Source organism: Ranitomeya imitator, chromosome 4, assembly GCF_032444005.1.
Source record: "Ranitomeya imitator isolate aRanImi1 chromosome 4, aRanImi1.pri, whole genome shotgun sequence".
NCBI lineage: Eukaryota > Metazoa > Chordata > Amphibia > Anura > Dendrobatidae > Ranitomeya > Ranitomeya imitator.
Genome location: NC_091285.1, coordinates 147,151,890 through 147,223,978, shown reverse-complemented (window position 1 = coordinate 147,223,978; position 72,089 = coordinate 147,151,890). Strand labels below are relative to the sequence as shown.

The 72,089-nt window shown below is 45.1% G+C and overlaps 2 protein-coding genes across 2 annotated transcripts in view; one reads left to right on the top strand and one right to left on the bottom strand.

Moving 5' to 3' along the window:
* The window catches only part of LOC138674464 (uncharacterized), a 19,470-nt gene extending 11,074 nt beyond the window's left edge, over positions 1-8,396 (bottom strand). Inside the window, exon 1 of the mRNA XM_069762306.1 lies at positions 8,253-8,396. Within this exon, the coding sequence (XP_069618407.1) occupies positions 8,253-8,396 (144 nt within the window). The remainder of the gene's footprint in view (positions 1-8,252) is intronic.
* Positions 8,397-19,678: 11,282 nt separating this feature from the next.
* Positions 19,679-41,488, top strand: LOC138675620 (uncharacterized). Its single transcript, XM_069764008.1, has 10 exons — positions 19,679-19,810; positions 21,505-21,542; positions 23,367-23,432; positions 31,005-31,070; positions 31,486-31,539; positions 34,045-34,077; positions 35,913-35,984; positions 36,906-36,971; positions 37,781-37,948; positions 41,312-41,488. The coding sequence occupies exons 1-9, from the start codon at positions 19,762-19,764 to the stop codon at positions 37,940-37,942; spliced, it is 606 nt and encodes a 201-aa protein (XP_069620109.1). The 5' UTR covers positions 19,679-19,761; the 3' UTR covers positions 37,943-37,948; positions 41,312-41,488.
* The last annotated feature ends 30,601 nt before the right edge of the window (positions 41,489-72,089 follow it).

The window sequence follows — 72,089 nt, the reverse complement described above, 5'->3', positions numbered from 1 at the left end:
CAGCGCCCATTTCCACAAGTCAGCTACAGCTGCCACCACTCTGGCAGTGCTACAGAAGTGCATGCAGGTGCCAGCTCACCGACTGATGTGTGACGTCCCCACGCACTGGAACACTGCACATGCTGGCAGCAAAGCTTTATGAGCAGAAGAGGCCAGTGGTTGATTACCAGCTCCAACACACCTGTCGGTATTCTAGTCAGCCTCCGCACATCACAACTGAAGATTGGGTATGGATGTCTGACATTTGTGTGGATCTGCAAAATTTGAGGACTACACAAAGGTGGTAAGCGGTGATGAGCAACTGTCCCGCTTCTGTTTCTACTTAAACTGTCGCTGCTTACAATTAAACATGAAGCTTTGCATGAGGACCAGGTGTGGATGGTGAAAGACATAACACAGAGAGATTATGGCTAGCCCAGCCTCATCTCATCTGCTCAGTGTGGATCGGTAAACAATGAGGAGTTGGACACTGAGGAGGAAGAGGAAAAGGAGGAACAGAGGTTGGTGGCTAACAAAGTAGAGACTAGTAGCCACACAATTTTCATCCTGCTGCTCCTACATGGATGGGCTGAGGATGAAGAGGAATGCAAAGGAAGAGATGGAGAATTGTCATCATGGTGGAGACAGGGAAGTGTTGGCTGTATGGAGCTTGGCATATATGGCCGAATTTATGTGCCGCTGCCTTTCCCATCACCCCTACTTTACATTCATCTTGGCAAAAAAAGAGTACTGATTGCTCAGAAAATGTTAGTGGCAAGGGGCAACCAAGTAGGAGAGACCAGGGAGACACACATTAGAGGCAGAAGTACAATGTGTAAGGCGTGGCACAATTTCATGACAACAGCCCAGCACCCAGGGCCTTATGACCAGGTATTTTTGATAAAGAGGGAATTTTTTTTAAAGATGCTAAAGCAATACGTAGCTGACCAAACCAGCGTGCTCCCTAATTATTTTGTGACTTTTAACTATTTGGTCTCAAAGTTGGACACCTGGCATGAGCTGTCCCTTTATGCCTTGGAGATGTTGTTCCTTGATTAGCCCATATTTTCCACACCACCAGATGACAGCAGCATATAAAGTGTTTTTAATATTCAATATTTTAACCCCTTAATAACCAAAGCTTTTTTTGGTTTTGCGTTTTTGTTTTTTGCTCTCCTCCTTCCCAGAGCCATAACTTTTTTATTTTTCCGTAAATATGGCCATCTGAGAGATTATTTTTTGTGGGATGAGTTGTACTTTTGATCAATACCATTGGTTTTACCATGTCGTGTACTAAAAAATGGGAAAAAAATTCCAAGTGCGGTGAAATTGCAAAAAAGTGCAATCCCCACACTTGTTTTTTTGTCTTTTTTGCTAGGTTCACCAAATGCTAAAGCTAACCTACCATTACGATTATCCAGGTCATTTTGAGTTCATAGACACTAAACATGTCTAGATTATTTTTTATCTCAGTGGTAAAAAAAAAATACAAACTTTGCTAAATAAAAAAAAATATAAATAAAAAATTTGCTCAATTTTCCGAGACCCCTAGCGTCTTTATTTTTTGTGATCTTGGGTTGGGTGAGGGTTTATTTTTTGCATGCCGAGCTGACATTTTTAATGATACCATTTTGGTGCAGATACGTTCTTTTGATCGCCCGTTATTGCATTTTAATGCAGTGTTGTGGCAACCAAAAAAAAACCGTAATTCTGGCGTTTTTATTTTTTTTCTTGCAACGCCATTTAGCTATCAGGTTAATTATTTCTTTTTGATAGATTGGGCGATTCTGAATGCGGCGATACCAAATATGTGTAGGTTTGATTTTTTTTATATTATTTTGAATGGAGAGAAAGGGGGGTGATATGAACTTTTATATATATTTTTTTCATGTTCTTAAAAACTTTTTTTTTACTTTTACCATGCTTCAATAGCCTCCATGAGAATACAATGTAGGAGAACGTGGTCAAATTCTGCGCTGTCGAATCATGTAGTCCAAACGTATTATTAAAAGTAGTCTTTATTCAACGCTTTTCTGAGTTTCAAAGAACTCCTTCATCAGGGATACAAACATAAAAATTCTTATGTGGTATTTCCTGATGAAGAAACGCGTTGAATAAAGCCCACTTTTAATATTAGCTTTGGACTACATGATTCAGATTTTCTCCTACATTGCATTCTAAATGGCTGGTCCCTCATGGATCCGTGTAGGTGAATGTTAGGAGTCGAGTTCCTGCCACTGCACAGGGGGAATCTTGAGCCATATCTGCTGCGGTCTCCCATTCTACATCAGCCGCAGTGGAGCCTGCTCAGCGGAGACGTCGGTCCCAGCGTCTCACTCAGTCTGATACTGTGCAAAGGGTTACTACTGCCTTTCCAGGCTCTGCTGTTGTAGCCTGCACTGGTCAGCGGTGATGCGCTAGTATCACCTCATGTCATGAGCTTGTTATTTGTGGTCGCGCCTGTATGTGTGTTTTCAGGGACCCGGCTGAGATAAGCCCCTAGAATACCGGCACCTCCGGTGAGGAGTTTGTATGTATGTATTCAGGGACCCGGCTGAAATAAGCCCCTAGGATACCAGCACCTCCGGTGAGGAGTGTTTGTGTGCTTTTCTGGGTGCGTGACCACTGACTGCCATCAGCTCAGCAGTTAGCTGTGTTCACCTGTGATGCTAACAGGGCACAGCATCTTATTTCTAGTGACTCTGTGGAGTTAACAGAGTTCACTTATACTGCCGCCATTTGCCAGCAGCAGGTTCCTGTCCTGCATGGTGGACCCCCCCGCGTTTGCGAACGCACCTATTGATACATATATATATATATATATATTTATATATATATATATATATATATATATATATACTCAGTGCGTTCCACCAACCCTAACATAATACTAGCGCCAGGGTCTGGCTAGTAAACAGCAATGATTGTGGTGCATCCAGCAGCTGGAGGGTAGGTTGGCGTCTCTCGAGCGCACAACCTCAGCTGTGGATGTTACCGCAGTTGCTGTTCAGGCTGCTAATGTGGCTGCAGCAACCTTGTCCACGGCCACCCCTGTTCCGACTCTCTCTCGCCTCCCGCTGCCAGAAAATTTTTCTGGTGATAGTAAATCTTGTAGGGATTTCGAGAGCCAGTGCTCTATACATCTCGATCTCCTGGCCGCACGATTCACCACAGAGCGGGCAAAGGTGGGAATTATTGTGTCTCTCCTGTCGGACAGGGCGTTGGAGTGGGCTACGCCTCTGTGTGACCGTGGCGATCATGTGGTGCAGAGTGCTCCGCTGTTCCTGAGCACTCTGAAACAGGTCTTTTTAGGGCCTTGAGTCACCCATGATACAGCGCTCCAACTGTTGGCATTGATTCAGGGCTCGTCCTGGGTCAGCCATTTTGCCGTCCACTTCCGCACCCTAGCATCTGAGCTGGAATGGTTGGATAAAGCCCTTATCCCTATATTTTGGAGGGGGCTGACTGACAGCGTGAAGGATGCTCTGGCCTCAAGGGAGATTCCTGCCATAATGGAGGAGTTAGTAGCTGTGTCTACCCGTATTGACCTCCGTTTTCATGAGCGGAGGTTAGAGCAGGCCCAGTGTAGGCAGAGGTTTCGGCTGGCTCCTAGCTTCGCCAAACCTTTGGAATCTCCGGTCCTGGTCCCTGAGTCACATGAGGCCATGGAAGTGTCACGAGCGGTATCTAAGTCCTGGACCGCTCCTGCACTCAAGGTCTGCCATGTTTTCTCTCAGTCAGGACATCTTGCCACCAGATGTTCACAGCGGTCAAGGAAACGTCAGCGTCTAGTGGTAGTAGGTGGAGGTACACTATACATGGCGAAGTTTGCCTCCAAATTGTCCTTTAAGGGGACAATTACAATAGGCTCAATCACTCACTCGGTAAAACTCTGCGTGGATTCTGGAGAGGAGGCAATTTTATGTCTTCTGCCTTCGCCCAACGTCATGCAATTCCCCTGGTAATGCTAGCTCAACCAGTAACTGTACGAGTGGTGAATGGGTCGACACTGCCCTCACAGACAACACACCAGACCATCCCTTTCACTCTGTCCTTGTCGCCATCTCATCAGGAGATTATATATCTGCTCGTCATTCCTGAGGGAATTGATGAGATCCTGTTGAGGATGCCTTGGCTATGGTATCACTCTCCTCATATCGAGTGGTCCACAGGCAGAATTTTAGGATGGAGTGAATCTTGTGTGGGTAGATGTCCAAGGGAAAGCGTTCAGGTTGTTACAACTGAGGTACCCGCAGATTTAACCTTTCTTCCCAAGCAATATTGGCCCTATGCAGACGTGTTCTCCCAAAGGGCTGCGGAGACCCTTCCGCCTTACCGCCCCTATGACTGTCCTATTGACCTCTTGCCTGGTGCTGAGCCTCCCCGGAGTCGAGTCTATCCATTGTCTCTCCCGGAGAGAGAGGCACTGTCACAGTATATCCGAGAGAATCTGGCAAGAGGATTCATTAGGAAGTCAGTGTCTCCTGCAGGGGCTGGGTTCTTCTTCGTACAGAAGAAGAGTGGAGAACTGCGTCCATGCATAGACTACAGGGGTTTTAACGCCATCACCGTTAAGAATAAGTACCCACTACCCCTGATATCTGAGCTTTTTGATAGGCTACGGGGAGCAAGGGTATTTACTAAATTAAATCTGCGGGGTGCTTACAACCTGATTCGCATCCGTGAGGGGGAAGAATGGAAGACGGCTTGGATCCTGCCAAGCTATAGGCTGTGATGGACTGGCAGGAATACCATTCTCTCAAAGTGGTGAAATGCTTTATGCGGTTCATTAATTACTATTGCCAGTTCATTCCCCACTTTTCAGCTTTGGTAGCTCCCTTGGTTGCCCTCACCAAGAAGGGGCAAATCCCAAGTTGTGGTCGGAGGAGGTCTCCAAGGCATTTCTCTCGATTAAGTCACACTTCGCTAGCGCTCCAATCCTACATCGCCTCGATGTAGATAAGCCATTTATTATGGAGGTGGATGCCTCATCCATTGGTGCTGGAGCAGTCCTCTTCCAAAAGGATGCTCAAGGTCGGAAGCATCCTTGCTTCTTCTCTAAGACCTTTTCACGAGCGGAGAGGAATTATTACATTGGGGACAGGGAGTTGCTAGCTATGAAGTTGGCTTTCAGAAGTGGAGTGGAGACATCTTCTGGAGGGAGCTCGCTTTCCCTTCCAGGTGTTCACAGACCACAAGAACTTGGTGTATTTACAGGCAGCCCAGCGGCTAATTTCTCATCAGGCTAGATGATCCCTGTTCTTCTCCCGGTTCCATTTCACCCTCCATTTTCTTTCTGGGGAGAAGAACTTTTGTGTGGACGCTCTCTCTCGCTCTGTAGTGACATCCGAGGAGGAGGAGGAGGAGCCTTGGCTTATTGTTACTTCAGAGAGCCTGAGAACTGTGGCTCCGGTTTTGCTAGAGTCTGCGCCCCCAGGCAAGATTTTCATTCCATCTAATTTGCGACCCGAGATTCTCTCTTTGGCTGGGTGGACATTTTGGGACCAAGAGGACATCTGAGCTCTTGGCGAGGATGTACTGGTGGCCGCATATGGCCCGTGACGTCGGGGACTATATTCGGGCGTGTGTCTCCTGCGCCAAGAATCGGTCTCCTCGGCAATGGCCTGCTGGGCAACTCTACCCCCCACCAGTGGCAGACAGGCCCTGAAAGATGGTTGGGATGGACTTTGTGGTAGGCTTACCCAAGTCTCGTAGCTGTACAATTATCTGGGTAGTCACCGAAAATTTTTCTAAGATGTGCACTTGGTTCCGCTTCCACGGTTACCTTCTTTACGGGCTTTAGCGGCGTTGTTTGTCAAACATGTTTTCCTTCTACATGGCATGCCTGACAAAATTTTCAGTGACTGTGGTCCTCAGTTTGCGTCTCGGTTCTGGAGAGAACGCTTTTGTTTACTCAGCATTGATTTGAATCTCTCTTCTGCATACCATCTTGAGACGAATGGGTTGGTAGACAGGGCCAACCAGAGTCTGGTCATATACTTGCGACATTTTGTCTCCACCAGGCAGGATGACTGGGCATCTTTGCTACCTTGGGCGGAATTTGCTTTGAACAACACTGTAGCCGACTCTACCGGGCAGACTCCTTTTCTCCTTAATTACAGCCAGCATCTGCATGTTCATGTGCCCATGCCCGTGTCATCCACCGATTCTAGGGTGGCAGACTGGGCAGTGGAGGCACGTGACATTTGGAACCACACACAGGATGCCATCTGGGCCTCCAAGGAGAGAATGGGGGTTTCTGCTGATGCACACTGGTGCCCTGCTCCGACCTTTGCTCCTGGCAACTTAGTGTGGCTCTCCACCCGTAACATCAGGCTGCGAGTTGAGTCCACTAAGTTTGTGCCTCGCTACATAGGCCCTTTCAAGGTTCTGGAACAGGTCAATCCTGTGGTCTACCGTTTGGCTATTCCTCCGTGCCTTGGTATCACCGACACCTTTCACGTTTCTCTCTTAAAGCCCGTCTATTTGTCCTGGGACATCGGGTTCATCCACGGATGAGTTTGAGGTGAATGCTATTGTGGGGTGCAAGGTGGTACGTGGCAAAAAAAATTATCTGGTGGACTGGAAGGATCACGGCCCAGAGGATAGAACCTGGGAACCTGTGGAGCACATTCGGGTTTCGCTGCTCATTGCAGCCTTTGAGCGTAGCGAGACCCGTGGAGGGGGGGCAATGTTAGGAGTTGAGTTCCCACCGCTGCACAGGGGGAATCTCGAGCCATGTCTGCTGTGGTCTCCAATTCTACATCAGCCGCAGTGGAGCCTGCTCAGCGGAGTCGGTCCCAGCGTCTCACTCAGTCTGATACTGTGCAAAGGCTTACTACGGCCTTTCCAGGCTCTGCTGTTGTAGCCTGTACTGGTCAGCGGCGAGCAGGCTTTTCTGGGACTAAGTGCTGCTTTGCACACACTGAGCATGCCCAAGGTAAGACCTCTCATTGGAGGTCAGGGGTCACATGCTCAGGTACTGCAGCAGCTATCATTGGTCCTCTAGGAAGGTCCTGAAGTTGCTCAGGTACTGTAGCAACTTCCAGTGGTTCCATAGGAAGGTCATGAAGCTGCTGCAGCTATAAAAGGTTTGCATGGCCACACGGCCATGCACTAGTATCACCTCATGTCATGAGCTTGTTATTTGTGGTCGCGCCTGTATGTGTGTACTCAGGGACCCGGCTGAAATAAGCCCCTAGAAAACCGGCACCTCCGGTGAGGAGTTTTCATGTATGCATTCAGGGACCCGGCTGAAATAAGCCCCTAGAATACCGGCACCTCCGGTGAGGAGTGTTTGTGTGCTTTTCTGGGTGCGTGACCACTGACTGCCATCAGCTCAGCAGTTAGCTGTGTTCCCATGTGACACTAACAGGGCACAGCATCTTATTTCTAGCGACTCTGTGGAGTTAACAGAGTTTGCTTATACCGCCATATAGCGCCACCATTTGCCAGCAGCAGGTTCCTCTCCTGCACGGTGGACCCCCTGGGTTGCGAACACACCTATTTATATATATATATATATATATATATATATATATACTCAGTGCGTTCCACCAACCCTAACATAATGCTAGCGACGGTGGACCCCCTGGGTTGCGAACACACCTATTTATATACTGTATATATATATATATATATATATATATATATACTCAGTGCGTTCCACCAACCCTAACATAATACTAGCGCCAGGGTCTGAGAAACGATAATATATCCGAAACGTTGCCACGCCGTTCAGGCATTAAAGTCCACTTTTTTTATTTTTTGTTGTGCTGTTTTCCTTTTTTCTTTTTATATTTGAACCACCTGCAATAGTGGTTTGGAAAGCTTTGCACGTCATTTCAAGGTAGTATTTTGATGCTGTTCCTTTTTTCATTTTATATATATATATAGATATATATATCTATATATATATATACTCAGTGCGTTCCGCCAACCCTAACATAATACTAGCGCCAGGGTCTGGCTAGTAAATGGCGGACAAACAGCAATCCTTGCGGTACATCCAGCAGCTGGAGGGTAGGTTGGCAGCTCTCAAAATAAATATCTCTTGAAATAAAGTCCAACAACCTAGAAAATTAAACCAAACATGCATGTAATGCAATAATAACAACTTTAAACAAGATAAGACATTAAGTCAGTTCCTGAGATAATCCAAAGGAAAACCCATCTTCAGATCAGAAAAGCCGCACTAGGCCAAACTATCTCTGACCCAACTGTAATCCAATGGGCAAGTATTATAGCAGAATTCTATTCATAGTTTATCCTACCGGAATGTCCTCGATCGGTGGTACCAATACGAGCTCGTGGATTGGCCTCTGAAATATCTTAGGTTCACCTTTCCTAAGGACTTTCAGCTTCACCTTACGGACCTTACCATCTTCACTAGGGAAAGTCTTTGTAACGATTCCCATAGGCCAGTCGATCCTTTGAGCTTGTTATTCCTTCATTAACACAATGTCTCCTTCTTTCAAGTTCAGTTTACATGTCGCCATTTTCTTCTTCCTTGCAGAACCACAAGATACTCCTTTCTCCACCGGTTCCAGAAGTAATTGGCGAGGTACTATACGCGTTTCCACTGCTTCTGGTAGGAGTTTGCGTGAGTAAACTCTCCACTGACTGTTAGCGGGTTCCCAATCTTTTGGGTAAGAAGAGTAGCCGGTGTAAGAATAGTTGGCATTTCATCTCATGCGTAAGTCTTGAAGAGTTCATGTCCAGAAGCATAGAGTTCAAGATGTTGCGCGATATCCCGATCATCCTTTCACAGGAACCTCCCATGTGAGAACTATGCAGAGGATTGAAGATCCAGGTGCAACCTCTCTCTGCCAGTTGATCCTGAATTGGCTTGATGTCAATATCCAGCTCTCGACATGCACCGATGAAGTTGCTTCTGCGGTCGGACCTTAATTGTTTCGCTGGTCCTCTGATCGCTAGAAACCGCCGAAGAGTGTTAATCAGGCTGGATGTGTCCATAGATTCTATCACTTCTACGTGAACGGCACGGACACTCATGCAAGTGAATAGTACGGCCCAACATTTGCTGTTGGCATGACCTCCTCGAGTTCTGCACGCAGACACCATCTATGGCCCAAAGACATCTAGGCCAACGTATTTGGGTAGGTCTGTCGAAGGGTAGGTCGGCCATTTGTTTATCCATCTGTTTTCCTGAAGTTTTGCGACATTGCACACAGCGATGTATTGATCCCGCTACACGTCACTTCATGCCTATGATCCAAAGTCCTGCAGACCGTAACTTGCCCTCTGTGATCTGCCTGCCTTGGTGTTTGCTTTTTTCATGAAAGTGCTGAATCAGTAGATCGGTGATGTGATGTCTACTGGGAAAGATGCAAGGATGTTGCTCTGAAAACTCTAGCTTGGCTTGATTTAATCAACCACCGACTCTCAGCAAACCAAAGCTGTCCATTAGTGGATTCAAATGGGCAATGGGGCTTTTCAGAGGGATCTTCTGTTTGTGGTATAAGCATTCCCATTCGGTACTGAATACACTCTGCTGGACATAAAGTATTATAAGGGACTCACACTGAGAAATGTCCTCAGCAGAGAGTGGTTTTTAGCAGACGTGCCAACCATGACATCAGAGTCAAGACAGAAAAAAGTCAAAACCACACCCTTTTCTTTATAGATTGAAGGTCTCAGCGGACACAGGGGCGCACGTCCAAAACCAGGGAGCCCATCCCGGACAACGTACCAAGACCACAAAGGACAAAAAGACAGCGCCACAATGGATGGTGAAAAAATAAAAGCTTACATTTTTCTGCCTCCTGTAGAGATGTTTCGGTCAACAGACCTTGATAAAGGTCAGTGCAGTGCATATCTTCGCCTCTCAGTCATCTCCTTCCGGCTTCTTCAGACTTTGCAGCGTCACGGCCGTGGCATGCGATTAGGAATCAGCTGACGGCGCACAGTCTGAAAAAGGCGGAGGGAGATGAGTGAGAGCCTGAGGTGAAGATATGCACTGCGCATGCCCATGAATCCCAGCCCCGCAGTGTGAATAAATCAGAAGACACTGCGAGGCGGGATCTCGGGCAGCGCGGCCGCACAGGCACAGTCATCCTGACACTAAATGATGTCAGAAGATGGGCAGCACTATCTGCGCATGCTCAAGGTTTAACATAAAGGGCAGGCTCTGGGACATATTCAAACATTACTGAGGAGGCGGCGCTCGGCGCCAAGGGGGTAGGAATGATGGCTGTGTTGCGTCTCATTACGAAGGAAAGTCCCACCTCCGAGATGGTTTCACTGTATGAGGAGACACATTTTATAAGTGTTAAGTTCAGCGTGTGCAAGGAACATAACTAAAAGAGCCACCTTTTCCTTGTTCAGCATTACTGCTGCACAAGGTGACTCTTTCAGTAACAAACACCTGGGGGGGACAGGTTCCCTTAAATTTTTGTTGTAGTGTCAGCGTGGGGGAAGCAGGACACATTGCTGGATACACAGCTGGGGATCAGCTGACGTTACTGAAACCCAATAACATTGGGTCTTGTGTTGACACATGCAGACGGCACTTCTGAGCAGCAACTGACGGTGTTGGAGCCCAGGGATTACAGTTCAGGTGGTAGAAACATCAACACAACAGGAAACCTCGAAACTGTAGCCAACCAGTTATTTAATCTGGAAGAGCAGTGGCAAATTCCTGCGAGATCCAGGCCTTGTTCATTTTCAGAAAAGTAACTGGGTCAACGTTATTGGAGGATAGTCGCATGTGACGGTCTGTTAGAACACCACCTGCGGCACTAAAGACGCGTTCCGATAATACACTAGCAGCAGGGCAAGCCAGCAGCTCCATTGCATACTGGCTAAGCTCTGGCCATGTATCCAGCTTAGAGACCCAAAACTTGAAGGGGGAAGAGCCATCTGGGAGTACACTTAGAGGGCAAGACATTTAGCCTGTCACCATCTGAGGGAAATGTTGCCTCCTGCTGACTGGACTCGTCTGTGATGGTGTAGACATTTGTGGCGGGCACACAAAAGTTTGCCACAGTTGGGCCATGCTGGTCTTGCCTTGTGCTGAGGCACAGCTTCTGCTCCCTCTTTGTGCAGAGCTTCCTCCACTGCCTCGACGCATTGAGCTGCTTTTTAAAGCACTAGCAGCACTGCTCTCGATTGGACTGGAGAAGATGATGGACTGCACCAGTGTGCCTTGGTACTCCCGAATTTTATGCTCCCGGTTCAATGGTGTAATGAGGCTTTGATAGTTGTCCCGGTAGCGAGGATCTAAGAGGGTGTACACCCAATAATCAGCTGTGTTGATAATGTGGGCGATGCGGCGGTCATTTTTCAGGCACTGCAGCATGAAATCAACCATGTGCTGCTGACTGCCAACTGGCCAAGAAACGCTGTCCCCTGCTTGAGGCGTGATCTCTGCCTGCTCTGCATTACCCCACAATCGCTCTACATACTGACTACTGGAACATTGTGTAACTCCCTCCTCTGGAAAGATGTCTTCCTCCTTCATTGACTCCTCCTCATCCTCCTCACAAAGTGTCCTCTGCCTAGGCCTTTGTGAGGAACCACATTGCGCTGACTGTCCAGAAGCTGATAGAATTTGTGACTCCTCATCCTCCACCTCTTCCACAACATCATCCCTTAGGGCTTGCAGTGTTCTTTCAAGCAGGCAGAAAAGGGGGACAGTCATGCTGATTAGTGCATCATCTGCACTTGTCATCCACGTGAAATCATCGAAGGCACACAAAACCTGGCAGATGCCTTCATAGTGGCCCAGTCAGTGTTTGTAAAGTCTGAACGGTGTGCAGTGCGACTTCTTTGCGCCTGAAGCAGCTGGTACTCCATTACTGCTGGCTGCTGCTCACACAACCGCTCCAACATATGTAATGTTGAATTCCACCTGGTGGGTAGGTCACATATGATGTGATGTTCCGGAAGGTGGAATCGGTGCTGCAGAGCTGCAATGCGCGATCTGGCCATGCTGGAGCGCCGCAAGTGAGCTCACTCTAGGCGGACCTTGTGCAGCAGTGCATCAAGATCCGGATAGTCCATCAAAAAACTCTGCACGACCAAGTTGAGCACATGTGCCAGACATGGGATGTGAGTGAGGTTGCCTAGGGCCAATGCTGCCCCCAGATTTCGGCCATTGTCACACACTACCATGCCTGGCTGGAGATTCGCTGGCACAAACCACACGTCGCTCTCCTGCTTGATGACATTCCAGAGCTCCTGCGCTGTGTGGCTTCGATTCCCCAAAGAAATTAATTTCAGTACGGCCTGTTGAAGTTTGGCCACGGCATATCGGTCGTAACAGGTAAACGTTCACGGGTCCATGTGGAGGTGGACTGTGACGGCTCCTGCAGCGCTGATTCAGAGGAACTTGAGTATGAGGAGGAGTCAATGTGTACAGACTGCATTCCTGCAATCCTTGGAGTTGGCAGAACACGTTCTGCGTCACTCGCAACATCTGTACCCGGCTCCACATTTACCCAATGGGCAGTGAGGGAAAGGTATTGCCCCTGTCCATGGTGACTGGTCCACGCATCGGTGGTGAGGTGGACCTTGCTACCGATGGCGTTCAGTAGCGCGTGTTTAATGTTTCCCATAACATGCTTTTGCAGGGCAGGGATGGCTTGCCTGCTGAAATAAAAGCGGCTGGACACATTGTATTGTGGGACTGCCAATGCTATCAAGTTACGGAAGGTGTCAGTCTCCACCAGCCTGAATGACAGCATTTCAAGGGGCAGTAGTTTTGCAATGCCAGCATTCAGAGCCTGTGCTCAGGGGTGGTTTGCCGAGAATGGCCACCTTTTCTCCCATGCCTGTGCTACCGATGGCTGTAGACTGGGCTGGGAGTGTGAGGATGACTGGGAACGTGGTGCTGTGGGTGGAATTACACTCGGTCTCTGGACAACAGTGCCATAGGTTCTTCCATGGCAATCCTGTGAGGAAGCCGAACCAGCTGTGTGTGAGCTGGAGGAAGAGGTTACAACACGAGCTGAAGGGGTGGTAGGTGCCGCTGTAGGTTGGCCTAGGTCTTCAGTGTGTTTTTGTAACTCCACCGTGTGTTTGGTCCGCACATGTTTCCACATATTTGTGGTATTGAGGTTGCTGACACTTTTCCCTCTTTTTACTTTCTGATTACACAGCTTGCATTTGACAAAGCAAATGCCATCTGCAACTGTGTCAAAAAAGGACCAGGCACTGCAAGTCTTGGGAGTGCCCGTTTTGGCTTTTGGAAGAGACATGCTCCTAATGGGTGCCAAAGTGAAGGCTACAGGCACCGCAGGCTTCCCCCTCCCTCTCCCTCTTTGGGCCGTTCGGGGAATCTCTTCCTCAGAGCTGCTCCCACCACCTTCCTGTACCTCACGCCATGATGGGTCAAGGACCTCATCATCTACACTACCCTCTTCCACCAGCTGCTTCTCTAGCCTCGGCAGCACAACACGCACCTGAAAGTGGCACCTGAGTCTCATCAGATGCGTACTGAGGTGTGCTGACCAGAGGCACTGACCCACCAGTCTCTTCAGATTAAGAGAGACAAAGTTGTTTGGCATCACTGCATACTGCCTCTTCTTCCATTTCTCCAATGCTGCTTGGCTGGCCCCCTCTTTCCAAGCCGAGAGATTCAGAGAACAGAAGTATAGAGGACTCCTGTCCTGGGCTCTCTGACTGCCTGGGCAATTTGGTAGGTGGTGAAGAGACAGATGGGTGCTCTTCAGTGCTCTGTGCCTGAGAGGATGTGACACTAATTGAAGTTGATGCGTTAGCTGCCATCCATCTGACAACGGCTTCAGTTTGTTTGTCCCACAGCAGCGGGGTACGGCGAGCTCCTACAAAGCTGCGCATGAAGGAATGTTCCCTGCTAAAACTGGGGGATGATGAGTCACCCGCAGCAGGCACAGAATCCCCAAGTCTTCTCCCTGCTCCACCTCCATGGCCATGCCCATGGGCCTTACTCCCTGCCTTCTTCATCTTGGTAGACTGATAAAGATAGGCAGAAAAGTACTAAGGGCTTAGTGTGCTTATTCCTGAAGAGCTGCTAACAGGTATAAGGAACACTAATTTAATCAATTGTGGACTAAACATTAATATGAGCTAATGTGGCCTACACAACTCTAAAGTGGAGTGTTTGGTGAACTTTATAAACTTTTTATTTTTTTCGCAGAACAGACTACAGAGTGAGACCGTGCAGACAACCGTGAACGGCGCTGCAAGGCCAAAAGAAGCTCCTCTATGCAATCCTATATAGTGTTTTTCCACAATCTAGCAGGATACAGATGGAAAGCCACTAATAGGATACATTTGAAAAAATGTGCAGCAGGCTGCACTAATTGAGAAACGGACAATGCAACGGTATGAGGCAGTGACGCACCCTGAGCTGACTACAACCAGCTGTGGTGGCAGAACAGACTACAGAGTGAGCTGCACTCACACAGAGACCATGCAGACCGCTGTGAACGGCGCTGCAAGGCCAAAAAAGCTCCTCTATGCAATCCTATATAGTGTTTTTCCACAATCTAGCAGGATACGGATGGAAAGCCACTAATAGGATAAATTTGAAAAAATGTGCAGCAGGCTACACTAATTGAGAAACGGATAATGGAATGCTATGAGGCAGTGACGCACCCTGAGCTGACTTCAACCAGCTGTGGCGGCAGAACAGACTACAGAGTAAGCTGCACTCACACAGAAACCATGCAGAGTGCCATGAACGGTGCTGCAAGGCCAAAAAAAAGCTCCTCTATGCAATCCTATATAGTGTTTTCCCACAATCTAGCAGGATACGGATGAAAAGCCACTAATAGGATAAATTTGAAAAAATGTGCAGCAGGCTGCACTAATTGAAAAACGGACAATGGAACGGTATGAGGCAGTGATGCACCCTGAGCTGACTGCAACCAGCAGTGGCAGCAGACCAGACTATAGAGTGAGCTGCACTCACACAGACACCTTGCAGACAGCTGTGAACAGTGCTGCAAGGCAAAAACAAGGTTCTCACACAGCGGTTGCTAAATTAGCCTGGGTAAAGCACAGTGAAGCAAATCGCTATCTCAAAACTGGCCCTCAGTCAGAACACAGCGTCCTGTCCCTAACTGAATTCACAGCAGAGTGAACCCAAAATGGCAGCGGCGACTTTTATAGTGCATCATAACATAATTTCAGCAGCCATTCACAGCCATGCCAGTAGTTACATGCCTAACATGCAGAACAGGATGTGCCCTGTTGTGAATTCTGTGGTCAAGCTCCCTCCTGTGGTCATGAGTGGTACTTCGGCTGGTTCTGTCTATGAGCTTCCTCTGGTGGATGTGAGTGGGGCTGCGGCTTCTGAGTTTCCTTCCTCAGGTGACGAGGTTAAGTCGTTAGGTGCTGCTCTATTTAACTCCACCTAGTTCTTTGTTCCTGGCCTCCAGTCAATGTTCCAGTATTGGTCTTGCTCTCTCCTGGATCGTTCTTGTGGCCTGTCTTCAGCTAAGCTAAGTTCTGCTGGTGTTACTTTTGTTTGCTATTTTTTCTGTCCAGCTTGCTATATTGGTTTTTCTTGCTTGCTGGAAGCTCTGGGACGCAGAGGGAGCACCTCCGTACCGTTAGTCGGTGCGGAGGGTCTTGTTGCGCCTTCTGCGTGGTTGTTTGTAGGTTTTTGTGCTGACCGCAAAGCTATCTTTCCTATCCTCGGTCTATTCAGTAAGTCGGGCCTCACTTTGCTAAAATCTATTTCATCTCTGTGTTTCTATTTTCATCTTTACTCACAGTCATTATATGTGGGGGGCTGCCTTTTCCTTTGGGGAATTTCTCTGAGGCAAGGTAGGCTTATTTTTCTATCTTCAGGGCTAGCTAGTTTCTCTGGCTGTGCCCGAGGCGCCTAGGTCTGGTCAGGAGCGCTCCACGGCTACCTCTTGTGTGGTATGATAGGATTAGGGATTGTGGTCAGCAGAGTTCCCACGTCTCAGAGCTCGTCCTATGTTATTAGTAACTATCAGGTCACTTTGTGTGCTCTTAACCACTAGGTCCATTGTGGTTCTGAATCACCAGTTCATAACAGTGCCCACACTTCTAAGGATTCCTCATTGGCTGAATTCTGGCTCTTTGAATTATGGGAACTTCCGTTTCCGGTATCCAATATACCGAAAGTACCGGAACTCGGTATCGGAATTCCGATACCGCAAATATCGGCCGATACCCGATACTTGCGGTATCGGAATGCTCAACACTTGTGCTGACAGTTTGGATTGATTACTCCTTTGTAAGATGTACATTTTGGGGTTGGAATAATTTTAGACACATTAAGTGTCAAACAAGGGTGGTTATGACAGTATAATTCTAAACTTTTGGCAACATAAGGCCACTGCAAAACTGGTGCCTGAAAAACATCCTAAATAAAAAGGCTATCCACAAATACAGATTACGATCCTACATTTCTGAAGCCCTTGTTTGAGTCAACTAGCACACTAAGGCCATATGTGACATATTTTTAACCCTTTCACGACATGCGCAGTAATAGTACGGCGCATGCCGTGTCACCCCCTTTGATGTGGGCTCCGGCGGTGAGCCCACATCAAAGTCGCGACGTCAGCCGTTTTGTACAGCTGACATGTGCGCGCAATAGCGGCGGGTGAAATCGCTATTCACCCGCCGCTATTAACCTGTTAAATGCCGCTGTCAAACGCAGCGGCATTTAACCGGCACTTCCGGCCGGGCGGCCGGAAATGATGTCATCGCCGACCCCCGTCACATGATCGGGGGTCGGCGATTCATCAGGAAGGTAACCATAGAGGTCCTTGAGACCTCTATGGTTACTGATGCCGGCCTGCTGTGAGCGACCCCCTGTGGTCGGCGCTCACAGCACACCTGCATTTCAGCTACATAGCAGCGATCTGATGATCGCTGATATGTAGCAGAGCCAATCAGGCTATGCCAGCTTCTAGCCTCCCATGGAGGCTATTGAAGAATGGCACAAGTAAAAAAAAATGTTTTTAAAAATATGAAAAAAATATAAAAAATATAACAGTTTAAATCACCCCCCTTTCGCCCAATCCTAAATAAAACAATTTAAAAAAAAACCTACACGTATTTGGTATCGCTGCATTCAGAATCGCCCGATCTATCAATAAAAAAAGCATTAACCTGATCGCTAAACAGCGTAGCGAGAAAAAAAAAATCCGAAACGCCAGAATTACGTTTTATTGGTCGCCGTGACATTGCATTAAAATGCAATAACGGGCTATCAAAAGAACGTATCTGCACCGAAATGGTATCATTAAAAATGTCAGCTCAGCACGCAAAAAATAAGCCCTCAACTGACCCCAGATCACGAAAAATAGAGACGCTTCGGGTATCGGAAAACGGCCCTTTTTTTTTTTTTTTAAGCAAAGTTTTGAATTTTTTTTCACCACTTGGATAAAAAATAACCTAGACATGTTAGATGTCTATGAACTCGTAATGACCTAGAAAATCACAATGGCAGGTTAGTTTTAGCATTTAGTGAACCTAGCAAAAAAGCCAAACAAAAAACAAGTGTGCGATTGCACTTTTTTTGCAATTTCACCGCACTTGGAATTTTTTTCCCTGTTTTCTAGTAAAAGACATGGTAAAACCAATGGTGTTGTTCAAAATTACAACTCATCCCGCAAAAAATAAGCCCTCACATGACCATATTGACGGAAAAATAAAAAAGTTATGGCTCTGGGAAGGAGGGAAGTGAAAAATGAAAACGCAAAAACGAATAAGGGCCACGACTTGAAGGTTGTTAAGAACTGTAGAATCCAAGCAATAAATATTTAGCTGCATTTCACTCCAATTGTGCTTTAATTCTTGTAATATGCAAATAGTCTCTCCAGAATGGAGGATGATAGGAGCTCAAGTGTCACCTATTAAAAGTAGCAATCGTTAAAAATCATTATTGACCCTTTAAAGAGGCTTACCATATGACTTAGGATAAGAAGCCAAACTAGATACTCCATTTAGTGTGATTGCCCCGCATCAATGAAAAGCAGGAGAAATGGTTTGGCTGGGTGAGAAGACTCTGACAAGAGATCTAAGAGGTAACAAGAGATTTTACCACTTTTACCGACTGTCAGAAGTCTCTTATGCAGCCTAAGCCAGTTCTCCTTTGCACTAATGAGAGGAAAACACAATTAAATGTGTCAGAAAGCTGAGTTTCTGGTTTAGGTTTTTATCCTAAGTCATGTGTCAAGGCTCTTTAAAGAGTCAATACTGACTTATTACTTCCAGTTAGTGGCACTAGAGTTGTTGTCCTCTTCCCATTCAAAGAGGCTTTTACGTATTTACATTCCAAGTAAAGCATGGCTTACAAGTCTCTATAAAGCAATGCGGCTTTAAGTCTCCTCACCTCGACATGCTTAATATGTCACTCTCCGCAAGGAGAAACGATACTTCTTGGATCGTTGGTCAGACACCTCTCAATCAGCCAAACCAGATCTCCGCTTTGCCATGACGAGGGGCAGTACCCCGAAACACAGTGTCTGCAAATTGAGATCTGGTTTGGCTCTTATCCTAAGTCATGTGACAAGGCTCATTACAGGGTCGACATTGACTGTTAGGATTGCTACTTCCAATAGGTGGCACTAGAGTTCTAGTTCTCTTCCTCTCTGAAGAGACAATTTGCAAGTTTCTCTAAAGAAACTTGAAGCTCTCCACAAGGAGAAACGTTACCCCTCGGACACTTAGTCCAGGTAAAACGCATAAATATTTAAGGAGTTAAGCGGTTTTGAATAATTTCATAGGTGAACTCTATTTAAATTGTTTCCTTAGAAACAATGGAGCCCCATAGCAGAAGTCCTAATTGGGCTCCCCACAAAAAAAAACATTCAGTGACATCACAGAAGAGCATATATCACAACTTTGCAGCCCTTACAAAGTACTTTTCCACTTATTGAAGCCGTAGTGTTCTCACGCATTCATAGCTTCGTAAAATATGATGCCAATCAAAGTTCACTCCAAACACAGTATGATACCCCCACAATGGCCCAAACACAATTTGATGACCCTGACACAACCCTCTATACAGTATAATGGCCCTTCCACCCTTCCACACAGTGTGATGGCACCCACTAGCTCTTCAGACAGTGTAATGGCCCCATACATAGCCTTGCAAACAGGATAATGGCCCTCACACAGCCCTCCAAACTGTATAATGGCCCTCACTTAGCCCTCCAAATTGTATATTGGCCCCCGCACATAGCCCTGAAAACGGGGGGTAGGGGATTAGTACTGGTACTGGCACAAGGACCCCCTGACTCATGGGCCCCATAGCCACCGTGTGGTCTGATGCTTTTAGCGGTGCACCACTGACTTTAAGGGTGGGAGACTGACTTCTTTTGCGATATTTGTTTTAAGGGAAAATATTTTCTTTACATTATTTTAAAAATTGTTCCACATGAAATGGCATATGTCGTTAGAAATATAGGGCTGCCCCATGAAGTCCAAAATATCTCATGTCGTTAATAAGTTAATGATATTTATTAATATTATAAAATTTAGAGCTTAAAGACTGGAAAATTGGATTTAAAAATCTTTGCATATTACAATGAGTACAATGGGACAAAAAACAAACATAAATTGATTACAATGAAATAATTTTGATAAATATTGACAATATTCACATCCTTGTAATAAAGTAATGGCACAATGACAATGATTTATATTGTGCCAATCAACAAATAAGGAAAGATGACAAGATCACCCTGAAGCATCGTCCTGGATGTATATAAGGGGAGCACAGAAGACTAAAATTCAAACCCAGCTTTTACTTTCCATTGAAGTTAAGAGCTTGTCAACAACTCTTCCATCATGAAAATTGCCGTCATCTTCCTTTGTGTGGCCATTGCCAGTTTTATTGGTAAGTTATACTGGTCCCAATTTATTGCAAAATATGTTTTATTAAATATCTGCAATATTTTCCTTATTTAAATCCTGTACCTGAAAATTTATTTAATTCATATTTCAAATGTTCAATAATAAATTAATATTAGTTCCTAAAGTGCGCTGCTCTCTATGAGGAAAGAAAAAATAAATCCTGAACACTGGAAGCCAAAAATCCAACTTTCAAGTGAAAAACATGGGATATGACGCAAACTTTGCTCTGTTTTTCTTTCTTTTTTTTATTTAGACGGCTGTACAGACTTAAATATTGTTAAACTAAGGCCTCATTCACTCCTTCAATGTTTAGTCAGTATTTTACATCAGTATCTATAAGCCAAAACCCGGAGTGGAACAATCAGAGGAAAAGTATAATAGAAACATATGCTCCACTTCTGTATTTATCACCCACTCCTGGTTTTGGCTTACAAATACTGATGTAAAATACTGACCAAATACTCAATGTGTGATCGTGGCCGTGGGAGAACAATTCTATGAAAAAGCTATAACTTATCCCAGATTCTAATTGTTTCTTCGATACACATTTCATAATTTTTTCCTGGCTCATTTATCCGGTCAGTTTACATTATAATTAAGTGTTATTACGGTTAAATAAAAAATTTTTTAACACTGTTAATAATTTACATCCTTTAATTTAAATGCTAATTAGGTCTACTACTTATAACATCACGTGTGTTACCAATTAGTGATGAGCGAACCATGTGGGGGTTGCCTGATTGCTAGGGAATCCCCATATGTACTTATGCTGGCTATCAGATATAAATCATTCAGCTGCGGCAATAAAAACTAAATCTCCGAGCACTAAAAAATACTCGGAGGACCCCCGAGCCTGCTTGAGAAATCTCGAGTAACGAGTATATTCGCTCATCACTATTAGCAATCACTTACTGTCTGAGCCTGTTTAGATCTTCAACACAGTTATTTTTTATGTTTCACCTTTCTGCATTTTGGCACTTATAGCTAGCTCATCATCGCTTTTATTTTACCTTTGATGTGATTGTATGATTTGTTTTATGCAGGAGAAATTGTAATGTTTTCATTGCTGATGTGTAAATCAATGGGTAAAATGTCGAATATCAGAGCTTTGTCCCGTCATGGGCTTGTGAGAGTCATTTACGTTGTCATTAGACATTCTCCACCCCTTTAGTGCTGCAAAAAACAATTTACAATAGTCAATAAGGTCAACAAAAAGCAACGGATATGTTCTGGGTGGACTTACCACCACTAAAAAAGCCTCTCATGGCAATTGCTGGTAGTGTTCAAACCACAAAGGTTTTATAAATTCAGATAAATCCTTAGAGAACATTAGTGAAAAACAATTAAGACAAAATGTGGAGATATTCAACCGGTTCCTATATTTAATCCATGCCAGAAGGGATTCCGTGTAGAACAGAACGAGCTTAATGTGCTATGTGTAGCTCGGAAATTTAGTTCACTCTAGGAATAAATAAAATAAATTACATCTCTTTTGCTGATAAGGTAACTATAAAGCAATGAATACAAGATTGACTTCCTATATTGTATGTCAAAAATCACCTTATCCCTCGGTCTCTGTGCTTTAGATGGGTTATGTAACATTAACTTGAATCTGAACTTCAAAATGTTTCTAAAATCAAGAAATATTTATTTTATTTCTCTATTATATTTTTACAGACACCAGTAATGGATTTAGCAAAGGGAAGTCTTTTGATGTAAGAGATATTTTTTTCCTTCTTCTAGAATGTCTTACAGTTCAGTAGATTACAGCATCACTGGGAAACCAAGGGATCTGTTTCTTTTTGTTGCACAGTATTGTCTATCAGTGATGAGCGAGTATGCTCATTACTCGAGTTTCTCTGAGTATGCTTGGGTGGTCTCCGAGTATTTCGGCATGCTCGGAGATTTAGCTTATGTTGATGCATCTGCATGATTTGCGGCTGCTAGACAGCCTGAATACATGTGGGGGTTGCCTGTTTGTTAGACAACCCCCACATGTATTCAGGCTGCCCAGCAGCCGCAAATCATGCAGCTGCGTCGACATAAACTAAATCTCAGAGCACACCTTAATATTCAGAGAACACCCGAGCGTGCTTGGAGAAACTCGAGAAATGAGCATACCCGCTCATCACTATTATCTATAAGTGAGTGATACTGCATGATGAAAAGTAACACATGCCTAGATCTTCCAGTGATACTGTGATCTCCACAGGTTACACATTGAGGCTTTCTGCCTTTCATAATGAGCACAATTGCAACTTCTTCAGTGCTACACTGTCATCTAGATAAAGTTCCTCTTAAAGTTTCTTTCTTACATAACATGGTATTTGCTTATTACTTACAATTTTTGTGTGTGAATTTAGGTGTGAATACAAACATATCAGCATCAGGATAAGACTGATAATAATCAATAGGTCTCTCTTTGGAGAGATGTAAAAGACATCTTCTGTTTTTGTGAAAATGAATTGCTCTCAACAAAGCTGGCCAATTGGATGACTGCCGAACTAGGCTTTGGCCGATTGAGTTCAAAATCAGACATGCCAGATGAACATCTTCACCATTGATCAGCGGTCTGGGGCCACCATATACATTATATAGATGGCTGAACACATTGATACCTCTCTCCTTAAGTGATGATGTCATGGGAAATAAGGCTCAAAGGCTCAGGCAATTTGTATTTTAATGTCTGTATCTTTTGTTATTCAAGAGAACAACCGCCGGTGCTAGAGCTGTCTAGCAATGGCTTTCTCTACTCTCCACTCTTAAAAAAATGAACATTCGGCTGAGCCAAAAATTGAGGCCAGACAGATAGCTGATGAACTATTATTGGGGGCCTAAAGGTGGCAGTATGGAGAAGTAAAGATGTCAGAAGACTACTTGCAGGCTGTCAATATTCTGTAGGATGGTCCTGAACTGAGAAATACACATTTGTAAGGAAGATGGGAACGGAAGGAAATTGAAAATTGTATTGCATACGAAGGTAATATGCAAGTCTAGTCTAGGTGCTTCAATTAAAGGGAATATTCATCTTGGGCAGGGCAGGTCCACTACAGGGCAGGAAGCAAAGCATTCGATAGCAAGGTATCACATCTACAAGATTATTATTTTGTTTCTCTTACTGATTGCAATTAATATTTTTACAAAATGAACGCACAGAAATGCATGGTCTTCTCCACACTGGCAAATAGATATGGGTAGTAAGTAGAGGGTTTTTCTCTATGTACCCTTAATAGGGTAATTGAATATGTAGTTTCTAAACCTGTAACCTCCTCGAAGGTTACTGTCCTGTCAATTTAAAGTGGTCACTTAGCACCACAATTCCTCTTTTAATGAGAGGCAGCCTGAATCCACAGCAAGCATTGATATCACAGAATAAATTTGCAACTGGCCACACATTTGCCATGCAATGCCTATTATAGGGAAGATGTAGAATTACATGCTGTTTGTTTTTATGCCATTATGGTTAAATAAGCATAAAAACAATGTTTTCATTAGTGATAATAATTGCTTTTGCTTCAAACTTGCTTTTTTGATTACAGAAAACCAAAGCTGACTTCTATGTCCGCTCCTGCCACGCAATTGGTCAAAAAGTGGAGATTTTGAAGGTAATTTTCTTACAGCTTCCATACATTTGAAAGACAAACAAAAAAATTGACTAAGCTTTGTGAGTGCACAGGGATGCCACATCTATCTATATAATTGTCTAAGGGTCACTTCCGTCTGTTTGTCTGTCTGTCATGGAAATCCCAAGTCGCTGATTGGTCGCAGCCAAACGGCCACCACCAATCAGCGACGGGCACAGTCGGGCCGCGAAGTGGCCGCTCCCTACTCCTCTGCAGTCAGTGCCCCCTCCATACTCCCCTCCAGTCAGCGCTCACACAGGGTTAATGGCTGCATTATGCCGCGGTGTAACGCACTCTGTTAATGCTGCTATTAACCCTGTGTGACCAACTTTTTACTATTGATGCTGGCTATGCAGTATCAATAGTAAAAAGATCTAATGTTAAAAATAATAAGAAAAATAAAAAATCATTATATAGTCCCCTTCCGTCGCCTTTCCCGCTGCTCCTCTCGACACTCCGGTCCATGCATTGCAGTTTCGCGAGATGATGACGTAGCGGTCTCGCGAGACCGCTACGTCATCTGTTATGGCTGGCAATCAGGCAACACAGCGTGCAGTAATCAGCGCACATACAGAGATCTGGCAATAACCCAAAACAATAGGACGAGCTCTGAGACGTGGAATCTCTGTAGACTGCAGTACCTGATCTATCCTCACACAACTGTAAGCAGCAGTGGATTGCGCCTATCAACTACCTATGCAACTCGGCACTGCCTGAGGAGCTGACTAGCCTGAAGATAGAAATACAAGCCTGACTTACCTCAGAGAAATACCCCAAAGGAATAGGCAGCCCCCCACATATAATGACTGTTAGCAAGATGAAAAGACAAACGTAGGAATGAAATAGATTCAGCAAAGTGAGGCCCGATATTCTAGACAGAGCGAGGATAGCAAAGAGAACTATGCAGTCTACGAAAAACCCTAAAACGAAAACCACGCAAAGGGGCAAAAAGACCCACCGTGCCGAACTAACAGCACGGCGGTGCACCCCTTTGCTTCTCAGAGCTTCCAGCAAAAGTTAATAGCAAGCTGGACAGAAAAAACAGAAAACAAACTAGAAGCACTTATCTAGCAGAGCAGCAGGCCCAAGGAAAGATGCAGTAGCTCAGATCCAACACTGGAACATTGACAAGGAGCAAGGAAGACAGACTCAGGTGGAGCTAAATAGCAAGGCAGCCAACGAGCTCACCAAAACACCTGAGGGAGGAAGCCCAGAGACTGCAATACCACTTGTGACCACAGAAGTGAACTCAGCCACAGAATTCACAACAGTACCCCCCCCTTGAGGAGGGGTCACCGAACCCTCACCAGAACCCCCAGGCCGACCAGGATGAGCCACATGAAAGGCACGAACAAGATCTGGGGCATGGACATCAGAGGCAAAAACCCAGGAATTATCTTCCTGAGCATAACCCTTCCATTTGACCAGATACTGGAGTTTCCGTCTAGAGACACGAGAATCCAAAATCTTCTCCACAATATACTCCAATTCCCCCTCCACCAAAACAGGGGCAGGAGGCTCCACAGATGGAACCATAGGTGCCACGTATCTCCTCAACAACGACCTATGGAATACATTATGTATGGAAAAGGAGTCTGGGAGGGTCAGACGAAAAGACACCGGATTGAGAATCTCAGAAATCCTATACGGACCAATAAAACGAGGTTTAAATTTAGGAGAGGAAACCTTCATAGGTATATGACGAGAAGATAACCAAACCAGATCCCCAACACGAAGTCGGGGTCCCACACGGCGTCTGCGATTAGCGAAAAGCTGAGCCTTCTCCTGGGACAAGGTCAAATTGTCCACTACCTGAGTCCAGATCTGCTGCAACCTGTCCACCACATAATCCACACCAGGACAGTCCGAAGACTCAACCTGTCCTGAAGAGAAACGAGGATGGAACCCAGAATTGCAGAAAAATGGAGAGACCAAGGTAGCCGAGCTGGCCCGATTATTAAGGGCGAACTCAGCCAACGGCAAAAATGACACCCAATCATCCTGGTCAGCGGAAACAAAACATCTCAGATATGTTTCCAAGGTCTGATTGGTTCGTTCGGTCTGGCCATTAGTCTGAGGATGGAAGGCCGAGGAAAAAGATAGGTCAATGCCCATCCTACCACAAAAGGCTCGCCAGAACCTCGAGACAAACTGGGAACCTCTGTCAGAAACAATATTCTCAGGAATGCCATGTAAACGAACCACATGCTGGAAGAACAAAGGCACCAAATCAGAGGAGGAAGGCAATTTAACCAAGGGCACCAGATGGACCATTTTAGAAAAGCGATCACAGACCACCCAAATGACAGACATTTTTTGAGAAACGGGAAGGTCAGAAATGAAATCCATCGAAATATGTGTCCAAGGCCTCTTCGGGACCGGCAAGGGCAAAAGCAACCCACTGGCACGTGAACAGCAGGGCTTAGCCCTAGCACAAATTCCACAGGACTGCACAAAAGCACGCACATCCCGTGACAGAGATGGCCACCAGAAGGATCTAGCAACCAACTCCCTGGTACCAAAGATTCCTGGATGACCGGCCAGCACCGAACAATGAAGTTCAGAGATAACTTTACTAGTCCACCTATCAGGGACGAACAGTTTCTCGGCCGGACAACGATCAGGTTTATTAGCCTGAAATTTCTGCAACACTCTCCGCAAATCAGGGGAGATGGCAGACACAATGACTCCTTCCTTGAGGATACTCGCCGGCTCAGATAACCCCGGAGAGTCGGGCACAAAACTCCTAGACAGAGCATCCGCCTTCACATTTTTAGAGCCCGGAAGGTATGAAATCACAAAATCAAAACGAGCAAAAAATAACGACCAACGGGCCTGTCTAGGATTCAAGCGCTTGGCAGACTCAAGATAAGTAAGGTTCTTATGATCAGTCAAAACCACCACGCGATGCTTAGCACCCTCAAGCCAATGACGCCACTCCTCGAATGCCCACTTCATGGCCAGCAACTCTCGGTTGCCCACATCATAATTACGCTCAGCAGCAGAAAATTTCCTGGAAAAGAAAGCACATGGTTTGAACACTGAGCAACCAGAACCTCTCTGTGACAAAACCGCCCCTGCACCAATCTCAGAAGCATCAACCTCGACCTGGAACGGAAGAGAAACATCAGGTTGACACAACACAGGGGCACAGCAAAAACGACGCTTCAACTCCTGAAAAGCTTCCACGGCAGCAGAAGACCAATTAACCAAATCAGCACCCTTCTTGGTCAAATCGGTCAATGGTCTGGCAATGCTAGAAAAATTACAGATGAAGCGACGATAAAAATTAGCAAAGCCCAGGAATTTCTGCAAACTTTTTAGAGATGTCGGCTGAGTCCAATCCTGGATGGCCTGAACCTTAACCGGATCCATCTCGATAGTAGAAGGGGAAAAGATGAACCCCAAAAATGAAACTTTCTGCACACCGAAGAGACACTTTGATCCCTTCACGAACAAGGAATTAGCACGCAGTACCTGGAAAACCATTCTGACTTGCTTCACATGAGACTCCCAATCATCTGAGAAGATCAAAATGTCATCCAAGTAAACAATCAAGAATTTATCCAGATACTCACGGAAAATGTCATGCATAAAAGACTGAAAAACAGATGGAGCATTGGCAAGTCCGAACGGCATCACCAGATACTCAAAATGACCCTCGGGCGTATTAAATGCCGTTTTCCATTCATCTCCCTGCCTGATTCTCACCAGATTATACGCACCACGAAGATCAATCTTAGTAAACCAACTAGCCCCCTTAATCCGAGCAAACAAGTCAGAAATCAATGGCAAGGGATACTGAAACTTAACAGTGATCTTATTAAGAAGGCGGTAATCAATACACGGTCTTAGCGAACCATCCTTCTTGGCTACAAAAAAGAACCCTGCTCCCAATGGTGACGACGATGGGCGAATATGTCCCTTCTCCAGGGACTCCTTCACATAACTGCGCATAGCGGTGTGTTCAGGTACGGACAAATTAAATAAACGACCCTTAGGGAATTTACTACCAGGAATCAAATCGATAGCACAATCACAATTCCTATGCGGAGGTAGGGCATCAGACTTGGACTCTTCAAATACATCCTGAAAGTCCGACAAGAACTCTGGGATGTCAGAAGGAATGGATGACGAAATAGACAAAAATGGAACATCACCATGTACTCCCTGACAACCCCAGCTGGTTACCGACATAGAGTTCCAATCCAATACTGGATTATGGGTTTGTAGCCATGGCAACCCCAACACGACCACATCATGCAAATTATGCAGTACCAAAAAGCGAATAACTTCCTGATGTGCAGGAGCCATGCACATGGTCAGCTGGGCCCAGTACTGAGGCTTATTCTTGGCCAAAGGTGTAGCATCAATTCCTCTCAACGGAATAGGACACCGCAAAGGCTCCAAGAAAAATCCACAACGTTTAGCATAATCCAAATCCATCAGATTCAGGGCAGCGCCTGAATCCACAAACGCCATGACAGAATATGATGACAAAGAGCACATCAAGGTAATGGACAAAAGGAATTTGGACTGTACAGTACCAATAACGGCAGAGCTATCGAACCGCCTAGTGCGTTTAGGACAATTAGAAATAGCATGAGTAGAATCACCACAATAGAAACACAGTCTGTTCAGACGTCTGTGTTCGTGCCGTTCTACTTTAGTCATAGTCCTGTCGCACTGCATAGGCTCAGGCTTACTCTCAGACAATACCGCCAGATGGTGCACAGATTTACGCTCGCGCAAGCGACGACCGATCTGAATGGCCAAGGACATAGACTCATTCAAACCAGCAGGCATAGGAAATCCCACCACTACATCCTTAAGAGCTTCAGAGAGACCCTTTCTGAACAAAGCCGCTAGTGCAGATTCATTCCACAGAGTGAGTACTGACCATTTTCTAAATTTCTGACAATATACTTCTACATCATCCTGACCCTGGCATAAAGCCAGCAGATTTTTCTCAGCTTGATCCACTGAATTAGGCTCATCGTAAAGCAATCCCAGCGCCTGGAAAAATGCATCAACATTACTCAATGCAGAATCTCCTGGTGCAAGAGAAAACGCCCAGTCCTGTGGGTCGCCGCGCAAAAAAGAAATAATAATCAAAACCTGTTGAATAGGATTACCAGAAGAATGAGGTTTCAAGGCCAAAAATAGCTTACAATTATTTCTGAAGCTCAGGAACTTAGTTCTGTCACCAAAAAACAAATCAGGAATCGGAATTCTTGGTTCTAGCATCGATTTCTGACCAATAGTATCTTGAATCTTTTGTACATTTACAACGAGATTATCCATTGAGGAGCACAGAGCCTGAATATCCATGTCCACAGCTGTGTCCTGAAGCACTCTAATGTCTAGGGGAAAAAAAAGACTGAAGACAGAGCTAAGAAAAAAAAATGATGTCAGGATTTCTTTTTTCCCTCTATTGGAAATCATTGAAGGGCTCCTTGTACTGTTATGGCTGGCAATCAGGCAACACAGCGTGCAGTAATCAGCGCACATACAGAGATCTGGCAATAACCCAAAACAATAGGACGAGCTCTGAGACGTGGAATCTCTGTAGACTGCAGTACCTGATCTATCCTCACACAACTGTAAGCAGCAGTGGATTGCGCCTATCAACTACCTATGCAACTCGGCACTGCCTGAGGAGCTGACTAGCCTGAAGATAGAAATACAAGCCTGACTTACCTCAGAGAAATACCCCAAAGGAATAGGCAGCCCCCCACATATAATGACTGTTAGCAAGATGAAAAGACAAACGTAGGAATGAAATAGATTCAGCAAAGTGAGGCCCGATATTCTAGACAGAGCGAGGATAGCAAAGAGAACTATGCAGTCTACGAAAAACCCTAAAACGAAAACCACGCAAAGGGGCAAAAAGACCCACCGTGCCGAACTAACAGCACGGCGGTGCACCCCTTTGCTTCTCAGAGCTTCCAGCAAAAGTTAATAGCAAGCTGGACAGAAAAAACAGAAAACAAACTAGAAGCACTTATCTAGCAGAGCAGCAGGCCCAAGGAAAGATGCAGTAGCTCAGATCCAACACTGGAACATTGACAAGGAGCAAGGAAGACAGACTCAGGTGGAGCTAAATAGCAAGGCAGCCAACGAGCTCACCAAAACACCTGAGGGAGGAAGCCCAGAGACTGCAATACCACTTGTGACCACAGAAGTGAACTCAGCCACAGAATTCACAACAGTCATCATCTCGTGAGACCACAATGCATTCTTGAACACACCAGTGTATACTTTAAATCATATGGTCATAAGATATCAACACTTTCACTCCCAGCCGCTTTTTCATTTTTTGCACGGCAGTTTTTTCCTCCGATTCTTTCACGAGCCATAACATTTTTATTTTTCTACCATTATGGGACTTGACTTTTGCAGGATGGGTTGTATTTGGAAAGACACTATTCATTTTACCATATAACGTACAAGAAATCAGGAAAAATATTGTAAGAGGTCTAAAAGGCCAAAAAAACAACCACTAAGACTAACCTGTTGTTTTCTGGGTTTTGTTCTTTTGACGTTCAGTGGGCTGGAAGACTGATTTGGCAACATGATTCTCCAAGTCTTTATGACTGCACATTCCAAACATGTATTGTTTTGTTTTATTTAACTTGTAAAAAGAATGAAAAATGTTATAAAAAAAGTAGTTGCTATTCTCTGAGGCCTATAATTTTATTCTTACTTTTCATCAATGGAGCTTTGTGGAGGCTTTTTTTTGGGCAAGCTGATGTATTATTCATGCCTTTTTTGGTAAATACGTCATTTTGATCACTTTTTATTGCAATTTTTTTTTATTAGTTGCTGTGACTAAAAAACTCAATCCTGGCATTTTGATTTTTTGTTCTCTGATTATGGCATTTACCGTTGTGGTTAAATAATTTTATATTTCGATAGATCTGACTTTTACAGATCTCTAGAAAACCAATTCTGCCTATTTTTTTTATTTTATATTATTATTAATTTGAGAAAAAGTAGATGATTCAAATTTTTATATTTTTTTCATTTTTAGCAAAAAAAAACCCTACTTTTCTTTAAAGTCCACTTAAGGAAATTGAACCCACGATCAAACTGTATTACAGTGCATAGATGAAATGACGTTCTCCTGTGAACCCAACCATAGGTGCTTGACGCTGATGGAAGCCGGTGTATTGGCACACAGGCAATTCTGCTATTTTGATGCTGTCTGTGATTGAGAGTGGCATTTAAATGGATAAACAGCAGTGACGGAAGTTATCTATAGATGTCCGCTCCAAGCTCAAGCATCCAATATGATGTAATAGCAAAGGTCAGGAAGTACATTATTGGTGACAGAGGTCATGATAATGTGTGTGGAAGTGAATTTGATTTTTCTAGGGAATCACCTATCACAATGTCACTCACTCTGTACATGCTAGAAAACAAAGTCGACTTTTCCTTTTGACATCAGCCCAAGCTTTATCTGGTAAATGTATCATTAAATTAGAAACATCACATAATGTCTACTTGTGCCACAATAAAATTACGGTAAGATGATTTTACTTTTCTTTTCAGACATGTCCTGAACATGAAAGGGAGACCAGAAAGAAATGTCTATTAGAGGACGTGCTTTTAGAGCTGGTATTTATTCTAAATATTTATTTTAAATGTTTTAGATTTTTATTCATTTTTTTCCTTTATAAAAAGTGTCAAGGCTTTTCATTTTAATATAACAAGAAAAATATAAAAATGTACTGGAAACAAATAAGCAATTAGGCTTTCAACATAAGTTAGACATACGTCTTGAAAGCAGAGAAATGATTACAGATATGTGAAATGAAATAATAATAATAATATTTTTCATAATAAAAAGCTTCACTTTTTCTCGAACAAAAAAATTAGATGGTGACAGCATTATAAGTAATAAACTACATGAGGCAAAATAAAGGACATAGGAAACATATCAAACATAATTTTCAAAGCTATTATTCCTGATAAATAATTCATGTACGATTGAAAAAGTACACAATTTTAATTAAAATCTTTTTCTTTTCAGAATCTGCTATCCATTGATATGGACTGTACTTTGGAGGAAGTTTTAAAAATAGTAGTAAGGGTCCTTCCTATCTGATTTTAAGTATTGATAGTTTTTGATATATTTTATATGGCAAAGGTGAATGATTATGTTATTTTATGATGTTCTATTGGTTTAATCCCTATAATGATAATTATATATCCTGACTTGCGGGGCACTCATATAATTTATACTCATCACCTAAATCAATAAAAGGTTAAGTTTTGAAGTTAGGAAGAGGAAAAATAGCATACATTTGTTAGGGTACGTTCACATTTGCGTTGTTGTGTGTTGCGTCGGTGACGCAATGCACAACGCATGCAAAAACGCATGGCTTTGTGACGCATGCATCCATTTTTGGCTTGCTTTTGGACGCAAAAAAAAATGCAACTTACTGCATTCTCTGCACCCTGACGCTTGCGCCAAAAATAACGCATGCGTCACAAAACGCAAGACAACGCATGTCCATGCGCCCCCATGTTAAATATAGGGGCGCATGACGCATGCGTCGCCGTGGCTGCGCCCGACGCAACGCTAATGTGAACTTAGCCTTAGATGTAAAAAAATTCTCTAAACATTTTAAAAAATGAAATGTGATCAGACAATTAAATGTATAAGTTTCTATAGTTTCTATTTTTCTAAGTTTTTATTAAAGTGATATAATTTTGGTATATATACCAAATGGAAAGGGGTCATGACTACTGGTAGACCTATAGGTCTTTTCAGTCACTTAAAGGACCACGCCAGTGGATGCTGCCTCGGCCTCCATATACATGTAATGAGCGAGGCAGCGCCCCCTAGTCAGTCACTCCTACTAGATGGCCGCTTCAGTAGACGGCCTAGGCTCAATACAAGTGTATGAAGCCAGGCCATGCCCACTGGCCGGGGGTATGTATAGCTCAGAATATCTCTGTTTCCGGGTCGGAAACCAGCGAATCCCCGCAGCGCACAATGCGTGAGCTGGGGGGGTTCATAGGTCTGCAGTCACACAGAGTGACTTAAAGTCTGTAATAATACACCAATAATACATTACTTTTACAACAGCTAAAATATGACACACCTAAAATCTACTCAGATATATCTGATCATGCAGTTTAGACTAGCGTAGACCTATTCACTTGAATGGCATAAGTTGGGGTGCTAGGCACAGCCACACTCAGATGTGAATGGGCAATAATGTTCCATATAATTTGTCTGGGGTGACAGATGACCATTGATATACTTCTGAACTATGCTAAAAATAAGCCACCAATATAAAATCCACCTTAAAGTTTGGCAATATTCTTTACAAATGACTATTCATAAATGTGACACTTATGAAATAATGTATCCATTCTTTTCCTTCTCATGCTATCAATAGTGTATGGAGAGTAGTCAACTATTTAGCTATATCTGTAAAAATTATTTTCTGAAAATGCAGAGTGAAAATTGGGCTAAAACCTGTGGCAAAACTGTTTTGAATATATAGTAAATTATATGAACAGACTTCAATTTTGGTAGATAGACAGTTCTGGGAAATATCTCTTAGAATACTTCTGCGGAAAACTGAAAAATTAAGAGTCCTCAATGATTACCGCCTTTTAATAGCCAACTGAAATGGTAGTGAAAAATAGCAAGTTTTTGACACTAAGGCCCCACATATACCTTACATGACTATCAGTTGTATGGTGGGTTGGCCAAATTAACAGCCGGCAGCTACCTTGCCCATCTCTCCCATACACATGAACATTCGCCTTGCTGAGCACTCCTGGATTCTCTATGTGAAAGCCGCTGCCAGACATCTTATCCCTAAATAACAAAAGGACCTGTAGTCTAAAGTCGAATGTGCCAGATCCTTATGTACCATGATAGGTCTTCATTAGGAATCATTCAACACAACATCTGAAGAAGAGTCACATTTATACATGAGAGGAAACAAGAATATTGCAGTAAAAAATGATTGACGCAAACTATCAGCATGTCTATAGTAGAAAGCAGTTGTCCCGGTAAATATTGTAGCAGTTCACAGAAAAAGGAAAACTAAAGTTTTATTGTCCACCAATTGAAATCTGCGCCATGGTTGAGATGACCCACACGAAATCTGAGGGTCATGTTGCATAAATGTAAAGCTTGCTAATCCCACTTATCCCACTTTTTCATTACAGGCGTAAACTATAAACCACTGAGGGCTATCACTTTTTTATTGTTTTGGTTTTCTGGCTAACACAACACAAAGATATACGTACTTTTTTTCCTGTAACATCTATGGAAAACTGAACTTTTTTATGCAAGTCAAAATTACAAAAAATAAGCAAAGAATTGTTGCAAAAAATAGGCAAATAGGCATGCTGTTTTTATCTTAAAAAATAATGCAGTCTAGAAACGCAAAACGGAAATTTGATTTTTTTGACAAACATTTCAATGGTCTTCATCTGACACGCATCCATAAGCTGCAACAATGCTAAAAATCTGAACTTGCCCTTCTACTCCCTGTACATGTGTAAGAAAGCATGTTTCAAAGCTAATAATCATGTAAATTTTACTTTTTTCTTTCTTGTTTAGGGACTACCATTAGAAATCGTTAATTGTATCTTGGTAAGTACCAATCTACAGTTTTAAGATTTCCATCAAAATATTCAGAATAGACATATATTTCCGCTGGTCAAAAGACAGTTAACACTAAGTTTGCAAGTTAAATATTGTTCTGTTCTATTGTAGTTCCCATTAGCATGCCACTTTATGACCCAGAAAAAAATGAAGAAAAAGGGGGGTTCTTGGAAACAGCATGGCTGTGGGAAAATCTATTTTTATATGAGATTTGATTGTTAAAGAAGCGCTCTCACCAAAGTTTTTACCCTCTTAATATATTGCAAGCATCATATTATATAGCAGTGTGTACGTACAATTGCTCATATCACCTTTCTACCCAGCTAATTCTTCTCTTCTCTCTGCTCTATGTAGAAACAGGAAATCTCTTTTCAGGCATTTATTAATCCCCTCTTCAACTCCTGATCCAGCTGCCAGTGACTTTTGCAGTGACTTACGAGTCATGCAGGGAAAATTTACTTCCTGTTTCTTCATAGAGCTTAGAAGGACTGAGCTAGTCTGTTTTTAATCATGTGATGTCATAGACCTAATGGGAAAGAGAATAATTAACTGGGTAGAAAGGCAAAATTAGCAATTGTAAGTACACAGTGCTATATAATTTGATGATTGCAATATATTAAAAGGATACAAATTTTAATGGGAGTGCTACTTTACGATATATACTATATTGAGAAACAAATATATAGTAAGTATTTAGAAGATATTTGATTTTGAGTCAGAGTTAAGACATTGATTGAAGTTGATGTTTCAGATAAACTTATTACAAGTGTTAAATGGAAGAAATTGACTCTAAGAAATTGGATGTAACCATGTTAGTTTTGAGAAAGGAAATAAATACAAATTTTGAAATTAAAAGACTGCAATATAAAGCAATATAAAACAGGAACACAAATCTAATTTTTAATACATTATTGGAACCTTGCGTTACTAAAAACCCAAGATATTGTCCTAAAAAAATATGCTTCTATTAAAAAGCAAACTCCTTTTTGTAATCCTGGAAATGTCATTATTTCTATTAGTGAAATTACATCATTTATTTTTCAGTATTTACAATGTTTCAAATGTTTCAAGCATTTTTAGAGCATTTTTTAACTAGTGCCTGTAGTGGCATTATCTTACTTTTTGCATATGTGTATTTTTTTTGGTAGGGTGGGGTCCATTTTTTTTAAGTCCTCTAGGAAACCCAAGTAAAGATGGCAGAGAAAAAAACACTGCCTAGAACATGCGACTATTTGAGAAAATCTGAACAGACCCTCAAACACTATAAGAACATAAAACACAAACTATGCTGTGTATAATTGCATAATTTACTATAGCCAATACAGTACCTTAAGGCAGCAGTTATTTTTAACATAAAAAATGTCACAAAATGGTTCTGAAAGTGCTTTCTTTGAATACAACCTTAATTTTATTTGCACTACGCTGTGTAAACAAGGCCTGTGTAAACAGAACTGTTCCATATGTCCTAATAGCTGATTTGGATGTTATTAAGGAAGTATGCAGCTGTTTGCAATATGGTAGAGCTGCTAACAATAGTGACCTGCTATTTAGTTAGCGCTTTGCTAATTTTTAGCTCATTTTTATTAGGACAGAGCTAAGATTTGTGACCATAGATTACCTACCATGTCTACAAGTAGTCAGAGGTAGTCTAAATTCCACCCCCGTCTCATTATTGGTTCAGGCTGTTGCCTCTCACTTCCATGCAGCTCTACATCAGATTGGCTGCAGTAGGGAAGACTGGAGAATTGCTGGAAGGCTTTGTTACTTTTATTTGTTCTTTAGGAAAGCTATTATAATAACATAAATTAATCTTCACATTTCAGACAGGCAATTTGGATGACATTTTAACTTTAATAAGTATTGAAGGCCTCATCAGTCCAGTTCTTTTGGTGGTGGTAAGCTACTCTTATATATAGTACGTTATATGACACATGGGGTAAGGGGAGAAGGAAAAAGACAACCAGCTATATGTAGACACAAGCACAATATATGTACTATATTACACATATAGTTTAGAAAAGTTAAAAGGGTATTCTAGACTTGTGTCTTGAGCAACTCTGAGTTATGCATGTTTCTTACTTCCTGTTGCATTCAGGAGTGATAGTTCTGGTCAGGATATCCATCCTACTAAAACACGTTGACTGTCTGTTAGTGTTTGTTCTGAGTCTACAATATATAGTGATAACAGTGCATTTGAACAAGCACAAGGCTCCGGAAAGTGAAAGCCATGATTAGGATAACTGCTCTGGAAACTGTTGACAGTGGGGTCCTGATTCTACAGGATTAATAAGAACCCTATCAGTAGCTGACACTGAGGGGGGGGGGGGATGAGGAGAAAACTGCTGTATAAAAATGAATGGACTGGAAAGAGCTAGCTGGGATGTTAGGAGTTAACTCCTTTCCTGTAATGTAACTACTGCTCAAAAATAGCCAGGGTCTGCCTTGGAAACAAGCCATACACTATGTAAGATAAAAGCTCTTATAGCAGGAGAATGAAAACAGATAGAAAAAGCAAGCCAATTGCAATTTTGCTTTTTTTTAATTCTGTAAATCTATACCAAAGTAATACCATGAGAATACCCCTTTAAATCAATGAGAGTATGCAGCATAGAAGAGTTATAAAATAAAATGATTAACAAAGTAATAGTAATACAACAATTCACAATCTATAACTGGAGTCAGCTTTGATTGTATTAGTCAATTACCTTCGATTTTTATTGAAAAAATACACCTCCACAATGTTAAAACTTACAACATAGCATAAGAAACCTAAATGAATACACTGAAGACATGGTCTTACATTTGTTCATCTTTAGGAAGGATGCTTGGGAAAAGTCGGAATAGTTTTGAAAGAACAGCTGGAGTTATTAAACGGTGTTTTGGTAGGTTTTGCATTTCTCTATCAATATGTATGTGTGTGTTTTATACTGGATGACACATGGTCACATCACATCAATTCAGGATACCTTTCACAATCCTGGTCTATGACCTTAGATGAAAATGTTCTTTAATTAAACCTATTTCTAAATTATCACTGAAAATGACAACATGCAATTTGCCATTAAAGACATTATACATTCCAAGATCTCTGTTTGCTGTAATTCTATAGACACTTTCAATCTTAAAGACGTGTCCTCAGGATAGGTCATCAACATCAGACCAGTGGGGTCCAACACTTGGCTTTGAACAGTTGTTACCGGCAGAGACTAGATGTAAAGAGTGATGGACCCCCATTGATCTTAGATTGTTGACTTATCCCATGGTCAGGTCATCAATGTATAATTAGTGGACAACCCCTATGTATTTGTCGCATCTAATGGCAGCCCCTTATCCATATACCATATCAGGACATCTTGATGGAAGTTATCTGATTAAGTCTGCTCTCGATATGTAAGAATAGAAAACATTAAACATTATGTTTTTTTTTACTTAGAAACACATAGACCATTTATGTATTTCATAGATCGATGTTCATCTAAATGGCTACCATGCAATAAATACTATGTTTCCCCTGCAACTGTCATGGCTGGGGAGATAGAAAGTGGATCTCATGAGCATTCATTTTAAAGAGGCTGTGAAGAGACTGGAAGCAATTATTAACTTGTCATATTTCTGGAGACTAACGGGTTTATTGTTCTCTTTTCCTTTCTCACAAAACACATATTAATAACAAATATATATATTTTTTCAGGGTACTGTGACGGGTGTGCTATCTATTGTGACTTGTCTCCATGATACACTTGGAGGAATTTTATCTTCCGTGACTGGTTCCCTGCTTGGAAATGTCCTTGGTGTTCTAAGCCCACTTCTCGGCTCTTTGACTGGAGATTTAGGCAAAGGCCTACTAGGCTAAGCGAAGGTAATGGAATAGACAGTCTCTATTTCCAATATTTAGATTCCTTTTTCAATTAATCATAAATCATACAAAATGAATAGATTGTATAATAATTACTATTCGATTCTTCAGACCAAATTTAAATTGCTTGAGATTGCATCGATTTTATTCAAAATTTATTCTAATCTGGGAAATACTACAGATGCCAGCTTAGTTTTTCAATGAATCGAATATTTTCACAAATAGTGTAGCTTGTTCTTCTGAAGCATGTTACTCTCCCCGGCCACGCACATGGCTTTTAGGTAAAAAGTTACTTAGGTTGTAAAAAGATACGTTCATTAAGGGGTTATACCTATCTCTGAGTTTTATAGGTCACTACTTTTAGGTCCCATGCCCCAAAGGCGAGGTTCCGACAATAGCCGAGTGCCGCTGCGCTACTTTCTGTTACTGTTTGCGTAACTTCCAAGCAAATGAATAGGAATTATGGAAACAGTCTAGCAAAGTGATCTTTCCTAATTTTGCAACTAAGGAGTTACACCAATGGTGTGCTCATTGTCTCTATAACTCCCATTCATTTTTATTGGCTAAATGGAAACAGTGCTACGCAGCTGAGCTCAGCTATTTTTATAATTCTGCCTCTCTTGACTATGACCTTTAAAAGGGTATTCCCATCTCCAAGATCCTATCCCAGTATGTCGTAGATGTAATAATAAGAATATTAGCAAATACCTCCAATTAGAAATGTATTGTCGCTTATCTGATTCGCTATGTCTCTTTCATCATGTGCAGGCATTGCAGGACCTTAGGTATCCATGGTTACAATCACTGATATAGTGACAGTTAGCTAGTAGCTAGAGGTTGTAACCATTGATACGTCAGGTCCTGCAATGCCTGCACATGAGGAAAGAGACATAGCAAATCAGAAAAATTATACTATATTTATAATCTGAGGTATTTGCTAATATTATTATGCTTACTATATATTGGGATAGGGTCTTGTCGATTGGTATACTCCTTTAAGCAAAGACGTATCTCTGATAATAGGTACATTCATTAAGATGGGATAAAACTGATTCTATTGCACAATGCTGTGACATTTGACCCACAAAACAAGTGTTTACTTAAGAGTAACCATAGTTAACAATAACTGACATATTGGAAACACATTGAATTAAATGGTTCCTGGACCGAAAACCTGCTAGATATGCGAGAGCAACTACACATAAATCATTTAATCCTACAGAGAACAAGGAGTTATAGCCCTCAAAAAGACAAAAGGGTATTTAACCCCTTTCTGACCTTGGACGAGATAGTGCATTCGAGGTCAGAACCTCAGCTTTGATGTTGGCTCCGGTGGTGAGCCCACATCAAAGCCGCGACATGTCAGTTGTTTGGAACAGCTGACATGTGCCCGCAATAGTGGCGGGTGGAATCACGATCCACCCCCCGCTATTATCTAGTTAAATGCCGCTGTCAAACACTGACGGCGGCATTTAACTACCGCTTCCAGCCGCACGGCCGGATATGCGCGCATTGCTGACCCCCATCACATGATCGGGGTCAGCGATGGATCGGCATAGTAACCAGAGGTCTCCTTGAGACCTCTATGGTTACTGATGCCGGCTTGCTGTGAGCGTCACCCTGTGGTTGGCATTCATAGCAAGCCTGTAATTAAGCTACATAGGAGCGATCTGATGATCGCTGCTATGTAGCAGAGCCAATTAGGCTATGCCAGCCTCTAGCCTCCCATGGAAGCTATTGAAGCATGGCAAAAGTAAAAAAAAATGTTTTAAAAAATATGAAATTAAAAAAAAATAAAAGTTTAAATCACCCCCCTTTCGCCCCATTCCAAATAAAACAATAAAAAAATCACACATATTTGGTATCGCCGAGTTCAGAATCGCCCAATCTATCAATAAAAAAAGGATTAACCTGATCGCTAAACGGCGTAGCAAGAAAAAAATTTGAAACACCAAAATTACGTTTTTTTGGGTCAACGCGACATTGCATTAAAATGCAATAACGGGCGATCAAAAGAACATATCTACACCAAAATGATATCACTAAAAACAACAGCTCGGCACGCAAAAAATAAGCCCTCACCCGACCCCAGATCACGAAAAATGGAGACGCTACGAGTATTGGAAAATGGTGCATTTTTTTTTTTTTTGCAAAGTTTTGAATTTTTTTTCATCACTTAGATAAAAAATAACCTAGACATGTCTGGTGTCTATGAACTCGTACTGACCTGGAAAATTATAATGGCAGGTGAGTTTTAGCATTTAGTGAACCTAGCAAAAAAGCCAAACAAAAAACAAGTGTGGGATTGCACTTTTTTTGCAATTTCACCGCACTTGGATTTTTTTTCCCATTTTCTAGTACACAACATGATAAAACCAATTATGTCATTCAAAAGTACAACTCGTCCCACAAAAAATAAGCCCTCACATGGCCATATTGACAGAAAAATAAAAAAAATTATGGCTCTGGGAAAGAGGGGCGCGAAAAACGAACACGGAAAAACGGAAAATCCCAAGGTCATGAAGGGGTTAAAGTGAGATGAGACAAGAATTATTTAAGTATAATACAAAAATATCTTTATTATTTCAGCTCCCTCACAAAACTGTTACGGGCATATAGCCTAAATACGAAATACAAGACGAAAAATTAAAATGGGGGCGGGAAAGGAAAATGGGCGTCACAGTTCACCAGGAAAACCTCCACTATGCATATTGTCATCAGAAACTGCACAGAGCAAAAAATGCAACTGTAATTCTCCATGTAAGATCCAGTATATTGAAATTTAAATAAAACATGGTGTGTCAGACTGGCATATACTGAACAAAAAAAAAGATAAATATTGCTCATAGTGAATAATACAATCTATTGCTTACCCATGTAGGGGGAGAGAGAACCCGGCAGAAAGTGCACACACAACCCCAAGAGTAACCACAGTGGATTTATTATTTTTTTATCTATATCACCACACTATTTTTTTTGCTGCATTTCATTCCAAACTATAGGTCATCAAAAAAAAAAACACCAAACCCTCACGCACATATGCTATTGGAAAAATAAAAAAGTTACGGATCTTAGAAGGCTGGAATAAAAAAAATTGTGAAAATGGAAATAACTAAAGCGAGAAGGAATTAATCTTTATTATCAGTGAAGCCCATAATGACACATTCTGCAAACTCTGGCTTGGCAAGCAACAGACTTGAGTTTTCTATTTCTTTAAATAGTACTGATGTGATTTTTGTATGCATTTAGACACATGTACTGTAGTTTCGGAGGATCCAACGTGTTTAACAAAAGATGAGGTTACTCACAAACATATGCAGTACATATGTGCAGTTCCACTAACTATGGCGTCTTTTTTTTTTGCAGGTTCTTCGCATCATTATGACAAAGTCATGTCATAAGTTTTCTTTCTTTCTAAAAAGCTTTTCTATCTATAAATTTGCTTAAATTTCCTATTGGATGAAAAATCATATCTGCAGAAACGTAATTACCGTAAATTGTATCTGGTTCTTAATAAATAAAGTTCTGAGCATTACAATAAAAGTATCTGTTGAATTATTAGAAACACCTGGATAATGATGACAAATGGACAAACGCTTGATCACATAGTATTAGGTTAAAAATGGTTCATAGACCCTCACTGCTCAGTTATACACTATACAGTGGAGAAAAAAGTATTTATTCAGCCACCAATTTTGCAAGTTCTCCCACTTAAAAAGATGAGAGAGGCCTGTGATTCTCATCATAGGTAGACCACAACTATGAAAGTCGAAATGAGAAAAGAAATCCAGAAAATCATCTTGTCTGATTTGGCAAGATTTATTTTGCAAATTATGGTGGAAAATAAATATTTGATCATTAACAAAAGTTCATCTCAATATTTTGTTATATATTCTTTGTTGGCAATGACAGAGGTCAAACGTTTTCTGTAAGTCTTTACAAGGTTGGCACACACTGTTGGTGGTATATTGGCCCATTCCTCCATGCAGATCTACTCTAAAACAGTGATGTTTTGAGCCTGTTGCTGGGCAACATTGACTTTCAACTCCCTCCAAAGGTTTTTAATGGGATTGAGAACTGGAGACTGGCTAGGCCAGTCCAGGACTTTCATATGTTTCTTACGAAGCCATTCCTTCAGTGCCCTGGTGGTGTGCTTTGGATCATTATTATGCTGAAAGACCCAAGATCTTCAATGCCCTTGCTGATGGAAGGAGGTTTGCACTCAAAATCTCACGATACATGGCCCCATTCATTCTTTCATGTACATGGATCAGTCATCCTGGTCCCTTTGCAGAGAAACAGCCCCAAAGCATAATGTTGCCACCCCCTATGCGTCACAGTAGGTATGATGTTCTTTGGAATCAACTCAGCATTCTGTCTCTTCCAAACACAACAAGTTTTGTTTCTATAAAAAGGGGAGAAGTCAGTGCTGCTTATGGTCAGAACGCAATACATAAAGTTCACATGCACATATTGATTTCTAACTGTATTTCAAAATAAGACATTTAGCAAACAATTGATCAATTCTTTGAGCCACCCCGCCATGCCAAGGCATTCTCATAATGGGGCAGTCCTACTCTACGCTTTTTATATTCGCTGTGCCATTATGGCCTCCTAAGTGTATTAAAAGCAAGACCACATTAAATGGAAATAGTACCTGAAGCGTTTCTGAATCACTCTCATAGCGCCAGGAAGGGCAAGTGCAGATAAAGGTGGACCAGGTCCGGACATAGATATTTCAGGTCCAACCTCCACACTGCCTAACCAGCACCACAGATGAAGGATGAGAGAGTCCCAGACACAGGTGCAAAGTCAAACAGAGCCTGGGGCAGGGCAGGACTGCTGTATGTGTGTACAACAGCCTAGATAAATCCCAATGAACACGGAAAGAATGGTGTGCATAACCCAGCACGAACGGCAACAGTGGTGGGCAGCCACAAACCAATGTCAAAATAAAAAAGGGGAGAAGCCAATGCTGCTTATGGTCAGAGCGCGATACATAAAGTGCACATGCACATATTGATTTCTAACTGTATTTCAAAATAAGACATTTAGCAAACAATTGATCAATTCTTTGAGCCACCCCACCACACCAAGGCATTCTCATAATGGGGCAGTCCTACTCTATGTTTTTTTATATTCGCTGTGCCATTACGGCCACCTAAATGTACTAAAAGCGAGACCAAATTAACCCCTTCATGACCGGGGGATTTTTCGTTTTTCCGTGTTTGTTTTTCGCTCCCCTCCTTCCCAGAGCCATAACTTTTTTATTTTTCCGTCAATTTGGCCATGTGAGGGCTTATTTTTTGCGGGACGAGTTGTACTTTTGAACGACATCATTGGTTTTAGCATGGCGTGTACTAGAAAACGGGAAAAAAATTCCAAGTGCGGTGAAATTGCAAAAAAAGTGCAATCCCACATTGGTTTTTTGTTTGGCTTTTTTGCTAGGTTCACTAAATGCTAAAAATGACCTGCCATTATGATTCTCCAGGTCATTACGAGTTCATAGACACCAAACATGACTAGGTTATTTTTTATCTAAGTGGTGAAAAAAAATTCCAAACTTTGCTAAAAAAAAAAAAAAAAATTGCGTCATTTTCCGATACTCGTAGCGTCTCCATTTTTCGTGATCTGGGGTCGGTTGAGGGCTTATTTTTTGCGTGCCGAGATGACGTTTTTAATGATAGCATTTCGGTGCAGATACGTTCTTTTGATCGCCCGTTATTGCATTTTAATGCAATGTCGCGGCGACCAAAAAAACGTAATTCTGGCGTTTCGAGTTTTTTTCCCGCTACGCTGTTTAGCGATCAGGTTAATACTTTTTTTTATTTGATAGATCGGGCAATTCTGAGCGCGGCGATACCAAATATGCGTAGATTTGATATTTTTTTTATTGATTTATTTTGATTGGGGCGAAAGGGGGGTGATTTAAACTTTTATGTTTTTTTTATTTTTTTCACATTTTTTTAAACTTTTTTTTTAACTTTTGCCATGCTTCAATAGCCTCCATGGGAGGCTAGAAGCAGGCACAGCACGATCGGCTCTGCTACATAGCAGCGATCTGCTGATCGCTGCTATGTAGCAGAATTGCACGTGTGCTGTGAGCGCCGACCACAGGGTGGCGCTCACAGCGACGGGCAATCAGTAACCATAGAGGTCTCAAGGACCTCTATGGCTACAATGGAGACGCATCGCCGACCCCCGGACATGTGACGGGGGTCGGCGATGACGTCATTTCCGGCCGCCCGGCCGGAAGCGGTAGTTAAATGCCACTGTCTGCGTTTGACAGCGGCATTTAACTAGTTAATAGGTGCGGGCAGATCGCGATTCTGCCCGCGCCTATTACGGGCACATGTCAGCTGTTCAAAACAGCTGACATGTCCCGGCTTTGGTGCGGGCTCACCGCGGAGCCCTGCATCAAAGCAGGGGAGCCGGCATCGGACGGTATAGTACGTCCGATGCCGGTAAGGGGTTAAATGCAAATTGTACTTGAAGTGTTTCTGAATCACTCCCATGGCGCCATAAAGGGCAAGCGCAGATAAAGGTGGACAAGGTCCGGACATAGATATTTCAGGTCCAACATCCACACTGCCTAATCAGCACCACAGATGAAGGGTGAGAGAGGCCCAGACACAGGTACAAAATCAAACAGAGCCTAGGGCAGGGCAGAGATGCTGTATGTGTGCACCCCATTCTTTCTGTGTTCATTGTGATTGATCTAGGCTGCTGTACACACATACACAGCGAATATAAAAAATGTAGAGTAGAACTGCCCCGTTATAAGAATGCCTTGGCGTAGCTCAAAGAATTGATCAACTGTTTGCTATATGTCTCATTTTGAAATACAGTTAGAAATCAATATGTGCATGTGCCCTTTATGTATTGTGTTCTGACCATAAGCAGCGCTGACTTCTCCCCTTTTTTTTTTAGTTTTGTTTCTACCAAACAGTTCTACTTTGGTTTCATCAGACCATATGATATTCTCCGAATACTCTTCTCGATAAGCCAAATGTTCTCTAGCAAGCTTCACACGGGCCTGGACATGTATTGGCTTAAGCAGGGGGACACATCTGGCACTGCAGAATTTGAGTCCCTGGTGGCGTAGTGTGTTACTGATGGTAGCCTTTGTTACAGTGGTCCCAGCTCTATGCAGGTCTTTCACTAGGTCCCCCCTGTGTGGTTCTAGGATTTTTGCTCAACGTTCTTGTGATCATTTTGACCCCATGGGGTGAGATCTTGCGTGGAGCCCCAGATCAAGGGAGATTATCCCTAGTCTTGTAGGTCTTCCATTTTCTTACCATTGCTCTCACAGTTGATTTCATCACACCAATTTGCTTGCCTACTGTTGATTCAGTCTTCCCTGCCTGGTGCAGGGCTACAATTTCGTTTCTGGTGTCCTTTGACAGCTCTTTGGTCTTCAGCAGAGTAGAGATCGGAGTGTAACTGTTTGAGGTTGTGGACAGTTGTCTTTTATACTGATAACAAGTTCAAACAGGTGCCATTACTACAGATAATGAGTGGAGTACAGAGGAGCCTCTTATCGAAGAAGTTACAGGCCTGTAAGAGCCAGAAATTTTGCATGTTTTTAGGTGACCAAATACCGTATTTTTCGGCGTATAAGATGACTGGGTGTATAAGACGACCCCCAACTTTTCAGGGGTCATCTTATACACCAGGTGTTGTCTTATACGGCATGTACAGGGAGCGGTCTCGGATGGTTACCAGGGTCTGGAGGAGAGGAGACTTCAGAGCTCCGCACATGCCAATTTTCAGGGGTTAAAAAGTTGTCTTATATGCTGGAAAATAGGGTACTTATTCTCCATCATAATTTGCAAAACCAATCTTGCCAAATGAGACAAGGTGATTTTATGGATTTGTTTTCTCATATTGACTCTCATAGTTGTGGTCTACCTATGATGTCAATTACAGGCCTCTCATCTTTTTAAGTGGGAGAACTTGCAAAACTGGTGGCTGACTAAATACTTTTTTCCCCACTGTATATTTGCTACCTGTATTTAATAAAGTTATTTAGGTTAGAAATTAAGTTAAAACTAGTGTTGAGCGATACCTTCCGATATCGGAAAGTATCGGTATCGGATTGGATCGGCCGATATTCAAAAAATATCGGATATCGCCAATACCGATACCCGATCCCAATGCAAGTCAATGGGACCAAAATATCGGAATTAAAATAAACCCTTTCTTTCCTTGTAGGTTCATTCTACATGAATGAAAACAACTAAGAATAATGCAGGATGTATTTGGGGAGGTGGCGGAGACATTAAAGGCATAGAGGTTTAGCCCAATCAAAAAGAATAGCAGGAATTTTTTTTTTTTTTAAGACGTTCAGAGTTACAAAGATATTGACTATGTTAAGATTTTTTTTATTTCGTCAGATATTGATGTTTCACTATTCCACGCCCTTCCCCTTTTTTTTAATTTTCCCACAGTTTCATCTTCATCATCATCAGCATCTTTGACATCAACTTCTTCTTCACCTTATTCATCTTCTTAATCTTCTACCTATTTTTTTTTTTGGTTACATTCTTCATATTCATTTTCTTCAACTATTATTATTCTTCCTATTCTACTTTTTCATCATATTCTCATTTGTGACAGGCATTCCCGTAGTTGTTATCTATAAAAGTTGGAAGATTACACCTTCCGTTCTGCCTGTCACAAAAGTTACATTTGTCCGCGTTCAGTTTGGCCTGCAGCATCAGGCTTTATCCAGGGGCACCACGAGGAGGAACGGACTCACCCCCATACACTGCTTAGTCTTCTTCTGTATATAATTTAAATATCTTTTGCTCTGATATTAAGTGTTATGCTTAATGTTCTTCTGCTCTTTGTTCTGCAGCCTCTTGTTCTTCTGCTTCTCAGTCTTCCATGTCGTTGTCTCCAGGGTCGTCGTCTCCAGGGTTGTCGTCTCCGCCGTCGTCGTCTCCGCCGTCGTCGTCGTCGTCATCGGGGTGGTCTTCAGGGTCATCGTCTCCATGGTCGTCGTCATCTCAGTGGTTGTCGTCTGCGGTGTCGTCGTCATCTTAGGGGTGGTCTTCCGGGTCGTCGTCTTTAGGGTCTTGAACTTGGAAATGTAGCAGAAGGTACAAGAAGGCTGAGAAAATCCCGAGAACCAGCTGATGGAACTGGAACTCGGATGGCTACCCGAAGGTCCAAGAGCCAATGGAACTACCGAGGACCAGTTGACGTTACTGGAACCCGGTTACTAAGCAGGAGGTACCCGTGCTAAAAAGCACTACCAAGGACCGCCTGACGTTGGCGGAACTCGGATACCCAGAAGGAGGCACCTAAGCCAAAGGCTCTGCCCGGAACCAGCTGACGGTACTGGAACCAGGATGGGGAGCAGAAGGTACAAGAGCAAAAGACACTGCCGAGAACCAGCTGACGGTACTGGAATCCGAATGGGTTGCCGAAGGTCCAAGAGACAATGGAACTACTGAGGACCAGCTGACGTTACTGGAACCCGGTTACTAAGCAGGAGGTACCCGTGCCTGAAAGCACTACCAAGGACCACCTGACGTTGGTGGAACTCAGATTCCCAGAAGGAGGCACCTAAGCCAAAGGCTCTGCCCGGAACCAGCTGACGGTACTGGAACCAGGATGGGGAGCAGAAGGTACAAGAGCAAAAGACACTGCCGAGAACCAGCTGACGGTCCTGGAACCCGGATGCGTTGGCCAACTGTGCAAGAGCCAATGGCACGACCGAGGACCAGCTGACGGTGCTGGAACACGGTAACAAAACTGTAGGTACCCGCGCTTAAAAGCACTACCAAGGACCGCCTGGCGTTGGCGGAACTCGGATACCCAGAAGGAGGCACCTAAGCCAAAGGCTCTTCCCGGAACCAGCTGACGGTGCTGGAACCAGGATGTGGACCAGAAGGTCCACAGGAGAGGAGAGAACAGTTAGGCCGCGAGGCAGCCGCAGTTACCGAACACCAACAGTCCTACAGGGGGAGCTTGGCCTACTGGCACTACAGAACCAGCCTTGACTACCAATTCACACAGCCCACATAGGAAGCTCCTAAACTGGAGGCACGATGGAGTTGGCTAACCCGACCGCAACACGACGGGACAACGTATAGGCGTGTCAGTGACCTTGACACTACCCGGAACCAGCTGACGGTGCTGGAACCAGGATGCGTTGCCCCAGTGTGCAAGAGCCAATGGCACCGAGGACCAGCTGACGGTGCTGGAACCCGGTTACTAAGCTGTAGGTACCCGCGCTTAAAAGCACTACCAAGGACCGCCTGGCGTTGGCGGAACTCGGATACCCAGGAGGAGGCACCAAAGCCAAAGGCTCTGCCCGGAACCAGCTGATGTTGCTGGAACCAGGATGTGGACCAGAAGGTCCACAGGAGAGGAGAGAACAGCTAGGCCGCGATACAGCCGCAGTTACCGAACACCAACAGTCCTACAGGGGGAGCTTGGCCTACTGGCACTACAGAACCAGCCTTGACTACCAATTCACGCAGCCCACATAGGAAGCTCCTAAACTGGAGGCACCATGGAGTTGGCTAACCCGACCGCAACACGACGGGACAACGTATAGGTGTGTCAGTGACCTTGACACTACCCGGAACCAGCTGACGGTGCTGGAACCAGGATGCCTTGCCCCAGTGTGCAAGAGCCAATGGCACCGAGGACCAGCTGACGGTGCTGGAACCCGGTTACTAAACTGTAGGTACCCGCGCTTAAAAGCACTACCAAGGACCGCCTGGCGTTGGCGGAACTCGGATACCCAGGAGGAGGCACCAAAGCCAAAGGCTCTGTCCGGAACCAGCTGACGGTGCTGGAACCAGGATGTGGACCAGAAGGTCCACAGGAGAGGAGAGAACAGCTAGGCCGCGAGGCAGCCGCAGTTACCGAACACCAACAGTCCTAAAGGGGGAGCTTGGCCTACTGGCACTACAGAACCAGCCTTGACTACCAATTCCCGCAGCCCACATAGGAAGCTCCTAAACTGGAGGCACCATGGAGTTGGCTAACCCGACCGCAACACGACGGGACAACGTATAGGCGTGTCAGTGACCTTGACACTACCCGAAACCAGCTGACGGTGCTGGAACCAGGATGCGTTGCCCCAGTGTGCAAGAGCCAATGGCACCGAGGACCAGCTGACGGTGCTGGAACCCGGTTACTAAGCTGTAGGTACCCGCGCTTAAAAGCACTACCAAGGACCGCCTGGCGTTGGCGGAACTCGGATACCCAGGAGGAGGCACCAAAGCCAAAGGCTCTGCCCGGAACCAGCTGACGGTGCTGGAACCAGGATGTGGACCAGAAGGTCCACAGGAGAGGAGAGAACAGCTAGGCCGCGAGGCAGCCGCAGTTACCGAACACCAACAGCCCTACAGGGGGAGCTTGGCTTACTGGCACTACAGAACCAGCCTTGACTACCAATTCACGCAGCCCACATAGGAAGCTCCTATACTGGAGGCACCATGGAGTTGGCTAACCCGACCGCAACACGACGGGACAACGTATAGGCGTGTCAGTGACCTTGACACAACCCGGAAACAGCTGACGGTGCTGGAACCAGGCTGGACACGAGGGAGTACCCGTGACAAAGACACTGCCGAGAACCAGCTGACGGTGCTGGAACCCGGATGCGTTGCCTATTCAAGATTGTCTTCCTAGAGCCCCAACTAGCGGTGTTGGAGCAAAGGGTAAGCAGGGGAAGCAGAGTGTAGGCCGAAGCCTGCACTGGAGGCAGCTTTGTGTCTGCGTTGCGTTTGCAGGACACGTTGCCGGCTACACAGCGGGGGAACAGATGGCTTTGCTGAACCCCACTGACACAATGGTGGGTGTTTTTCTCTGTGCAGCCTGCACTTCCAGGCACCAACTGGCGGTGTTAGAGCCCAGGGTCTGCAGGAGGAGCAGAGTGTAGGCCGAAGCCTAATTGAACCAATTTCAAAGGTAACTTTTAACCCACCCTCAGGTGTTACAATGTAGAAGAGCCACACCTTGTGCAGCATTAATGCTCCACAAGTGAAAGGTTGGTCTTTAAATTTTGCTCATTGCACACGCTGAATGAAAGACGTACACAATTTTGCCCTTTATACAGTAAAACTGTATTGGAGGCGTGACTTGTCTTTGTAAGGAGACGCAGCACAGGTGTCCAAAATAACGCATTGGTGCTGGGCGCATCCTCCTGTGCGTCGTTATTTGCTGTACAGGAGTCTGAGCTCTTGTGTTTTCCCTTGGCCATGCCCTGTTAGCGCTGCCCGTCTTATGACCTCGTTTCATGTTGGCCGATGCGGTTAACGATGGCCATGAATCCCAGACCCACAGTGCCTTTTCATAAAGTCACACTGCGGTGCTGGGATTCGTGGCCATGTGCAGTAAATATGTTCGCCGCTAACACACATGTCCTTACACCTGCTTTAGACTGGGCGGCCTCAGCTGATCCCTTCTCACATGCCGCGGCCATGAGGCCGCACAGTCTCAAGAAGGCGGAAGGAGATGAGTGAAGACAGGCGAAGATATGCACTGCTCGTGCCCATCAATCACACCCTCGCAGTCAAAATAAGTAAGACAACGAGGGGCGTTGTGTCGGGCAGGGCGGACGCACAGGCGCAGCCAGCTAACCAATGATGTCAGAAGACGGGCAGCGCTACCAAGGGGGGTGCTTCGTATCATTAGAAAGGAAAGTCACACCTCAGGGACAGTGTAATGGTCTCTACTGAGACACATTTTGCACGTGTTGAGTTCCACGTGGGCAAGGAGAAAAAGTCAGCCACCTTGTACAAATGCAGCATTACTGCTGTACAAGGTGGCTGTTATACATAGAAACACCTGGGGGTGGGTGGCAGGGTCCCTTTAATTTCAGTTCATGTGCCTGCATGGCGTTTGCAGGTCACATTGCCGGCTACACAGCAGGGGAACAGCTGGCGTTGCTGAACCCCACTGACACATTGGCTGGTGTTTTTCTCTGTGCAGCACCTAGGTGCTGGGCGCAGCTTCCTGAGCGTTGTTATTTGCTGTACAGGAGTCTGCGCTCTTGTTAGCCCTTGGCCATGCGCTGTGAGCGCTGCCTGTCTTCTGACCTCATTTCATGTTGGCCGGTGCGGTTAGCGATGGCCAGGAAACCCAGACCCGCAGTGTCTTTTCTTTAAGTCACACTACGGGGCTGGGATTCGTGGCCTTGCGCAGTAAATATTTTCGTCTCTCACTCATGTCCTTACACCTGCTTCAGACTGGGTGGCCTCAGCTGATCCCTTATCGCATGCCGCGGCCATGAGGCCGCACAGTGTGGAGAAGGCGGAAGGAGATGAGTGAAGACAGGCGAACCTATGCACTGCACATGCCCATCAATCACACCCTCGCTGTCAAAATAAATAAGACACCGAGGGGCATTGTGTCGAGCAGGGCAGACGCACAGGCGCAGCCAGCCAACCAATGATGTCAGAAGACGGGCAGCGCTACCAAGGGGGGTGCTGCGTATCATTAGAAAGGAAAGTCACACCTCAGGGACAGTGTAATGGTCTCTAATGAGACACATTTTGTACGTGTTGAGTTCCACGTGGGCAAGGAGAAAAAGTCAGCCACCTTGTACAAATGCAGCATTACTGCTGTACAAGGTGGCTGTTATACATAGAAACACCTGGGGGTGGGTGGCAGGGTCCCTTTAATTTCAGTTCACGTGCCTGCGTGGCGTTTGCAGGTCACGTTGCCGGCTACACAGCAGGGGAACAGCTGGCGGTGCTGAACCCCACTGACACATTGGCGGGTGTTTTTCTCTGTGCAGCTAGCAGTTCTGGGCAAAAACTGGCGGTGTTAGAGCCCAGGGTTAGCAGGAGGAGGAGAGGAGCAGAGTGTAGGCCGAAGCCTGCACTGTTGGCAGCTTTTGTTCTTTTGTGCCAGCGTGGCTTGTGCTGGACACGTTGCCGACTACACAGCAGGGGAACAGCTAGCGGTGCTGAACCCCACTAACACATTGGCTGGTGTTTTTCTCTGTGCAGCTAGCACTTCCAGGCTACAACTGGCGGTGTTATAGCCCAGGGCCAGCAGGAGGAGGAGAGGAGCAGAGTGTAGGCCAAAGCCTGCACTGGTGGCAGCTTTTGTTCTGTTGTGCCAGCGTGGCTTGTGCTGGACACGTTGCCGACTACACAGCAGGGGAACAGCTAGCGGTGCTGAACCCCACTAACACATTGGATGGTGTTTTTCTCTGTGCAGCTAGCACTTCCGGGCAAAAACTTGCGGTGTTAGAGCCCAGGGGCAGCAGGAGGAGGAGAGGAGCAGAGTGTAGGCCGAAGCCTAGTTGAACCAATTTCAAAGGTAACCTTTAACCCCCCCTCAGGTGTTGCAAAGTACAAGAGCCACACCTTGTGCAGCATTAATGCTGCACAAGTAAAAGGTTGCTCTCTTAATTTTGCTCCTTGCACACGCTGAATGAAACACGTACACTATTTAGCCCATTATACTGTCAAACTGTAGTGGAGGCGTGACTTGTCTTTTTAAGGAGACGAAGCACAGGTGTCCCAAATAACGCCTTGGTGCTGGGCGCAGCTTCCTGAGCGTTGTTATTTGCTGTACAGGAGTCTGCGCTCTTGTGTTATCCCTTGGCAATGCCCTGTGAGCGCTGCCCGTTTTCTGATCTCATTTCATGTAGGCCGGTGCGGTTTGCGATGGCCATGAATCCCAGACCCACAGTGTGTTTTCAAAAAATCAGACTGCGGGGCTGGGATTCATGGCCTTGTGCAGTAAATATGCTCGCCTCTCACACATGTCCTTACACCTGCTTCAGACTGGGCGGCCTCAGCTGATCCCTTATCGCATGCCGCGGCCATGAAGCCGCAGAGTCTGAAGAAGGCGGAAGGAGATGAGTGACGACAGGCGAACATATGCACTGCTCGTGCCCATCAATCACACCCTTGCAGTCAAAATAAATAAGACACCGAGGGGCGTTGTGTCGAGCAGGGCAGACGCACAGGCGCAGCCAGCCAACCAATGATGTCAGAAGACGGGCAGCGCTACCAAGGGCGGTGCTGCGTATCATTAGAAAGGAAAGTCATACCTCAGGGACAGTGTAATGGTCTCTACTGAGACACATTTTGTACGTGTTGAGTTCCACGTGGGCAAGGAGAAAAAGGCAGCCACCTTGTACAAATGCAGCATTACTGCTGTACAAGGTGGCTGTTATACATAGAAACACCTGGGGGTGGGTGGCAGGGTCCCTTTAATTTCAGTTCATTTGCCTGCGTGGCGTTTGCAGGTCACGTTGCCAGCCCAGGGTCAGCAGGAGGAGAAGAGGAGCAGAGTGTAGGCCGAAGCCTGCACTGGTGGCAGCTTTTGTTCTGTTGTGCCAGCGTGGCTTTTGCTGGACACGTTGCCGGCTACACAGCAGGGGAACAGCTGGCGGTGCTGAACCCCACTGATGCATTGGCTGGTGTTTTTCTCTGTGCAGCTAGCAGTTCCGGCCTAAAACTGGCGGTGTTAGAGACCAGGTTCTGCAGTAGGAGCAGAGTGTAGGCCGAAGCCTGCACTGGAGCAAGTTGAAAGGGAACCTTTAACCCCCCCCAGGCATTTGTTGCTGAAAGAGCCATCTTGTACAGCAGTAATACTGCTAAAGGAAAAAGGTGGCTCTTCTGACATCATTTAGGTGTCAGGCTGGCAGTGCCTGTGCGTCCAAGCTGCCCGAGATCCAACCTCGCAGTGTCATCTAATGTAATCCCACTGCGGGCCTGGGATCCATGGGCATGCGCAGTGCATATCATCGCCTCTCACTCCCCTCCTTCCTGCTTCTTCAGACTATGTGGCGTCACGGCCGTGGCATGCTATTAGGGATCAGCTGACGCCGCCTAGTCTGAAGAAGCGGGAAGAAGGGGAGTGAGAGGTGAGTATATACACTGCACATGGCCATGAATCCCAAGCCCACTCTGGGATCACATTAGACGACACTGCGAGGTGGGATTTCGGGCAGCGTGGACGCACAGGCGCAGCCAGGCCGACAACAAATGATGTCAAAGGACGGGCAGCGCAAACTGTGCATGGCCAAGGGAGAACATAACAGCGCAGGCTCCGTGACAGAATCAAACAACGCAAAGGATGCGGCGAATGGAGCCAAGGGGGTAGGAATGATGGCTGTGCTGCGTCACATTACAAAGGAAAGTTTCACCTCCGGGACGGTTTGACGGTGTGAGGGGACACATTACATGAGTGTGTAGTTCAGCGTTTCGAAGGAGCATAATTTAAAGAGCCACCTTTTCCTTGTGCAGTATTAGTGCAGCACAAGGTGGCTCTTTCAGTAACAAACGCCTAGGGGGGGACACATTTTCATTGTGCCAGCGTGGCGGTCGCATGACACGTTGCTGGATACACAGCAGGGGAGCAGCAGGCGTGACTGAACCCCACTAACACATTGTCGAGGTGTTTGGCTCTGTGTTATGTAGGCAATCCAGTGACACAGTGTGCCAGCAATCAGAGCACATACAGTGATCTGACAATAACCCAAAAACAATAGAACGAGCTCTGAGACGTGGAATCTCTGTAGACCGCAATATCTGAACCTATCCTAACACAACTAAAGGCAGCTGTGGATTGCGCCTGACACTACCTATGCAACTCGGCACAGCCTGAGGAGCTGACTAGCCTGAAGATAGAAAAACAAGCCTGACTTGCCTCAGAGAAATACCCCAAAGGAAAAGGCAGCCCCCCACATATAATGACTGTTAGCAAGATGAAAAGACAAATGTAGGGATGAAATAGATTCAGCAAAGTGAGGCCCGATATTCTAGATAGAGCGAGGATAGCAAAGAGAACTTTGCAGTCTACAAAAAACCCTAAAGCAAAAAACCACGCAAAGGGGGCAAAAAGACCCACCGTGCCCAACTAACGGCACGGCGGTACACCCTTTGCGTCTCAGAGCTTCCAGCAAAACAAATTGACAAGCTGGACAGAAAAAGTAGCAACAAAAGCAAAGAAGCACTTATCTAAGCAGAGCAGCAGGCCACAGGAAAGATCCAGAAGCTCAGATCCAACACTGGAACATTGACAAGGAGCAAGGAAGACAGAATCAGGCGGAGTTAAATAACAAAGCAGCCAACGAACTCACCAGAACACCTGAGGGAGGAAGCTCAGAAGCTGCAGTACCACTTGTGACCACAAGAGTGAATTCAGCCACAGAATTCACAACAGTACCCCCCCCCTTGAGGAGGGGTCACCGAACCCTCACCAGAGCCCCCAGGCCGACCAGGATGAGCCACATGAAAGGCACGAACAAGATCTGGAGCATGGACATCAGAGGCAAAAACCCAGGAATTATCTTCCTGAGCATAACCCTTCCATTTAACCAGATACTGGAGTTTCCGTCTAGAAACACGAGAATCCAAAATTTTCTCCACAATATACTCCAATTCCCCCTCCACCAAAACCGGGGCAGGAGGCTCAACAGATGGAACCATAGGTGCCACGTATCTCCGCAACAACGACCTATGGAATACATTATGTATGGAAAAGGAGTCTGGGAGGGTCAGACGAAAAGACACAGGATTGAGAATCTCAGAAATCCTATACGGACCAATAAAACGAGGTTTAAATTTAGGAGAGGAAACCTTCATAGGAATATGACGAGAAGATAACCAAACCAGATCCCCAACACGAAGTCGGGGACCCACACGGCGTCTGCGATTAGCGAAAAGTTGAGCCTTCTCCTGGGACAAGGTCAAATTGTCCACTACCTGAGTCCAGATCTGCTGCAACCTGTCCACCACAGAATCCACACCAGGACAGTCCGAAGACTCAACCTGTCCTGAAGAGAAACGAGGATGGAACCCAGAATTGCAGAAAAATGGAGAGACCAAGGTAGCCGAGCTGGCCCGATTATTAAGGGCGAACTCAGCCAACGGCAAAAAGGACACCCAATCATCCTGGTCTGCAGAAACAAAACATCTCAGATATGTTTCCAAGGTCTGATTGGTTCGTTCGGTCTGGCCATTAGTCTGAGGATGGAAAGCCGAGGAAAAAGATAGGTCAATGCCCATCCTACCACACAAGGTTCGCCAAAACCTTGAAACAAACTGGCAACCTCTGTCAGAAACAATATTCTCAGGAATGCCATGCAAACGAACCACATGCTGGAAGAACAAAGGCACCAAATCAGAGGAGGAAGGCAATTTAACCAAGGGCACCAGATGGACCATTTTAGAAAAGCGATCACAGACCACCCAAATGACTGACATCTTTTGAGAAATGGGAAGGTCAGAAATGAAATCCATCGAAATATGTGTCTAAGGCCTCTTTGGGACCGGCAAGGGCAAAAGCAACCCACTGGCACGTGAACAGCAGGGCTTAGCCCTAGCACAAATCCCACAGGACTGCACAAAAGTAGGTACATCCCGTGACAGAGATGGCCACGAGAAGGATCTAGCCACTAACTCTCTGGTACCAAAGATTCCAGGATGACCAGCCAGCACCGAACAATGAAGTTCAGAGATAACTTTACTAGTCCACCTATCAGGGACGAACAGTTTCTCCGCCGGACAACGATAAGGTTTATTCGCCTGAAATTTTTGCAACACTCGCCGCAAATCAGGGGAGATGGCAGACACAATGACTCCTTCCTTGAGGATACTCGCCGGCTCAGATGAACCCGGAGAGTCGGGCACAAAACTCCTAGACAGAGCATCCGCCTTCACATTTTTAGAGCCCGGAAGGTACGAAATCACAAAATCGAAGCGGGCAAAAAATAACGACCAACGGGCCTGTCTAGGATTCAAGCGCTTGGCAGACTCGAGATAAGTAAGGTTCTTATGATCAGTCAATACCACCACGCGATGCCTAGCTCCTTCAAGCCAATGACGCCATTCCTCGAATGCCCACTTCATGGCCAGCAACTCTCGGTTGCCCACATCATAATTACGCTCAGCAGCCGAAAACTTCCTGGAAAAGAAAGCACATGGTTTCAACACTGAGCAACCAGAACCTCTCTGTGACAAAACCGCCCCTGCTCCAATCTCAGAAGCATCAACCTCGACCTGGAACGGAAGAGAAACATCTGGTTGACACAACACAGGGGCAGAACAAAAACGATGCTTCAACTCCTGAAAAGCTTCCACAGCAGCAGAAGACCAATTAACCAAATCAGCACCCTTCTTGGTCAAATCGGTCAATGGTTTGGCAATGCTAGAAAAATTACAGATGAAGCGACGATAAAAATTAGCAAAGCCCAGGAATTTTTGCAGACTTTTCAGAGATGTCGGCTGAGTCCAATCCTGGATGGCTTGGACCTTAACCGGATCCATCTTGATAGTAGAAGGGGAAAAGATGAACCCCAGAAATGAAACTTTCTGCACACCGAAGAGACACTTTGATCCCTTCACAAACAAAGAATTAGCACGCAGGACCTGGAAAACCATTCTGACCTGCTTCAAATGAGAGTCCCAATCATCTGAGAAGATCAAAATGTCATCCAAGTAAACAATCAGGAATTTATCCAGATACTCACGGAAGATGTCATGCATAAAAGACTGAAACACAGATGGAGCATTGGCAAGTCCGAACGGCATCACTAGATACTCAAAATGACCCTCGGGCGTATTAAATGCAGTTTTCCATTCATCTTCTTGCCTGATTCTCACCAGATTATACGCACCACGAAGATCTATCTTAGTGAACCAACTAGCCCCCTTAATCCGAGCAAACAAGTCAGATAACAATGGCAAGGGATACTGAAATTTAACTGTGATCTTATTAAGAAGGCGGTAATCAATACACGGTCTCAGCGAACCATCCTTCTTGGCTACAAAAAAGAACCCTGCTCCCAGTGGTGATGACGATGGGCGAATATGTCCCTTCTCCAGGGATTCCTTCACATAACTGCGCATAGCGGCGTGTTCAGGCACGGATAAATTAAATAATCGACCTTTAGGGAATTTACTACCAGGAATCAAATTGATAGCACAATCACAATCCCTATGCGGAGGTAGGGCATCGGACTTGGGCTCTTCAAATACATCCTGATAATCAGACAAGAACTCTGGGACCTCAGAAGGAGTGGATGACGAAATAGACAAATATGGAACATCACCATGTACCCCCTGACAACCCCAGCTGGATACCGACATAGAGTTCCAATCCAATACTGGATTATGGGTTTGCAGCCATGGCAACCCCAACACGACCACATCATGCAGATTATGTAGCACCAGAAAGCGAATAACTTCCTGATGTGCAGGAGCCATGCACATGGTCAGCTGGGTCCAGTACTGAGGTTTATTCTTGGCCAAAGGTGTAGCATCAATTCCTCTCAACGGAATAGGACACCGCAAAGGCTCCAAGAAAAACCCACAACGTTTAGCATAATCCAAATCCATCAGATTCAGGGCAGCGCCTGAATCCACAAACGCCATGACAGAATACGATGACAAAGAGCATATAAAGGTAATGGACAGAAGGAATTTGGATTGTACAGTACCAATGACGGCAGACCTATCGAACCGCTTAGTGCGCTTAGGACAATCAGAAATAGCATGAGTGGAATCACCACAGTAGAAACACAGACCATTCAGACGTCTGTGTTCTTGCCGTTCAACTCTGGTCATAGTCCTATCGCACTGCATAGGCTCAGGTTTAATCTTAGACAATACCGCCAAATGGTGCACAGATTTACGCTCGCGCAAGCGTCGACCGATCTGAATGGCCAAAGACATAGACTCATTCAAACCAGCAGGCATAGGAAAACCCACCATGACATCCTTAAGAGCCTCAGAGAGACCCTTTCTGAACAAAGCTGCCAGCGCAGATTCATTCCACAGAGTGAGTACTGACCACTTCCTAAATTTCTGACAATATACTTCTATATCATCCTGACCCTGGCACAAAGCCAGCAAATTTTTCTCAGCCTGATCCACTGAATTAGGCTCATCGTAAAGCAATCCGAGCGCCAGGAAAAACGCATCGACATTACTCAATGCAGGGTCTCCTGGCGCAAGAGAAAATGCCCAGTCCTGAGGGTCGCCGCGCAAAAAAGAAATAATAATCAAAACCTGTTGAATAGGATTACCAGAAGAATGAGGTTTCAAGGCCAGAAATAGCTTACAATTATTTTTGAAATTAAGAAACTTAGTTCTATCACCAAAAAACAAATCAGGAATAGGAATTCTTGGTTCTAACATAGATTTCTGATCAATAGTATCTTGAATCCTTTGTACATTTGTAACGAGACTATCCATTGAAGAGCACAGACCCTGAATATCCATGTCCACACCTGTGTCCTGAAACACCCAAATGTCTAGGGGAAAAAAAAGACTGAACACAGAGCTGAGAAAAAAAAATGATGTCAGAACTTCTTTTTTCCCTCTATTGAGAATCATTAGGTTGGCTCCTTGTACTGTTATGTAGGCAATCCAGTGACACAGTGTGCCAGCAATCAGAGCACATACAGTGATCTGACAATAACCCAAAAACAATAGAACGAGCTCTGAGACGTGGAATCTCTGTAGACCGCAATACCTGAACCTATCCTAACACAACTAAAGGCAGCTGTGGATTGCGCCTGACACTACCTATGCAACTCGGCACAGCCTGAGGAGCTGACTAGCCTGAAGATAGAAAAACAAGCCTGACTTGCCTCAGAGAAATACCCCAAAGGAAAAGGCAGCCCCCCACATATAATGACTGTTAGCAAGATGAAAAGACAAACGTAGGGATGAAATAGATTCAGCAAAGTGAGGCCCGATATTCTAGATAGAGCGAGGATAGCAAAGAGAACTTTGCAGTCTACAAAAAACCCTAAAGCAAAAAACCACGCAAAGGGGGCAAAAAGACCCACCGTGCCGAACTAACGGCACGGCGGTACACCCTTTGCGTCTCAGAGCTTCCAGCAAAACAAATTGACAAGCTGGACAGAAAAAGTAGCAACAAAAGCAAAGAAGCACTTATCTAAGCAGAGCAGCAGGCCACAGGAAAGATCCAGAAGCTCAGATCCAACACTGGAACATTGACAAGGAGCAAGGAAGACAGAATCAGGCGGAGTTAAATAACAAAGCAGCCAACGAACTCACCAGAACACCTGAGGGAGGAAGCTCAGAAGCTGCAGTACCACTTGTGACCACAGGAGTGAATTCAGCCACAGAATTCACAACAGCTCTGTGCAAACAGCACTTCTGGGCATCAACCAGCAGTGTTGGATCCCAGGGACAGCAGGAGGAGCAGAGTGTAGGCCGAAGCCTGCACTGTAGGCATGTAAATGTCTGTTAGTGTGCCAGAATGGCGGTCGCATGACACGTTGCCGGATACACAGCTGGGTATCAGCTGACGTTACTGAACCCCAATCACAGAGGAGCGACTGTTGACTGTGCAGACAGCACTTCCAGGCACCAACTGGCGGTGTTAGAGCCCAGGGACAGCAGGAGGAGCAGATTGGAGGTATTTCCGCACACACAGCTGGGGATCAGCTGATGTTACTGAACCCCAATAACAGAGGAGCGACTGTTGACTGTGCGGACAGCACTTCCAGGCACCAACTGGCGGTGTTAGAGCCCAGGGACAGCACAAGTAGCAGAGGAACAGAGTGTAGGCCGAAGCCTGATTGTAGCAAGTTGAAAGGGAACCTTTAACCCCCCCCAAGGCGTTTGTAGCTGAAAGAGCCATCTTGTGCAGTACTAAGGATGCAAAACGAAAAGGTGGCTCTTTTAATTATGCTCCTTGCAAACACAGAAGTAAACACTTAAAATGTGTCCCCTGATACCGTAAAACCGTCACGGAGGTTGGAATTTCCTTCGTAATGGGACACAGCACAGCTGTCATTCATATCCCCTTGGTGCCGTGCGCCGCCTCATCAGCGTTGTTTTAAGCTGTCACGGAGCCTGCGCTGTTCTGTTATCCCTTGGCCATGCACACTTAGCGGTGCCTGTCTTCTAACATAATTAAGGTGTCAGACTGTCAGTGCCTGTGCGTCCACGCTGCCCAAGATCCCACCTCGCAGTGTCGTCTAATGTAATCCCACTGCGGGCCTGGGATCCATGGGCATGCGCAGTGCATATCCTCGCCTCTAGGGATCAGCTGACGGCGCACAGTCTGAAGAAGGCAGAGGGAAATGAGCGAGAGCCTGAGGGGAATATATGCACTGTGCATGCCCATGGATCCCAGGCCCGCAGTGTGATTAAATCAGAAGACACTGCGAGGCGGGATCTCGGGCAGCGCGGCCGCACAGGCGCAGGCAGCCTGACACCAAATTATGTCAGAAGACAGGCAGCGCAAATTGGGCATGGCCAAGGGATAACAGAACAGCGCAGACTCCGTGACAGCTTAAAACAACGCTGAGGAGGCAGCACACGGCACCAAGGGGGTAGGAATGACGGCTGTGCTGCGTCACATTATGAAGGAAAGTCCCACCTCTGGGACGGTATAACGGTATCAGTGAACAACACATTTTATAAGTGTTAAGTTCTGCGTGTGCAAGGAGCACAACTAAAAGAGCTACCTTTTCCTTGTGCAGCATTACTGCTGCACAAGGTGGCTCTTTCAGTAACAAACGCCGGGGGGGGGGGACAGGTTCCCTAACATTTAGGTTGGTGTGCCAGCGTGGCGGTCGCAGGACACATTGCCGGCTACATAGCTGGGGATCAGCTGACGTTACTGAAACCCAATAACATTGGGTCGTATGTTTTGACTGTGCAGCCTGCACTTCTGAGCCGCAACTGGCGGTGTTGGAGCCCAAGAATTACAGTTCAGGTGGTAGAAAGATGAACACATCAGGAGACCTGGATGACACCCAATTACTTAATCAGGCAGAGGAGTGGCAAATTCCTGCGAGATCCAGGCCTGGTTCATTTTCAGAAAAGTAAGCCGGTCAACGTTATCGGAGGATAGTCGCATGCGACGGTCTGTTAGTACACCACCTGCGGCAGAAAAGACACGTTCCGATAAGACACTAGCCGCAGGGCAAGCTAGCACCTCCAATGCATACTGGCTTAGCTCTGGCCATGTATCCAGCTTAGAGACCCAAAACTTGAAAGGGGAAGAGCCGTCTGGGAGTACAGTAAGAGGGCAAGACATGTAGTCTGTCACCATCTGACGGAACCGTTGCCTCCTGCTGACTGGAGCCGCCGGTGATGGTGTAGACATTTGGAGCGGGCACACAAAAGTTTGCCACAGTTGTGCCATACTGGTCTTGCCTTGGGCAGAGGCACTGCTTCTGCTCCCTCTTTGTGCAGAGCCTCCTCCACTGCCTCGACGCACTGAGCTGCTTTGTAAAGCACTAGCAGCACTCCTCTCAGTTGGACTGGAGAAGATGATGGAATTCACCAGTGTGTCGTGGTACTCCCGCATTTTACGCTCCCGTTTCAATGCCGGGATGAGGTTTTGGACGTTGTCACGGTAGCGAGGATCGAGGAGGGTGTACACCCAATAATCAGGCACGTTGAGAATGTGGTCGATGCGGCGGTCTTCTCTCAGGCACTGCAACATGAAATCAACCATGTGCTGCAGACTGCCAACTGGCCCAGAAACGCTGTCCCCTGCTTGAGACATGATCTCTGCCCGCTCTTCATCACCCCACCCTCGCTGTACACACTGACCACTGGACAATGGTGTAACTCCCTCCTCTGGACGGAGCTCTTCCTCGTCCATTGACTCCTCCTCAACCTCCTCACAAAGTGTCCCCTGCCGACCCCTTTGTGAGGAACCATGTGGCGCTGACTGTCCAGAAGCTGATGGAAAAGGTGACTCCTCATCCTCCACCTCTTCCACATCATCCCTTATCCCTTGCAGGGTTTCTTGAAGCAGGCAGATAAGGGGGACAGTCATGCTGACTAGTGCATCATCTGCACTTGCCATCCACGTGGAATTTTCGAAAGGACGCACAACCTGGCAGACGTCCTTCATAGTGGCCCACTCTGTGGTTGTGAAGTCTGTTCGGCGCTGACTGTGACTTCTTTGTGCCTGATGCAGCTGGTACTCCATTACTGCTTGCTGCTGCTCACACAACCGCTCCAACATATGTAACGTGGAATTCCACCTGGTAGGTAGGTCACATATGATGCGATGTTCAGGAAGGCGAAATCGACGCTGCAGAGCAGCAATGCGGGATATTGCCAAGCTGGAACGCCGCAAGTGAGCACACTCTAGGCGGGCCTTGTGCAGAAGTGCATCAAGATCCGGATAGTCCCTCAGAAAACTCTGCACAACCAAATTGAGCACATGTGCCAGACATGGGATGTGAGTGAGGTTGCCAAGGGCCAAAGCTGCCACCAGATTTCGGCCATTGTCACACACTACCATGCCTGGCTGGAGATTCGCTGGCACAAACCACACATCGCTCTCCTGCTTTAGGGCATTCCAGAGCTCCTGCGCTGTGTGGCTTCGATTTCCCAAAGAAACTAATTTCAAGACGGCCTGTTGACGTTTGGCCACGGCTGTGCTCATGTCAGTCGTAACAGGTAAACGTTCACGGGTCCATGTGGAGGTGGACTGTGACGGATCCTGCAGCGATGAATCTGAAGAACTTGTGTATGAGGAGGAGTCAATGCGAACAGACTGGATTCCTGCAATCCTTGGAGTGGGCAGGACACGTCCTGCGCCACTCGCACGGTCTGTATCCGGCTCAACAACATTAACCCAATGAGCAGTGACGGAAAGGTATCGCCCCTGTCCATGTTGACTGGTCCACGCATCGGTGGTGAGGTGGACCTTGCTACTGACGGCGTTCAGTAGCGCGTGTTTTATGTGTCCCTCCACATGCTTGTGCAGGGCAGGGACGGCTTGCCTGCTGAAGTAAAAGTGGCTGGGCACCTTGTACTGTGGGACTGCCAATGCCATCAAGTCACGGAAGCTGTCAGTCTCCACCAGCCTGAATGAGAGCATTTCCAGCTACAGAAGTTTGGCAATGCCTGCATTCAGAGCCTGTGCTCGGGGGTGGTTTGCCGAGAATGCCCGCCTTTTCTCCCATGCCTGTACTACCGATGGCTGTAGACTAGGCTGGGAGTGTGAGGATGACTGGGAACGTGGTGCTGTGGGTGGAATTACACTAGGTCTCTGGACAACAGTTCTTCCATGGCGATCCAGGGAGGAAGCCGAACCAGCTGTGCGTGAGCTGGAGGAAGAGGCAACACGAGCTGAAGAGGTGGTAGCTGCCGCTGTTGGTTGGCCTAGGTCTTCAGTGTGTTTTTGTAACTCCACCGCATGCCTGGTCCGCACATGTTTCCACATATTTGTGGTATTGAGGTTGCTGACACTTTTCCCTCTTTTGACTTTCTGATGACACAGCTTGCATTTGACAAAACAAATGTCATCTGCAACTGTGTCAAAAAAGGACCAGGCACTGCAAGTCTTGGGAGCGCCCTTTTTGGCTTGTGGAAGAGACAGGCTCCTAACGGGTGCCAATGTGGAGGCTACAGGCTCCGCAGTCTTCCCCCTCCCTCTCCCTCTTTGGCCCGTTTGGGGAATCTCTTCCTCAGAGCTGTTCCCACCACCTTCCTGTTCCTCACGCCACGATGGGTCAAGGACCTCATCATCTCCACTACCCTCTGCCACCAACTGCTCCTCCTGGGTAGTCTCGGCAGCACAGTACGCACCAGAAAGCGGCACCTGAGTTTCATCATCAGATGCGTACTGTGCTGTGGTCACCGGAGGCACTGGCCCACCCGCCTCTTCAGAGTCAGAGAGACAAAGGTGTTGGGCATCACTGCACACTGCCTCTTCTTCCATTTCTCCAATGCTGCTTGGCTGGCCCCCTGTTTCCAAGCCAAGAGATTCAGAGAACAGAAGTAGAGACGGCTCCTGTCCTGGGCTCTCTGACTGCCTGGCCAATTTGGCAGGTGGTGAAGAGACAGATGGCTGCTCTCCAGTGGTCTGTGCCTGAGAGGATGTGGCACTAATTGAAGTCGATGCCGATGCGTTAGCTGCCATCCATCCGACAATGGCTTCAATTTGATCTTCACGCAGCAGCGGTGCACGGCGCTCTCCGACAAAGCTGCGCATGAAGGACTGTTCCCTGCTGAAACTGGGTGATGATGAGTCACCGGTGCCCGCAGCAGGCACAGAATCACCAGGTCCTCTCCCTGCACCTCTCCCTGCTCCACGCCCACGCCCACGTGCCTTACTCCCTGCCCTCTTCATCTTGGTTGACAGATAAAGATAAGTAGAAAAGTACTAAGGCCTTAGTGTGCTTATTCCTGAAATGCTCCTCCTAACAGGTGTAAGAAACACTAATGTTGTAAAGTGTGGACTAGACTTTATTATTGATAAAATGTGGCCTACACAAGTGTTAAGTGGTGTTTGGTGAACTTTCCTTTTTTTGTGTGCAGATCGGGCTACAGAGCGAGTTTAACTCACACGGGGACCATTCAGACAGCCGTAAACGGCGCTGCAAGGCCCCAAAACCCTCCTCTATGTTATCCTATGTAGTGTTTTTCCACTATTTTGCTGGAGACGGGCGGAAAGACACTAATAGGAAATTTTTAAAAAAATTTCAACAGGCTGCACTAGTTGAAAAAAAGGACAAGTTATTTAACGGTATGAGGCAGTGACAAACCCTGAGCTGAATACAACCGGCTGTGGCTGCACACAGACTACAGGGCGAGCTGCGCTCACACGGAGACCGTGCAGACAGCCGTAAACGGCGCTGCAAGGCCCCAAAACCCTCCTCTAGGTTATCTTATGTAGTGTTTTTCCACTATTTTGCTGGAGACGGGCGGAAAGACACTAATAGGAAATTTTTAAAAAAATTTTCAACAGGCTGCACTAGTTGAAAAAAAGGACAAGTTATTTAACAGTATGAGGCAGTGACAAACCCTGAGCTGAATACAACCGGCTGTGGCTGCACACAGACTACAGGGCGAGCTGCGCTCACACGGAGACCGTGCAGACAGCCGTAAACGGCGCTGCAAGGCCCAAAAACCCTCCTCTAGGTTATCCTATGTAGTGTTTTTCCACTATTTAGCTGGAGACGGGTGGAAAGACACTAATAGGAATTTTTTTAAAAAATTTTCAACAGGCTGCACAATTTGAAAAAAAGGACAAGTTATTTAACGGTATGAGGCAGTGACAAACCCTGAGCTGAATACAACCGGCTGTGGCTGCACACAGACTACAGGGCGAGCTGCGCTCACACGGAGACCGTGCAGACAGCCGTAAACGGCGCTGCAAGGCCCAAAAACCCTCCTCTAGGTTATCCTATGTAGTGTTTTTCCACTATTTAGCTGGAGACGGGTGGAAAGACACTAATAGGAATTTTTTTTTTAAATTTTCAACAGGCTGCACTATTTGAAAAAAAGGACAAGTTATTTAACGGTATGAGGCAGTGACAAACCCTGAGCTGAATACAACCGGCTGTGGCTGCACACAGACTACAGGGCGAGCTGCGCTCACACGGAGACCGTGCAGACAGCCGTAAACGGTGCTGCAAGGCCCAAAAACCCTCCTCTAGGTTATCCTATGTAGTGTTTTTCCACTATTTAGCTGGAGACGGGTGGAAAGACACTAATAAGAAATTTAAAAAAAAAATTTCAACAGGCTGCACTATTTGAAAAAAGGACAAGTTATTTCACAGTATGAGGCAGTGACAAATCCTGAGCTGAATACAACCAGCTGTGGCTGCACACAGACTACAGGGCGACCTGCGCTCACACGGAGACCGTGCAGACAGCCGTAAACGGCGCTGCAAGGCCAAAAAACCTCCTCTAGGTTATCCTATGTAGTGTTTTTCCACTATTTAGCTGGAGACGGGTGGAAAGACACTAATAGGAAATTTTAAAAAAAAATTTCAACAGGCTGCACTATTTGAAAAAAATGACAAGTTATTTAACGGTATGAGGCAGTGACAAACCCTGAGCTGAATACAACCGGCTGTGGCTGCACACAGACTACAGGACGAGCTGCGCTCACACGGAGACCGTGCAGACAGCCGTAAACGGCGCTGCAAGGCCCAAAAACCCTCCTCTAGGTTATCCTATGTAGTGTTTTTCCACTATTTAGCTGGAGACGGGTGGAAAGACACTAATAGGAAATTTTAGAAAAAATGAGCAGCAGGCTGCACTATGAGCAAAAAAGAACAATGGATAGAACTGTATGAGGCAGTGTGAACCCCCCCTGAGCTGAATACAACCTGGTATATGGCTGCACACAGACTACAGAGTGAGCTGCACACACACACACACACACACACACACACACAGAGACCTTGCAGAACGCTGTTAAAACAGCGCTGCAAGGCAAGAGCAAGGTGAACTGAACAGTGAACACAGCGTTTGCTAAATTAGCCTTGGAAAAGCAAAATGAAGCAATTAGCTATCTCAACTGGCCCTCAGTTAGAACACAGCGTCCTGTCCCTAACTGAAATCACAGCAGAGTGAGCGCAAAATGGCGGCAGCGTTTTTTATAGTGCATGGTGACATCATTTCAGCAGCCAATCACAGCCTTGCCAGTAGTTACATGCCCACCATGCTAAACAGGATGTGCCCACACTTCCATTCATTCCTCATTGGCTGCTGCGTGCAGTTTTGAATTCTGGTAACTTCCGATTCCGGTATCCGATACGCGGTGAGTATCGGAACTCGGTATCGGAATTCCGATACCCGATACTTGCGGTATCGGAATGCTCAACACTAGTTAAAACCAAAGAAACCAAACAGAAGACATTGGTTGGAGGGAATTTGTCAGCAGATTTTTGCTATGTAATCTGAGAGCAGCCCGATGTAGGAGCTGAGAGCCTGATTCCAGCGATGTGTTACTAGGTTATGTGTTACTGTTTCAATGAAATCAGTATTTTACCAGTAGGAGATTATCACCAAAAGGCTATCAATATCTGACATGAAATCAGAGTAAACCTTTCCCATTTTAGGTCAATTAGGAATGTCATAATTATTAATATTTGCCAAATGCCAGAATAATGAGAGAGAGAATGTTTTAAGACATTTTTATTACTTACTGCAAAGTCAAAAGTTTACGTATATTTCATTAATATTTGGTACCATTGCTCTTATTCTGAATAACTTGGGTCAAACGTTTGGCTCTCCTTCCACAAGCCTCTCACTATATTTGGTTGGAATTTGGGCCCATTCCTTCTGACAAAACGGGTGTATCTGATCCAGGTTTGTAGGTCGCATTGTCCGTGTGCTGCCTGCTTTAACAGACCCATTGATCATGTCCTAATTATGATCCTCAAAATCACATCAGCGCAGAATATTCTCTGACCCTCGCGGATCTCATTCTCAGACCCGTGATTTTCACTGATTTATGAATGGATCTATAAAACTCTATGAGCCCATGTGCCATCCGATAAAAGTCAATTTCTGCTGTTTCTTCTGCATCTGGTCATACCCTCATGTTGACATCTCCGAGTCACAACTGGTTTTGTCATTAAAAACAAAACACCTAAGCAACCACGATCCCTAAAATATAACCTTTATTAAACAATAATTTAAAAAATCTCTAATCATGACACAGATAATAATAAATTAAATAAACAAATTGTGTACCTATTAGGTCGTAGGGCGTCTCTATACTGGATCCTGCCTGTCAGTGGAGGTTGGCACCCTAATTTTTTGCGGTAGGCGCCCCCACTCCACGTCGACTCGACCCTCACAAATCCCTAGAATTCCCTAGATAAGGAACCCTAGAAAAATCTGACACTATCCCTATGGGAAAGAATCCTGCCTAACAGTGGGGGTTGGCACCCTAATGTGAAACGGTAGGCGCCCCCACTCCGCGTCGACTGACCCTAGGAACCCTACAAATTCCCTAAATAAAGATAGAAATAAAGAAATGTACCAAAATACTCCCAAACAACCCAAAATAAACCAAAGAAAAACACAAAAGAAAAAAATCTCCAAAATACAAAAATAATGAAACACTAAAAAAGAGATACACCCAGATAATCAGATATAGGGCGTCTCTATAGTGAAGCAAAAATATGCCCTCACAAAAAAATATATACAAGTATGGATGCAATAATCTCAGTATGGGTGAATGGGATATAGCAATGTCATTAAATATTGTCCATATCAAAATACAAAGAAAAAGCGCTCCTGTAATATGATAAAACAGTGCTCAGAGCATGTGTATCAGATGAAAAGCATGCTCTGTTACTGCATCATAGTGTGCACTATAAAAGAATCTCCAAAAATAGCAATAATAGATAGATAATGAATCGTCTCAATAGACTAATATATTATATTAACTAAACATATATTGCAGAAGACTGGAGATACAATAACCGTTCAAAGCATATAGATGTCACCATATAATATACTTGAACTGTTTAAGGTGCACAGCGCTATGTACTAAGTCTATCTTACAGATAGAACAATGTCTGATAATCAAATTATCTAAAGTGCGTGCAGTAGTAATATATCAGGCTGGACCCACAAGCCTGGGGCCCCCAGAGATGTATTTTTGTATGAAAGGACACAATCATCCCCATACTTAAAAGAGAAATGTCATAACAACGATACTCATCTGCAGGCTTGTGGAGACCTTCAGCACCGTTTAAGATACCAATCGCATCAAGCGCTAGATAGCCGTCTCCCCAAAACAATGCCCGACGCGTTTCTCCCCCATCAGTATACAGTGGGGGTTCTTCAGGGGTATACAGAACTAATAAATGGCTGCTCAGGATAGGAGCTGTGGACTCACCATGCGTATCTCTATAAATAATGGTGCGGAGACACGTGGAGCACGCCGGCAACAAAACCGTCCCCAGAGATGACGTCATCAGCAATTGCCATATAGGTAACTGGAACGCAGAATGCGTGTCACCCAGATTACCGTGTCCACGCATGCGCAAAAACATAGTGCTGAAATAGCACTAGGTCAGGGCGGTCCCCCGATATAACATGATGCCAAGCGCCGAATAAGTGCCGTGTACGAGGAAAACACATACAAGATATCGTATCGTCACGGCCGGCGCATGCGCACCGCATGGTGGCGTCATGATACATGAACCCGCCACCTAGCGATCGGCGCTGGAGAAATCCGAGGAACACAACATGCGTACCACACCAGAGCAGGCGCTTGCGCATAAAAAAGGGGACCTAGAGCCAGCCCACACATATGTGAACCCACAATGGGAAGGCACACTGGTGGCGGGCATAAGCAGCAAAAGATTATACGGCACTTCACATTGAAGCCGGCACCCTTCATATACTAAAAAATGCCACACCACTGACGGAGACCAAATTATATGCGTGAATCAGACTGTATATTACACATATACGGGTACGCAGAAATAGCATAACATTATATATGATAAATAGAAAAAGAAATAATATATACAATAAAGAGAAATATGCACCTGAAGTATGTACCTAAATACCTCACATATAGTCAAGCCTCACGGATTAGACAGGTAAGTATCCACAGCAAAACAAAAAACGGACAACAAAACAAAACATGAGAAGAGAAATAAAGCAATCATATGTCAAAAAGATAAGACAAAAGAATTCAATACTGTATAAATATACAAGGCCATGGTTCAAAATTATACAGAACCAGACAGGTGGCTAGATAAAACTAGCGAAGGTCAGCTGTTCATTGAGACCCGAGGGATTCGTGGATCTCAATATATAGATCCATCTGGTTTCACGCTGTGTGATCTTTTTGTCCCAATCGCCACGTCTAACAGAGGGGGGATAGCCTCAATAACACTGAATTTTAGGGAACCAGGGTCATCGTTATGTACTTGGGTAATATGACGTGTTACATAACCGGAGGAACTGTCCCTTGGGGATACCACGTTTCAACGGGAAAGGGTGATGGCTCTCCCATCTCAAAAGACTATTTGTAGCCAATGGTTTGCGATAAATAGTTGTTCCCAGAGAGCCATCCCTAAGTATCTTGATGGAAACAGTTCCTCCGGTTACGGAGGAATTGTTCCTCCCTAGGCGATTTTAGAACTCGGTCTACTGAACTCAAACATCGCTTTAGGGTCAGGGGATACCCTGATGATGTGGTCACTTCCGCTTATGAAATCGCCCTGGATTCAAATAGGACATCACTTTTGCTACCCAAGACTGAGACTGAATCGACCTCCATCACACGCCTAATCGGCACTTTTGATGATCAGTCTAAGAGGGTTTTTGATATTTTCAAGAGACATTGGCGTATTTTGACGTCTGATCCGGACATAGGTGATTTTGTGGCCCCACATCCATCAATTACATACAGGAGGGGGAGGTCAATTAGGGACAATGTTGTCCAAAGCCATTTTGTACCCCCAACAAAACAGGGCACATGGCTGGACAAGAGGTCCATGGGCACATTCAGGTGTGGACGTTGCTCCTTTTGTAAATACGTTAATGTTTCCAATACGTTTAAAAGCTCGGCTACTAACAGGACATTCTCTATGAGACATTTTGCTAGTTGTAGGACTATGGGTGTGGTGTATCTCTGCACGTGCACTTGCCCAAAGGACTATGTGGGTAAAACCAAGCGGGAACTTCGAGTCCGCATTAGTGAACACCTTGGCGATATTCGGCACTGCAGGGATACACCAATTGCACGTCATGTTACCCAAGTACATAATGGTGACCCTGGTTCCCTAAAATTCAGTGTTATTGAGGCTATCCCCCCCTCTGTTAGACGTGACGATTGGGACAAAAAGATCACAAACCAGGGATTCAAGCTTCAGGAGGCTAATTTGCATATTCCGGGTGCCTTCTGGGAGAAGCGAAGTCTCCCTAAGCTAGAAGATCGTTGGGTACAGCCGGGACCAGCTGCTTCGAAAGCATCACCAAACCAGGGATTCAAGCTTCAGGAGGCTAATTTGCATATTCCAGGTGCCTTCTGGAAGAAGCGAAGTCTCCCTAAGCTAGAAGATCGTTGGGTACAGACGGGACCAGCTGCTTCGAAAGCATCACCAAACCAGGGATTCAAGCTTCAGGAGGCTAATTTGCATATTCCAGGTGCCTTCTGGAAGAAGCGAAGTCTCCCTAAGCTAGAAGATCGTTGGGTACAGCCGGGACCAGCTGCTTCGAAAGCATCACCAAACCAGGGATTCAAGCTTCAGGAGGCTAATTTGCATATTCCGGGTGCCTTCTGGGAGAAGCGAAGTCTCCCTAAGCTAGAAGATCGTTGGGTACAGCCGGGACCAGCTGCTTTGAAAGCATCACCAAACCAGGGATTCAAGCTTCAGGAGGCTAATTTGCATATTCCGGGTGCCTTCTGGGAGAAGCGAAGTCTCCCTAAGCTA

Coding starts and splice junctions, on each gene's coding strand:
- LOC138675620 (XM_069764008.1), top strand. CDS start 19,762: ATGAAAATTGCCGTCATCTTCCTTTGTGTGGCCATTGCCAGTTTTATT. Junction 35,985..36,905: donor GTCCAGTTCTTTTGGTGGTG/GTAAGCTACTCT, acceptor GTTCATCTTTAG/GAAGGATGCTTGGGAAAAGT. Junction 36,972..37,780: donor AGTTATTAAACGGTGTTTTG/GTAGGTTTTGCA, acceptor ATATTTTTTCAG/GGTACTGTGACGGGTGTGCT.